The 72,089-nt window shown below is 42.4% G+C and overlaps 2 protein-coding genes across 3 annotated transcripts in view; one reads left to right on the forward strand and one right to left on the reverse strand.

The window, feature by feature from the left end:
- The first annotated feature begins 22,594 nt into the window (after positions 1 to 22,594).
- On the forward strand, positions 22,595 to 54,056 carry LOC141074070 (uncharacterized). Its single transcript, XM_073561587.1, has 6 exons — positions 22,595 to 22,658; positions 22,755 to 22,880; positions 23,144 to 23,308; positions 23,390 to 23,512; positions 25,929 to 26,086; positions 52,738 to 54,056. Exons 1-6 carry the CDS (start codon positions 22,595 to 22,597, stop codon positions 53,623 to 53,625), a joined length of 1,524 nt encoding a protein of 507 aa, XP_073417688.1. The 3' UTR covers positions 53,626 to 54,056.
- A 14,747-nt stretch (positions 54,057 to 68,803) lies between these two features.
- LOC141074026 (uncharacterized) overlaps positions 68,804 to 72,089 on the reverse strand; it is a 23,682-nt gene continuing 20,396 nt past the window's right edge. Inside the window, exon 10 of one of the 2 annotated variants that reach the window (XM_073561541.1) lies at positions 68,804 to 69,795. In XM_073561541.1, coding sequence (XP_073417642.1) covers positions 68,945 to 69,795 — 851 coding nt within the window. In that variant the 3' untranslated portion in view covers positions 68,804 to 68,944. Of the gene's footprint in view, positions 69,799 to 72,089 lie in introns of both variants that reach the window. The other variant, XM_073561540.1, reaches the window with a different exon arrangement.

Below are 72,089 nucleotides of genomic sequence, written 5' to 3' on the forward strand. Positions count from 1 at the left end.
AACCCCCTGCTCAAAGCAGGATTCGCTAAATCATCCCAGTTAGATGTCTGTCCAGCCTCTGTTTGAAGACTTCCATTGAAGGAGAACTCACCACTTCTCGTGGCAGCCTGTTCCACTCATTGATCACTCTAACTGTCAAAAAGTTTTTTCTAATATCTAATCTGTGTCTCCTCCCATTCAGCTTCATCCCATTGCTTCTAGTCTTTCCTTGTGCAAATGAGAATAAAGTTGATCCTTCTACAATGTGACAGCCCTTTAGATATTTGTAGACAGCTATTAAGTCTCCTCTCAGTCTTCTCTTTTGCAAACTAAACATTCCCAAATCCTGCAACCTTTCCTCATAAGACAGGGTTTGCAGACCGGTCACCATTCTGGTCGCTCTTTTCTGAACTTGCTCCAGTTTGTTGATGTCTTTTTTAAAATGTGGTGCCCAAAATTGGACACAATATTCCAGATGAGGTCTGACCAAAGAGGAGTAGAGGGAAATAATTACTTCACGTGATCTAGACTGTATGCTTCTGTTAATACATCCTAGAATTGCATTTGCCTTTTTTGCTGCTGCATCACACTGTTGACTCATATTCAGTCTGTGATCTATTAGTATACCCAAGTCTTTTTCACATGTGCTGTCACTTAGCCCTATTCCTCCCATTCTATATATGCTTTTTTCATTTTTATTGCCCAGATGTAGTACTTTGCATTTCTCCCTGTTAAAAACCATTCTGTTAGTTGCTGCCCACTTCTCCAGTTTATTTAAATCTTTATGAATCCTCTCTCTCTCTTCTCTAGTATTAGCTATCCCTCCTAGCTTTGTGTCATCAGCAAATTTAATCAGTTTACCCTCAATTCCTTCATCTAAATCGTTGATAAAGATTTTGAACAATACAGGGCCCAGGACAGAGCCCTGTGGTACCCCACTTGAGACATTCTTCCAACTGGATGTGCAGCCATTTACGACCACTCTTTGGGTCCGATCGCTAAGCCAGTTATGAATCCACCTAACAGTTGCCTTGTCCATTCCATACTTAGTCATTTTTTCAATAAGGATTGTATGAGAGACTTTGTCAAATGCTTTGCTGAAGTCAAGATATACTATATCTACAGCATTTCCTTGATCCACCCAATCAGTAATACCGTCATAGAAGGAAATTAAATTAGTCTGACATGACTTATTAGTTACAAACCCATGCTGACTCTGTTTAATCACTTCATTCTTATCCAGGTATTGACATACGTGTTGTTTAATAATTTGTTCAAAGATCTTTCCTGGTATAGAAGTCAGACTCACCGGCCTATAGTTGCCTGGGTCCACCTTCTTCCCCTTTTTGAAGATAGGAACAACATTTGCTCTTCTCCAGTCTTCTGGCACTTCTCCTGTTCTCCAAGAATTTTCAAAGATTATGGAGAGGGGTTCAAAAATTTCTTCTGCTATCTCCTTCAGTACTCTGGGGTGTAATTCATCTGGACCTGGAGACTTGAATTCATTTAGGTTAGCTAAGTGTTTCCTCACTATCTTTCTGTTTATAGATATCCTGGATTCTTCTATTCCCTTAATAGGACAGTGAATAACAGTTGATGTTACATTTCCTTTCTGAGAGAAAACAGATGCAAAATAGGAATTTAAAAGTTCAGCCTTCTCAACATCCTGTCTTACCATTTCATCATTTTCATCCTGTAAAAATCCTATAGCATCTTTGACTTTTCTTTTACTTTTGACATATCCCCAAAATCCTTTATTATTGCTTTTGACATCTCTTGCAAGCCTCAATTCATTTTCAGCTTTAGCTAATCTGATTTGTGCCCTGCAGGTTCTGCAGACAGCATTATATTCTTCTTTAGATATGCCTCCCTCTTTCCATTTTATAAACATTTTTTTCTTCCTTTTTAGCATGTGCTTAAGTTCTGTGTTCAGAACGCATTTAAAACCGCCGTGAATACGTGAAAAAAACGCTACGTGTGAACTCAGCCTCACAGTCCCCTGATGTGAACATCATTGTAAATCTGTGGTTAGACCTCAAAATATCAGTGCATGCAAGATGACCCAGGAAGCTCAAATCCCAATAGTAACCTGTTCCTCGCATGTTACAAACATTAACACACTCCCCCCGCAGTGACATCACTAGAATTAATTATATGCAAACACATGTAGTGGATCAATAAATTGGAATATCAAAATATACACAACATTCCAAAATTTAAACATTGTTTCACACAGCAAATAAAACAATAAAACAAAGCCGAGCAGATGAGCGTTTTTTTAATATTAATTTTTATTGAAACCTTTTCGGTAACAACAATGGGTGGTAACATAGAAAGCATTATTCATGACGACCATGTATTACATTTACTACTGTCACAGTATTTATAGGCTGAAGGCCTAGATTAAGAATGTCTCTCTCTAGAAGTAGAAAAGATGACCTTGTCATACGTTGCTTCCCGTGTAACAGTGTTAACAGCACTAACAACAGTATCAAAAACAAACAACAAAAACAGAAAGGGATCGGGAAGGAAAGGGGGGAACCTCCCCCAAGCCGCCTCACTCAGCCAACCCAGCGGCCTATCTCGCCTCCCCTCCAACCAGTATCAAACTCACACCAGTACTCTCCTTTAAAAACATATTTTAGTTTTTCCTTTAAAAAACACCTAACGCAGTGTAGAAAGGCACATACACCAAAAGATGCAAAAGCCATAAATGACCGAAACACCTGCCTGCCAAAACCCTACAATAAGCCTAGTCTTACTCCTTCCTTGCTGTGGAGGTTGGCACCCTAAGAAACAATAGTTTGGCGCCCCCACTCAACATGGACTGTCCCTCTCTCCCCTGATGTAACCCTATCAATATAGGTGGGAAAACAATATAGTGAAGGAAAGAAATGAAAAGGATAGGCCTTTGTAAAATGTGTAACATATCATAGGTTGCTCTATGGGTCTGGCAGTACAAGAGCAAAAATCAACAGTAGTAAGGGGGCTGTATTACTCGTCAAAAAGAAATCTGACAGGTACCACGCCCCTATCAAAGTGTATCAAACCTGCCCCTTTTATACAATTTGATATCAAATTGTTATAAAAGGGTTGTGTTTGATACACTTTTATATCAATTTGATATAATTTTGATATAAAAGATGTATCATAGGCCAAAATATTTATATGTCCAATTATTTTCTCTTTTATAGGCCTTTTAATAAAGTAGAATAAAAGTAGAATAAAAGGATTGTGATTTAATCACTTTTATATCAATCGCTATTGTTTGATATAAAAGGATGTGCTTGATACGCTTTTATATGACCAATAAAGGGGCACTTTTATAGCCATTGGGTATTTTATTTATTTGACCATTATTTTAATAAAGGAAACATTTTATTTGAATTGTAAATAAAAATGAGAGATGCCATTTTTATAAAAAAGATAATAGTGTTTATTGAACAACAATCAAATACATTTTATAAAGCATTACATTTGATATTTACACTGTCATGTTAGAAGTACATTCAATTACATTGTATTTATCACACAGCGCTGCAGTTAATCAAATCAATATATACATATATATATATATATATATATATATATATATAGTACAGGGCAATATAAAGCCTGTGTGTATTTTCTGGATTGCTTGCACTTCATGAATGCAGAAGGGACTAGGGCAGATGTTACTGCATCCTGGGAGCTTTCCCGTAGGATTTCAAGAATGCAAAAAATCGAATACAGAGGATAGAATATATCATCACAATACAATAGATTCTAGGATATAGTAGAAAGGAAAAAGATGTCAGAGTATATCATTACAATACAATAGATTCTAGGAAATAGCAGAGAGGAAAAAGATGTCAGAGTATAACATTACAATACAATAGATTCTAGGAAATAGCAGAGCGGAAAAAGATGTCAGAGTATAACATTACAATACAATAGATTCTAGGAAATAGCAGAGAGGAAAAAGATGTCAGAGTATAACATTACAATACAATAGATTCTAGGAAATAGCAGAGAGGAAAAAGATGTCAGAGTATATCATTACAATACAATAGATTCTAGGAAATAGCAGAGAGGAAAAAGATGTCAGAGTATATCATTACAATACAATAGATACTAGGAAATAGCAGAGAGGAAAAAGATGTCAGAGTATAACATTACAATACAATAGATTCTAGGAAATAGCAGAGCGGAAAAAGATGTCAGAGTATAACATTACAATACAATAGATTCTAGGAAATAGCAGAGAGGAAAAAGATGTCAGAGTATAACATTACAATACAATAGATTCTAGGAAATAGCAGAGCGGAAAAAGATGTCAGAGTATAACATTACAATACAATAGATTCTAGGAAATAGCAGAGAGGAAAAAGATGTCAGAGTATAACATTACAATACAATAGATACTAGGAAATAGCAGAGAGGAAAAAGATGTCAGAGTATAACATTACAATACAATAGATTCTAGGAAATAGCAGAGCGGAAAAAGATGTCAGAGTATAACATTACAATACAATAGATTCTAGGAAATAGCAGAGAGGAAAAAGATGTCAGAGTATAACATTACAATACAATAGATACTAGGAAATAGCAGATAGGAAAAAGATGTCAGAGTATATCATTACAATACAATAGATACTAGGAAATAGCAGAGAGGAAAAAGATGTCAGAGTATATCATTACAATACAATAGATACTAGGAAATAGCAGAGAGGAAAAAGATGTCAGAGTATAACATTACAATACAATAGATACTAGGAAATAGCAGAGAGGAAAAAGATGTCAGAGTATAACATTACAATACAATAGATTCTAGGAAATAGTAGAAAGGAAAAAGATGTCAGAGTATATCATTACAATACAATAGGTTCTAGGAAATAGTAGAAAGGAAAAAGATGTCAGAGTATATCATTACAATACAATAGATTCTAGGAAATAGCAGAGAGGAAAAAGATGTCAGAGTATATCATTACAATACAATAGATTCTAGGAAATAGCAGAGAGGAAAAAGATGTCAGAGTATAACATTACAATACAATAGATACTAGGAAATAGGATATAGTAGAAAGGAAAAAGATGTCAGAGTATAACATTACAATACAATAGATACTAGGAAATAGCAGAGAGGAAAAAGATGTCAGAGTATAACATTACAATACAATAGATACTAGGAAATAGTAGAAAGGAAAAAGATGTCAGAGTATAACATTACAATACAATAGATTCTAGGAAATAGCAGAGCGGAAAAAGATGTCAGAGTATATCATTACAATACAATAGATTCTAGGAAATAGCAGAGAGGAAAAAGATGTCAGAGTATAACATTACAATACAATAGATACTATCATTTCACTTGAGCAAAACAGAGGTCACTATTTACACAACTAACTCAACAAAAACCACTGATAAGCAGATGTCGCTGCATCCTAGACACTTTCCCGTGGTAACTTCAATTAGTATTGATTCTTTGGCTTTTATAATAATAAAGGAATCATACACTCATTGTAATATGTGTAATATCCTACATATTACACAGTGATAAGCAGATGTCGCTGCATCCTAGACACTTTTCCGTGGTAACTTCAATTAGTATTGATTCTTTGGCTTTTATAATAATAAAGGAATCATACACTCATTGTAATATGTGTAATATCCTACATATTACACAGTGATACGCAACGCTGCTTAAATATAAAAGAATGTTTGCAGGGGGAATAGTTTGATTCAAGTAAATCTTTCTTTACAGATTTATAAACTAAATTATCATTATGATTTAAGTCATCAGTAAAATGTTGTAAAATCTGACGGAATGAAAGGCCCCTTGCCAGTTCCTTTAGGATATACACGCAATAATGGCCGCACACCGTGCTATAATTATTCTGAATTTGCCTGTCTTGATAGCAGAATAATTCGCTATTTCTCTTTAGGAAGATTATAAATTCATCCGGAGAAAGTTCGCTGTCTGGAGAGAGGCCATAACTGTCAAAGAATATCGCATTCTTTTCATTGCAAAGTAAAGTTAATATCCAATGTTTGCCGCTCTGATTGGACCGGTCTGTATTTACGATGTACGCCGCTGGCCTCTCAGTTACTCTATTTGACGGCAGCAAGTCACACGGATACACCCCATAAAATATGGCCTCTGTATAGTGATCGGCTTTCAATAACGTAGCGAGCTGCAGGGAATCCATCATCAGTAGAAATCATACAATACTTCACGGCGGTCATTAATTTCTAGAATAGACGAATTCACGCCGTATACCACCATATTTATCGTATGAGGGGTGGCTAGTGCAAATCGGACTTCAGAACGCAGGTTCCCAGTTTTTATGAGAGAGAAGTGACCTCCAGGTTCTTGGTCGGCTGATAAATCAAATGCAAAAAATGTATAGCCCTCCATAAATTCTTCTCGGTCAATTGCCAGTGCACAATCAGCCTTCTGCTTTCCAGAAATATGAGCGAGAGCCATATCCTCTCTTACAGCTAATGCAATATTGAAATTAGGTTGGAATGGCTGGGAGGGGATCTGCTGACCATCCAAATATAAAGCCGCATGGTTTACATTATAATGATGAAAGTACAGTGGGTTTTTATTATACGTCCCGCTAAAGGCCTCATTATCTACAAAGCCCAATATAATTACTCGCGGAATGGCCCCTAAAAATAGGTTTTCTATATTAGAAATTCGGCTGCCGGCAGGGATGCTGTCCACTTTCATACAGGCCCTATCAATAGCATATTTTGCTGTAGCAGATAGTAAGGCCTGAGAGTGACCAATCCTCACAGCGGGAGCCACCTGGACTCTTTTTACATAGAGACACGCATATAGAATCTACTTTGAGTGGGTCAGCCTCAGCGGACATTAACCCCTTCATGACCCAGCCTATTTTGACCTTAATGACCTGGCCATTTTTTGCAATTCTGACCAATGTCCCTTTATGAGGTAATAACTCAGGAACGCATCCTAGCAATTCTGAGATTGTTTTTTCGTGACATATTGGGCTTCATGTTAGTGGTAAATTTAGGTCGATAATTTTTGCGCTTATTTGTGAAAAAAATGGAAATTTGGCGAAAATGTTGCAATTTTTGAATTTTTATTCTGTTAAACCAGAGAGTTATGTGACACAAAATAGTTAATAAATAACATTTCCCACATGTCTACTTTACGTCAGCACAATTTTGGAAACAACATTTTATTTTTCGTTAGGAAGTTATAAGGGTTAAAAGTTGACCAGCAATTTCTCATTTTTACAAGAAAATTTACAAAACCATCTTTTTTTAGGGACCACCTCACATTTGAAGTCACTTTGAGGGGTCTATATGGCAGAAAATACCCAAATGTGACACCATTCTAAAAACTGCACCCCTCAAGCTACTCAAAACCACATTCAAGAAGATTATTAACCCTTCAGGTGCTTCACAGGAACTAAAGCAACATGGAATGAAAAAATGGACATTTTAATTTTTCCAACCAAAATTTTCTTTTAGCATCAGTTTTTTCATTTTCACATGGGTAACAGGATAAAATGTATCCTAAAATTTGTTGGGCAATTTCTCCTGAGTACACCGATACCTCATATGTGGTCATAAACCACTGTTTGGGCGCACGGCAGGGCTCAGAAGGCAAGGAGTGCCATTTTACTTTTTGAATGGAAAATATGCTTGAATATTTAGCGGTTGCCATGTCTCGTTTGGAGAGCACCTGTGTGCCTAAACATTGGAGCTCCCCCACAAGTGACCCCATTTTGGAAACTAGACCCTCCAAGGAACTTATCTAGATGCATAGTGAGCACTTTGTACCCCCAGGTGCTTCACAAATTGATCCGTAAAAAAAGTACTTTTTTTTCACAAAAATTTAATTTAGCCTCAGTTTTTTTCATTTTCACATGGGCAACAGGATAAAATGGATCCTAAAATTTGTTGGGCAATTTCTCCTGAGTACATCAATATCTCATATGTGGTCATAAACCACTGTTTGGGCGCATGGCAGGGCCCGGAAGGGAAGGAGCGCCATGTGACTTTTTGATTGGAAAATTAGCTCCAATTGTTAGCGGACACCATGTCGCATTTGGAGAGCCCCTGTGTGTCTAAACATTGGAGCTCCCCCACAAATGACCCCATTTTGGAAACTAGACCCCCGAAGGAACTTATCTAGATGTGTGGTGAGCACTTTGAACCCCCAAGTGCTTCACAGAAGTTTATAACGCAGAGCAGTGAAAATAAAAAATTTTTTTTTTGCTCCAAAATGATTTTTTAGCCCGCTATTTTTTATTTTCACAAGGCTAACAGGAGAAATTGAACCACAAAAGTTGTAGTGCAATTTGTCCTGAGTACACTGATACCCCATATGTGGGGGGGAACCACTGTTTGGGAGCACGGGAGAGCTCAGAAGGGAAGGAGCGCCATTTTGGAATGCAGACTTTGATGGAATGTTCTGCGGGCGTCATGTTGCGTTTGCAGAGCCCCTGTGTGTCTAAACAGTAGAAACCCCCACAAGTGACCCCATTTTGGAAACTAGAACCCCCAAGGAGCTTATCTAGATGTGTAGTGAGCACTCTGAATCCCCAAGTGCTTCACAGAAGTTTATAAATGCAGAGCCATGAAAATAAAAAAATATTTTTTTTTCCTCAAAAATAATTTTTTAGCCCGCTATTTTTTATTTTCCCAAGGGTAACAGGATAAATTGGACCCCAAAAGTTGTTGTCCAGTTTGTCCTGAGTACACTGGTACCCCATATGTGGGGGGAAACCACTGTTTGAGCGCACGGCATGGCTCAGAAGGGAAGGAGCGTCATTTGACTTTTTGAATGGAAAATTAGCTCCAATCGTTAGCGGACACCATGTCATGTTTGCAGAGCCCCTGTGTGCATAAACTTTGGAGCTCCCCCACAAATGACCCCATTTTGGAAACTAGACCCCCTAAGGAACTTATCTAGATGCATAGTGAGCACTTTGAACCCCCAGGTGCTACACAGAAGTTTATAACGCAGAGCTGTTAAAATAAAAATATTTTTTTTTCCTCAAAAAATAAATTTTTAGCCTGCTATTTTTTATTTTCCCAAGGGTAACAGGATAAATTGGACCCCAAAAGTTGTTGTCCAGCTTGTCCTGAGTACACTGGTACCCCATATGTGGGGGGGACCACTGTTTGGGCACACGTTGGGGCTCGGAAGGGAAGTAGTGACGTTTTGAAATGCCAACTTGATGGAATGGTCTGTGGGCGTCATGTTACGTTTGCAGAGCCCCTGATGTACCTAAACAGTGGAAACCCCCCACAAGTGACCCCATTTTTGAAACTAGACCCCCCAAGGAACTTATCTAGATGTGTGGTGAGCACATTGAACCCCCCAAGTGCTTCACAGAAGTTTATAATGCAGAACCGTCAAAATAAAAAATCTTTTTTTTCCACAAAAATAATTATTTTAGCCCCCATTTTTTTATTTTCCCAAGGGTAACAGGAGAAATTAGACCCCCAAAGTTGTTGTGCAATTTTTCCTGAGTATCCTGATACCCCATAAGTGGGGGTACACCACTGTTTGGGCACACGTCGGGGCTCGAAATGGAGGGAGCACCGTTTGACACTTTGAACGCAAAATTGGCTGGAATAAATGGTGGCTCCATGTCGCGTTTGGAGACCCCGTGATGTGCCTAAACAGTGGAAACCCCTCAATTCTATCTCCAACCTAACCCGAACACACCCCTAATCCCAACCCTAATCATAACCCTAACCACAACCCTAATCCCAACACACCCCTAACGAAATCCCAACTCTAACCCTAACGCTAATTCCAACCCTAACCCTAATTCCAACCCTAACCCTAATTCCAACCCTAACCCTTAGTCCAACCCTAACCCTATTTCTAACCCTAACCCTATTTCTAACCCTAGCCATAGCCCTAGCCCTAATGGAAAAATAAAAAAATATATATTTTTTATTTTATTATTTGTCCCTACCTATGGGGGTGATAAGGGGGGCGGTGATTTACTTTTTTTTTATTTTGATCACTATGAAAGTTTATCATAGTGATCAAAATAAATGAATGAATCTGCAGCGTTGCAGATTCGATTCGGCACACTGCGCATGCGCCCGCCATCTTCCAAGATGGCGGCGCCCATGACGTTGGATGGCGGGACACCAGGACGGATAGCGGGAGGTCGGAGGCACAAAGGAGGGTGAGAGGGGGTGATCGGAGGGCTGGGGGGAGGGAAGGCGGGGGGTCAGATTATGACGGCAGCTGCCGATCGGTGCTGTCAGACGGTGGTGGCAGCCGATCGGTGCTGTCAGTCGGTGTGGGGGGGTCGGGTCTCGGTGTCCAGCCATGTCCGATGCTATTTCAGCATCTGCCATGGCTGGATTGTAATATTTCACCAATTTTCATTGGTGAAATATTACAATCGCTCTGATTGGCTGTTAAAAGTGAATCAGAGCGATCGTAGGCACGTGGGGGCTAAGCCACACCCCCAGGTGTTAACTCTGAAGGGTCCTTTGTGTGCGGGTTGGGTGACCTTTCAGTGACCCCGGTCACCCGACCCGCAGGGGGGCTATTTATAGCATGACGCCTACTTAGGCGTCAAAGGTCATTTGGGCATGACTTTTCATGACACCTACGTAGGCGTCATGGGTCGTGAAGGGGTTAAACAGAAAGTGTCTTTATTTCGCGTCTGCTTGATTTTAAGGTCAAGTCCATTCAATATAAGCTTCGGCTGATTAAAAATATCTCTAAAAATTTGTCCGAGCAAATTGACAGGCTTGGAGTGGGCGACTGCATGGGCCCGCTTGTTGAAACCCACATTCGCACCATCCATGATTCGTACATCATGATGTCCAGCGGTATCTTTATAGAATAATCCTGATGTGAATTGGGAGGCTAAAGTCTGTGCGCTGTAATTTAGCAGAGTTTCAATGCAGGCCCTATAGCTATATAGATTGTCTGATTGTGAGATGAGGCGATCAGCCAGGGTGACATCAACTTGATTAAAAAGAGTCGCTAATGGATAGTTAATGAGAGCTACACGGGCTCCATCCGCGATGGCAGAATTATCTTGTTTTACGACCCGGCAACTTATGTAAAGTAGGGTATTATTTAAATCATAATAATATTCACCACTTCCCGATATGAAAAATTCAAGTGGTGCATTGTCCGCCAGAGCCGCAATAGGCTGAACGTCTATGAATATTGATTTCTCGACAGAAACCTGCGTAGGAGGTATTTGAAAAATATCCAGTTCTGATTTCATGCACTCCACCGAAGCATCATGTATGAAGGCCATGTTATATATAATATATTTATTTTATATATTTTCCTAAAAGATGTCTTCAACACAGCGTCTTACTCTTTTCTGGCGTTTGCGTCTTGCGGGTGTGATTTTATTCATGAGCATTGGTGAGGGTGAATAACGAACACGCCTTTTTCTTTTTTTCTGTTTTTTAGCAACATAATCAATACGGATCCTTCCTGAGGAGGGGTGTTTAGCCTATTCATAGCGGCTGCTGAGAAAGAGGCAATGGCGTCCTTAGCAATATTTGAAACAGCTGTCTTTACATGGGGCTTTACTAATTCGAGTCCTTTTCTCAATAGAGGAACCGCTTTTCTAAATAAGCCTCTAAATATTCCTGCAAGTCCAGCCCCATACATGCACTCATCACCGCGAAAGCCCTCTAAACCGTGGCCCGTCTGAGCAATATAGTAGCGGGCATAAATGGTCGGATCTCTGTAAACACGTTGCGACACCATTTTGACGTGTCAATCACGACGCGGTCTGAAATGTAATCGCAAAATAGTTTTTCCGTACTTGAATTTAACAGGCGTACCCTGATCAGTCAAGATAGAGATGCTTACAGAACCAAAGTGCTGTTTGCATAGAGGTACATAATCAGGTCTTGTGTATTGAAGTGTGATGAGCTCCCCACTTTTACAAGTCACCTGCGCAGTTCTCAGAAGCTGGACGTAAGAATCTCCGACTAGCTGATGGTTAATAATGTCCGAGTAAACAAATAAGGTATAAAATCCGTTCATGATATCTGCGTAGCTCTTCTTGGGGCTAATCACACTATTATCATAGGCCTCGATATAAGGCGGTAGCCCTAAAATATGCGCCAATTTTGGGCCTGGAGCAAAATGTATCGTGGGGGAATCCGATAGAGTAACACTTCTCTTCACTTCATCATAGCGGAGTTTAATGCCTTCCGAAGCAATCTTGTTTTTGCTTGTAACATCTGTAAAATCACATTTTTGCTTGTAACATCAATCGGTCTACATCGAATGGTAGAATGATAGGTTCGATCGTAGCTATCAACCAAATCTGGTAAAATATCAATAGACCTATTAGTGTTATTTTTTGTAAAATACCGCCACATTCGAGTTTTTAATGTACGATTAAACCGCTCCACAATAGAGGCCTTAACTGCGTTATTCGTAAGATAATGTAGAATATCATACGTTTTACAAAGACGCTTCATCGACGAATTAATAAATTCTTTGCCCCGATCCGTCTGTAATTTCTTCGGCATGCGCTTATCATTTTGAAATATCAGCTCGAATGAACAGGCTACAGCGGCCCCAGTCTTGTTTGATAAGGCTACGCACCACGAAAATTTTGATAGGCAATCAATCACGGCAAGGATATATTTAACATTATCATTTTCATTCGAATAGTCAATTAAACTCACTAAATCTCCTTGCCACAATGCATCCATGTTTGAGACCATGATCTTATTTGTCAGAAATCTTTCTCACGGGTTTGTGCAACAAATAGCTATCCTGGTTAATTAACCAATCACGCACAATTGTAATCTCTAGTTTCTCTATATAATTTATCAATGCCGCCGTATGAACCTGATGCTTTAGGAGTAAAATAATGGTTCTCTAATATTTTTTCATCGTGTCTAGAAGACATCGTCTCATGAACCAATGCCGTCTTCATCAGAAAATCAAAATGTATAAAATGAAATTAAATGTGGAATGTAATACAAATATATAATGCTTGATATCAGTATAATATGAGTATACCATGATTGCTTGGGTCAGCATGATGGGCTGTAACTGGGAGGCTCTTGTGGGTGTTAACTGGAGGTGTGGACTTTCTGCTGATTGCTTGAGACCTTTTGGTGAGGCGTAACTGGCCTGTGAATCTAGGTGGAGCGATCCTGCTGTCTGGCTTTAAAACAGGCCTTTAGGTGATGTCCTTACACATTCAGCAATAGAGACAGCTTTCCTTTTATACTGGGCAGCAACTTCTACTCTTTAAAATAGTAAGTATTAACACATTATTTAATTAATATTATTGTCAATTGCTTTCCACTGCATAGTTATAGTTAGAGTTGAGCGAAACGGGTCGAAAAATTTCAAAAGTCGCCGACTTTTGGCAAAGTCGGGTTTCATGAAACGAAACCCGACCCTTGGATGAGGTCGGCCACGAGGTCGGCGACTTACGCGCCAAAGTCGCGTTTCAAAAGTTTGTTTTGCGCTCTTTTTCAGCCAATCAGGATCCACGGACACTGTGGGCAACGTGATGACATAGGCACGGGTCACCACCATCTTTCAGAAGGGCATGCAAGTGATTGGCTTGCTTTGGTGGGCGTCACAGGGGGTATAAAAGGGCGTGCACGCCGACCGCCATCTTACTTCTGCCGATCTCAGTATAGGGAGAGGTTGCTGCTGATTCTGTAGGGAGAGCGTTAGGCAGGGAAGCACACAAAAAAACTGCTTCTGCTGCTAGCAATTTGGCCTGCACAACACACCAGTCACTGTGTGTGCAGTGCAAGGGGAGGCTATATTGTGGTGTATCAGTGGTGTTGGTTGTTGGGCTGCCTTTTAAGGCTTCCTGACAGGCTGGCATTGCTGTTTACCCACTGCTCTGCAAACTGCTTTTTTAAAAGCAATCCAATCTCCCTTATCCTCTAGTCACTTTTGTCACAGCTGTGCCATCGAGCCTGTGACATAGCGCTCAGATATCAGTGGGCCTCACACAATCCAAAAGTGTCCAGTGTCCACAAGTGTCTGCAGAAATTCAAAATCTCCCTTATCCTCTCGTCACTTTTGTCACAGCTGTGCCATCGAGCCTGTGACATAGCGCTCAGATATCAGTGGGCCTCACACAATCCAAAAGTGACCAGTGTCCACAAGTGTCTGCAGAAATTCAAAATCTCCCTTAACCTCTCGTCACTTTTGTCACAGCTGTGCCATCGAACCTGTGACATAGCGCTCAGATATCAGTGGGCCTCACACAATCCAAAAGTGTCCAGTGTCCACAAGTGTCTGCAGAAATTCAAAATCTCCCTTATCCTCTAGTCACTTTTGTCACAGCTGTGCCATCGAGCCTGTGACATAGCGCTGTGATATTCAGTGGGCCTCACACAATCCAAAAGTGTCCAGTGTCCACAAGTGTCTGCAGAAATTCAAAATCTCCCTTATCTTCTCGTCACTTTGGTCACAGCTGTGCCATCGAGCCTGTGACATAGCGCTCAGATATCAGTGGGCCTCACACAATCCAAAAGTGTCCAGTGTCCACAAGTGTCTGCAGAAATTCAAAATCTCCCTTATCCTCTCGTCACTTTTGTCACAGCTGTGCCATCGAGCCTGTCACATAGCGCTCAGATATCATTGGGCCTCACACAATCCAAAAATGTCCAGTGTCCACAAGTGTGTGCAGAAATTCAAAATCTCCCTATCCTCTAGTCACTTTGGTCACAGCTGTGCCATCGAGCCTGTCACATAGCGCTCAGATATTCATTGGGCCTCACACAATCCAAAAGTGTCCAGTGTCCACAAGTGTGTGCAGAAATTCAAAATCTCCCTTATCCTCTAGTCACTTTGGTCACAGCTGTGCCATCGAGCCTGTCACATAGCGCTCAGATATTCATTGGGCCTCACACAATCCAAAAGTGTCCAGTGTCCACAAGTGTGTGCAGAAATTCAAAATCTCCCTTATCCTCTAGTCACTTTGGTCACAACTGTGCCATCGAGCCTGTCACATAGCGCTCAGATATTCATTGGGCCTCACACAATCCAAAAGTGTCCAGTGTCCACAAGTGTCTGCAGAAATTCAAAATCTCCCTTATCCTCTCGTCACTTTTGTCACAGCTGTGCCATCGAGCCTGTGACATAGCGCTCGGATATCAGTGGGCCTCACACAATCCAAAAGTGTCCAGTGTCCACAAGTGTGTGCAGAAATTCAAAATCTCCCTTATCCTCTCGTCACTTTTGTCACAGCTGTGCCATCGAGCCTGTCACATAGCGCTCAGATATCAGTGGGCCTCACCCAATCCAAAAGTGTCCAGTGTCCACAAGTGTGTGCAGAAATTAAAAATCTCCCTTATCCTCTAGTCACTTTGGTCACAGCTGTGCCATCGAGCCTGTCACATAGCGCTCAGATATTCATTGGGCCTCACACAATCCAAAAGTGTCCAGTGTCCACAAGTGTGTGCAGAAATTCAAAATCTCCCTTATCCTCTAGTCACTTTGGTCACAGCTGTGCCATCGAGCCTGTCACATAGCGCTCAGATATTCATTGGGCCTCACACAATCCAAAAGTGTCCAGTGTCCACAAGTGTGTGCAGAAATTCAAAATCTCCCCTGTCCTATAGACACCTTGTACCTTGTTTTACATTACTATATAGTTTGTTGGATTTTGTCTACATTTCTACCAAAAATGAGGAAGGCTGGTGGAAGAGGCCGTGGAATTGGGCGGGGGTTGGCAGCTGGTAATGATGGTGTTGGTGGTGGATCTGATGGTAGTGGCAAGAGCAAAATAGGACCGAATGCAGGAGGTGTTGACCCTGCGTCATCGTCTGGCTACATAAGGCCTCGAACGCTTAGTTTTCTAGAAGTTGGCAAACCGCTTTTAAAGCCAGAGCATCAGGAAAAAGTTTTGTCTTACATTGCTGACTCAGCCTCCAGCTCTATCGCCTCCTCTTCTTCAGTTGTAAAAAGTAAAAGCACTGAGTCGTCATTGGAGGCTCATGTTCATGAACCACACCTTTCCTTGTGTCCTTCACCCCAACCAAGATTGAAGGATGACGCAGGCCATACTACTGATTACTCCATGGAGCTGTTTTCACATACCACGCCTGGATTATCAAGTGAAATGGTGGATTACCCAGGCCAAGATGAATCTGACATGGAGTGCACTGATGCACAGCCGCTGATGGATGATTCTGCTGGTACATTCACTCAGAGCACTACATTGTCCTCGCAGTGTACAGAGCCAGATTCTGACCCTGATGAGACTCAGGTGCCCCTTCCCGCACACTATACCACCATACACGGTGACACAGAGGAAGGTGCACATAACATAGAAGAGGAGGTGATGGATGACCCAGTTGTTGACCCAGATTGGCATCCATTGGGGGAAGAGGGTGCTGCTTCCAATTGCTCAGATGAGGAGCATCCACAGCAGACATCGACATCGCAACAGCTGTTATCTGGCAGGCCCGGAGCACTCCAAAGACAGGTTCCAAACATCAAAAGAGTTGCTGGACAGCTTGTCCAGAGGGTCAAAAGATCACAGCGTGCTAGGCCGCAAAATGTCTGCCAAAGTAGGAAGAGTGCAGTGTGGCACTTTTTTGAACAAAATCCTCATGATCAGGCCAAGGTTATCTGTAAGAAGTGCGCAAAGACCTTTAGCCGAGGGAAAAATCTGAAAAATTTGAATACCAGTTGCATGCTTAGACATTTAACCAGCATGCACTTGCAAGCGTGGACACAACACCAAACCTCAAGTGCCACATGTGCAACTGATCACAACGAAGGTAGTCAGCAACGCTACATTGTTTCCCCCACTGTAAGCCCACCGGTTAGCACAGCAGCAAATGTTGAGGTGTCGTTGCAAGGCCACAGCAGTCAGGGAATCCCACTGTTATATCAACGAAAGACTGATTCTAGGCCATCAGAAAGAACAACAACTCCATCACATCATCAACCCTCTCTCAGTCCGCCCTGTCCACCGCTACTTCCACCATATGCAGCTCTCAAGTCCAGCTCACCCTCCCAGACACTATGAGTAGGTCAAGAAAGTACTCAGTCTCTCATCCGTGTACACTGGGTTTGAACGCCCACATTGCCAAACTAATCTCGTTTGAGATGATGCCCTTTCGGTTGGTGGAAAGCACAGCTTTCCGCGAACTCATGGCCTATGCAGTACCACGCTATGACCTACCCAGTCGCCACTTCTTCTCTCGCAAAGCCATCCCAGCCCTCCGCCATCATGTGAAAGACCGCATTGTCCATGCACTCAAGCAGTCAGTGAGCGGAAAGGTGCACCTCACAACTGATGCATGGTCCAGTCGGCATGGCCAGGGCCGTTACGTGTCCATCACTGCGCACTGGGTTAATGTGGTGGATGCAGGGTCCACAGGGGACAGCGGTGGTGGGACAGTGCTGCCTAGCCCACGGTATAGGAAACAGTTGGCTGTAGGCGTTCGACCCTCCTCCTCCTCCAGAAGCGAAAACTCGTCCACAGAGCGCAGTCGTACGAGCACTCCATCTGCAGCTGCCACTGTTGCACACGATGTGTCCCCCTATCGAGCAGCTAGTGGAAAGCGTCAGCAGGCTGTGTTGCAGATGATGTGTTTGGGCAACAGACACACCGCCGAGGTGCTGGCCGAGTACTTGAAGCGACAAACTGAGTCATGGCTGGGCAGTGTACATCTTGAGGCAGGCAAGGTAGTTAGTGATAACGGCCGTAATTTTGTGGCAGCCATAGCCCTTTCAAAACTCAGCCATATACCTTGCTTGGCTCACACCTTGAACCTGGTGGTGCAGTGCTTCCTCAAAAATTATCCGGAGTTAACAGCCCTGCTCCAGAAGGTGCGAAGACTGTGCGCGCACATCCGCCGGTCGCCTGTACACTCCGTTCGTATGCAGAAGCTGCAGCGATTGCTCCACCTTCCCAACCACCGCTTCATTATCGACATTGCAACAAGGTGGAACTCCACCCTGCACATGGTGGAGCGGCTGTGCGAGCAGAGGCAGGCCATAATGCATTTGTGGGAGGATACACGGCCAGGCACTTTGAGAGCAGACATGGAGTTGACAGGTGTGCAGTGGTCGAAGCTGAAAGATCTCTGTAAAGTCCTTCAGTGTTTTGAGGAATGCACACGGCTGGTAAGCGCAGACGACGCCATCCTAAGCATGAGCATCCCACTTATGCGTCTGCTCATGCAAACTTTGACGCACCTTAAGGAGCAGGCGTCTGCAGCCAATGTTGATGAGGAGGAAGAGGAGGAGGGAATCCTTGATGACATTCAGCCATTGTCTGCTCAGGGACCTCTCCTGGACGAGGTGGAGGAAGAAGAGGAGGAGGATGATGGGGATGATTACTTAGGGGAGGAGGATGCATCTCGTGGGGCAAGTGAAAATGTTGGCGTGGCAAGGTCTGGTACAGGGTTTGTGCGTGACTGAAGGGATGTGGATTTGCCAGAAAGTGCTCCTCCAACCAGCACTCGCAGTGCATCATTGACACCGGGAACATTGGCCCACATGTCAGATTATGCCTTGCAGATCCTAAAAAGGGACCCACGCATTGCCAAAATGATGAACGATGACGACTACTGGTTGGCCAGCATCCTGGATCCACGCTATAAAGGCAAATTACAAAACATCATGCCACAGGAGAACCTTGACCTAATATTGGCTAATAAACAAGCAACTCTGGTAAATCGGTTGCTTGAGGCATTCCCAGCACACAGCAGCGGTGATGGTTCTCACACGAGCCGTACGGGCCGGGGGCAGCTTGGCAGAGGTGTTCGTGGTGCACACAGCAGAAGTGGCGTTGGAGACAGGGGTTTCATGACAATGTTGTGGACTGATTTTTCAAATACCGCTCACACAACTGGTAATACTGCATCGATGGAAAGTGACAGGAGACAGCAGTTGTCAACTATGGTTACAAACTACTTTTCCTCCCATATCGATGTTCTCCCACACAGGTCATTCCCCTTTGACTATTGGGCCGCTAAACTGGACACCTGGCCTGAATTGGCCCAATATGCCTTACAGGAGCTCGCATGCCCAGCTGCAAGTGTGCTATCGGAAAGAGTCTTCAGTGCAGCTGGATCAATCCTGACAGAAAAAAGGACCCGTCTGTCAACCCAAAATGTGGATGATCTAACCTTCATTAAAATGAACCATGCATGGGTTTCCAAGGATTTTGTCCCACCTTCCCCTGATGACACATAGGGTGACAGAAAAATGGCTTGCTTTGGTCCACCTCTTCCTGGGACTTGACCTATTTCGCCTTTTGCATCAGCTGAATGTCCAACATCAACATATGCCACTTTCTAAAACTCCCTAACTGTGCTGCCTCCCCCCCCATGGCCGGGGTCACCACCTAGCGCACGACACCGTGCGAGTGCCGTTGCCCTGGACAGGTGGGTAGGCCGACTCTTGGGCGCAGGCACTGGCACAGGGTCCCTCATAGTGCAATCAAGTGTCTCTGATGGTGGTGGTGCACACCCGCCGTCAGACACACCGCTGTACTATGAGGGGCCCAGTGCCAGTACCGACGCCCATGAGTGGGCCCCCCTTGCTCGGGCAGGGCCCCAGCATTTGCAATCTTTACCTCTCCCTGCTCCTCCGCTGTGTAATCTGGGCCGTCAAATCCATACTGTGCCTGACACTGTCTGAGCCTGCCTCCTGATGTACAGACATATATTTTGAATGTGTACGCTATCCATACATGTTATCCGGGGATACGGTACCCTTTCTAACCTTTGTGCATTCACGTGCAATCCATACTGGCCCTATCACAGTCTGAGCCTGCCTCCTGATGTACAGACATATATTTAGAATGTGTACGCTATCCATACATGTTTTCCGTGGATACAGTACCCTTTCTAACCTTTGTGCAATCACTTGCAATCCATACTGGGCCTAACACCGTCTGAGCCTGCCTCCTGATGTATAGACATATATTTTGAATGTGTACGCTATCCATACATGTTATCCGGGGATACGGTACCCTTTCTAACCTTTGTGCAATCACGTGCAATCCATACTGGGCCTAACACCGTCTGAGCCTGCCTCCTGATGTATAGACATATATTTTGAGTGTGTACGCTATCCATACATGTTATCCGGGGATACGGTACCCTTTCTAACCTTTGTGCAATCACGTGCAATCCATACTGGGCCTAACACCGTCTGAGCCTGCCTCCTGATGTACAGACATATATTTTGAATGTGTACGCTATCCATACATGTTATCCGGGGATACGGTACCCTTTCTAACCTTTGTGCAATCACGTGCAATCCATACTGGGCCTAACACCGTCTGAGCCTGCCTCCTGATGTATAGACATATATTTTGAATGTGTACGCTATCCATACATGTTATCCGGGGATACGGTACCCTTTCTAACCTTTGTGCAATCACGTGCAATCCATACTGGGCCTGACACCGTTTGAGCCTGCCTCCTGATGTATAGACATATATTTTGAATGTGTACGCTATCCATACATGTTATCTGGGGATACGGTACCCTTTCTCACCTTTGTGCAATCACGTGTAATCCATACTGGGCGTGAGAACGGCTGGCGAGCTGTTAAGCAAGCTACAGCACCTGTGGTTTGCACACGTAAGTTTTTCATTTTTTCAGGAATGACGGTTAGGCCTAATTCTGGAACTGCAGTTGACCTGCACTTACTGGGTAATAATTGTAATCAGTGATCCCCATCACTAACGTTGTTCAGCGGGTTATCTGCACCTGTAAGCGACAAACACTGGCCTTTTCAGTGTAGCGCACATGCAGCCACGGACATGTAAGGGCATGACACACCAGTTATTGGCCAATCTCATGTGCCAGAGCCTCACGTGTCCCTCTAGTAAGCCGGACTCGGACCGCGGGGCATGACGGAGTCTCGTTCGTTAACGGAATTAAGCTTGCAATGTGTACATCTGTTCTGTAGCTGGCATGGTTGAGGTTTCCCAGGTGGAGTCGAATTTAACCGTAGGCTCCACTCCTGGTGGTGCCCTTCTGGACATTCCTTTAAGGTTCAGCTTTGCAACCATACTGCCCACGTAAAACAAACACTTTGCCTTCATGAACGCTGTTTGGAGGGTCATGACTCGTGGGAATAACGCCGCCCAATCAGTTAACCTGCTAGAGAGATCGTTCGTTGCTCCCAAGCATGACATCACACTCCCTAGGAAGAAGGTAATGCCACTGTGGCGACCGTACTCCTGGGGACGACACAAGTGCACTGATGCCCAGCCACTGCTCGATGAATCTGCTGGTACATTGACCCAGACCACTACATTCCCCTCGCACGCTACACGGCCTGAATCTGACCCTGATGAAACTCAGGTTACCCTTCCCATATACAGTTCCATCATACACGGTGACAAAGAGGAAGCTGCAGATGAAAGTGCAGGTTCGGCCCACCCGCCATCAGACACACCACCGTACTATCAGGGGCCCTGTGCCAGTGCCATCGCCAATGAGTGGGCCCCCCCCTGCTTGCTCAGGATCACAGCACTTGCAAAGTTGAAATACTGTGCAGTGAGATGGAAGATGGGGACGACGAGGAGTCCAGACAAGTACAGGGATTCCCTAGCGAGGAGACTTATTTGATTGTTTTCAATGTTGGGACAGCAATTTTTGGGGAGCACTATACTCTGGAGAATGATAGATGGGGCCCACCATACACTGGAACATTCCAAAGGTGGACATCAGACACTGGAGCAGCATTTACAGGGCCCATTATACACTAGAGCATTAGAAATGGGGCCCATTATGTTTGGAGCATTATTTGGGCCCATAAGACAGTGGAGCTTCATCCATGGGGACCAACATATACTGTAGCATTATGTGGAGCTCATCATATACTGTTTCAAACATTATATGGGACCAATGATTCTGTATGGAGAAATAGATGGGCCTCGTCATGAGATGTAAAAAGTGAAGTATTTTTCATTGTACTATACCGCTATTTCTCTGCCGTATCGGAGCATGATGAGTTGTGGTATGTGTTAAAGGGGCGATCTTTCGCCCAGGGCACATGAAAACCTGGAGCCAGCCCTACCCCCCCACAACTTTAGCCAAATAACCCCCATTTTTCAGTGCGTAACTTGTATTATGAAGTTAATTAAGGTTGACAAGCTTAAGTAAGAAGAATTGATGCTTTTGGCATTCAAATGGGCACTGTAGGTGTGTTTCCTGTCCTCCTCTCACTGCCGACTTTTATTCCCCATTGACTTACATTGGGTTTCGTGTTTCGGGATGACCCCGACTTTTCCCTATAATCGGACGATCTTGCTCGACCCGACTTTTGCAAAAGTCGGGTTTCACAAAATGAAACGCGACCCTAAAAAACCAAAAGTCGCTCAACTCTAGTTATAGTTAATAATTTAAAAAAAATGTATTTTCCTAAGAATAGATTTACTCATTTAGAAGAAATTTAGATATTTAATACTATATTTATTTGATGTATAATTATTTAATTGATGTTCGCCTATAATTTTATTTGCCTTTTGCATCATTTATCATATAGTATATAAAATGTATTTCTTCGGCATAGACTTAGATTATAATTTTATATGATAGTACTTTCCGCCGCATAGTTATAGTTAATAATTTTAAAAGTATAATGGTATTCACACTTTTAATCATTTTAGTTAAGATGGAAGCCTACGATTTTGAACAAGCCGAGCCTCTTCTTACGAGCACACAATGCCAACAACTAGGTAGGTCTTATATTGAATATAATGAACGGAGTGTTAGACAATCTGATTAAAGTTTTGTTTTGTATATTAATTATATAATATTTCGGTCTTTTTAAGAAGAGTCTATAGGGCCCGACTATTCTGAGGTGTCTCAGACTTTGGATTTGGATTCCATAAATGCAGGAGCGCCTTTTAATGCTGGCGGAGAAACCAGCGCTGCAATTTCACATTATCCTCTCACTGGTGAGTTGTATATTTGTATAATAACTGCTTTAATCATATGTAGACGTGAAACTAAATACAATTTCTCATACAGATGCTGAGATGCTGCAAGCGGCCGATAAACAAGAAAACGGCCATGTTACTGAACCTGTAAATCTGGCGAATCCACTGCGGAGGCGATAAACATATGAAAAAGGTAAGAACATGTGGAAAAAAGTAGCATCTCTTTGAAAAAAGAGTCCGTATGTATGCAGGGATGACATTTCCCCTAATTTCTTATACAGGTAACCAACACGTGAAAGAATTCTATAATGTTGATGGGCCCATGGTTTCTAACAATCCTAAAAAGCCGCAGAAACCACGAAACACATCGCTCAAGATTAAGGCTCCCAGGGTTTCTATCAGGCCTAGCGGGAAACCAAAAAATATGGTGCAGCTGATTCAAAAAGGTACTGTGAGCTTGAAAACAATAATCAGTATCGTGAAGAAAATCATTTCTAGACCGTGTAATAGTTTTATTTTATTTCCAGCTGATAAACGAGCGGCCAGAAAACAGCTATATTCAAATGAAAACGCCGCCATCCCACTGACGGTGAATAGTGAGACGACTATTAACCCAGAGCGTGCAGAAGACCAATACCCAGAACAATCTTGTAAGTATATATTTAGCTTTTCTGTAATAATGATAATAATCTTTATTTATATAGAGCTTACATATTCTGCAGAGATTTATAATTCAGATATTCATAGACAACCATCATGTTGATGAAAATGTACGGGACGTAGATGAAAATGTACATGATGTTGCAGCTGATGGTCATGTTGATGAAAATGTACGGGACGTAGATGAAAATGTACATGATGATGCATCTGATGGTCATGTTGATGATGATGTACAGGACGTAGATGAAAATGGACATGATGTTGCATCTGATGGTCATGTTGATGAAAATGTACGGGACGTAGATGAAAATGTACATGATGTTGCAGCTGATGGTCATGTTGATGATAATGTATGGGACGTAGATGAAAATGGACATGATGTTGCAGCTGATGGTCATGTTGATGATAATGTATGGGACATAGATGAAAATGGACATGATGTTGCAGCTGATGGTCATGTTGATGAAAATGTACGGGACGTAGATGAAAATGTACATGATGTTGCAGCTGATGGTCATGTTGATGAAAATGTACGGGACGTAGATGAAAATGTACATGATGTTGCATCTGATGGTCATGTTGATGAAAATGTACGGGACGTAGATGAAAATGTACATGATGTTGCATCTGATGGTCATGTTGATGAAAATGTACGGGACGTAGATGAAAATGTACATGATGTTGCATCTGATGGTCATGTTGATGATAATGTACGGGACGTAGATGAAAATGGACATGATGATGCATCTGATGGTCATGTTGATGATGATGTACAGGACGTAGATGAAAATGGACATGATGTTGCATCTGATGGTCATGTTGATGAAAATGTACGGGACGTAGATGAAAATGTACATGATGTTGCAGCTGATGGTCATGTTGATGATAATGTATGGGACGTAGATGAAAATGGACATGATGTTGCAGCTGATGGTCATGTTGATGAAAATGTACGGGACGTAGATGAAAATGGACATGATGTTGCATCTGATGGTCATGTTGATGAAAATGTACGGGACGTAGATGAAAATGGACATGATGTTGCATCTGATGGTCATGTTGATGATAATGTATGGGACGTAGATGAAAATGTACATGATGTTGCAGCTGATGGTCATGTTGATGATAATGTACGGTACGTAGATGAAAATGGACATGATGATGCATCTGATGGTCATGTTGATGAAAATGTACGGGACGTAGATGAAAATGGACATGATGATGCATCTGATGGTCATGTTGATGATAATGTACGGGACGTAGATGAAAATGGACATGATGTTGCAGCTGATGGTCATGTTGATGAAAATGTACGGGACGTAGATGAAAATGGACATGATGTTGCAGCTGATGGTCATGTTGATGATAATGTACGGGACGTAGATGAAAATGGACATGATGTTGCATCTGATGGTCATGTTGATGATAATGTATGGGACGTAGATGAAAATGGACATGATGTTGCAGCTGATGGTCATGTTGATGATAATGTACGGGACGTAGATGAAAATGGACATGATGATGCATCTGATGGTCATGTTGATGATAATGTACGGGACATAGATGAAAATGGACATGATGATGCAGCTGATGGTCATGTTGATGATAATGTACGGGACATAGATGAAAATGGACATGATGTTGCAGCTGATGGTCATGTTGATGATAATGTACGGGACGTAGATGAAAATGGACATGATGTTGCAGCTGATGGTCATGTTGATGATAATGTATGGGACATAGATGAAAATGGACATGATGATGCAGCTGATGGTCATGTTGATGATAATGTACGGGACGTAGATGAAAATGGACATGATGATGCATCTGATGGTCATGTTGATGATAATGTACGGGACATAGATGAAAATGGACATGATGATGCATCTGATGGTCATGTTGATGATAATGTATGGGCCGTACATCATTCAGTATTTTTACAACATTTTTATCACCACCAAAGAGATGTCCGCAATTTCAATGCTCGCATGTATATTGATCATTTCAGATTTGTAAATTTATACCGCATTCAATCATTTGTAGAGGCCCTAAACATCGTGCATGGAGCCATTCAGTCTTTACTGGACAGAGTCGTCAGAGACATTGATCCTGGAGACTTTGTTCAGTTAAGGCTTGAAGGCGGTGACACGTTAGATCCCATTTTCACTACAAAACAGACAAGGGAGGATTTTAGTTCTGAAGCATTCTTAAATATCGTAGCTCACACATTGCAAAGCAATGCTGAATGCTTAGAAAACAGCTCCCTGAAATTAGTCATAACAATTATTAAAAACAGACGCGGAGGCATAAAAAGACGTCTGAAATCTATAGCGAGTAGTCAAATCATTAAGCAAAATAGGCGCTGGTTGTATGACAAAAATTACAGCACTAATCTGTGCTTTGCAGCTAGCGTGTGCGCCCTGATCACCGACACTGATGTTGGTGATACAGTTTTACTGAATCGTGCTAAATCCATACATGTGGCCCTGGCTATCCCTGAGGACCAACTTATAAGTTTTAGTGATATTGAAGATTTTGAGAAACATCTGGGTATCAACATTAAAGTATTATACTACAGTCAGGGTGACTGGCAATATTTTCAAACAGGTAATACCCCTAGTGCTAGAACTATTTTCAGATTGCATCATGATAATCACTACTACGGTGTCAAAAATATGAAGAGTTTTATCGGCGCGGATTACTTTTGTGAAAGATGCAATTCGTTGTTTCATCACAAATTTAATCATTCGTGTCAATATTTTTGCAAGGCTTGTCAAAGGGAGAGATGTGTGGAGAGAACCGACACGGATCAGCCACCTCGCTGTCCAATTTGTCGTGTGTTTTGTCGGTCCAGTGAGTGCTTAGATCACCACACTCGTTTATCTGCAGATAATCCAACATTCTGCAGACTTAAAAAATTTTGTGATGTCATCATTTTGTCCACAGAGAAAGTGATTCCGAACATAAATGTAAAGGATTGCGTTGTCCTGTCTGTCACAGGCGTTTAAATAAATTTGATGAGCACCTTTGTTACCTGCGCCGGTATGTACCAGAGGAGGCGACAGATCAATATATATTTTATGACTTTGAATGTATGCAGGAGACAGGTACTCACATCCCACATTATATTTATGCTACGACGCTGTATGGTAGCCCCTCCTGGGAGTTTGAAGGTAAATCAGCAACTCATGATTTTGTGCAATTCTTTACATCCGGTAAATTTTCTGGATATACGTTTATAGCCCACAATGCTGGAAGATACGATGCATACTTTATTGTTAAGGAACTGATTTCTGAAAAACTCTGTGTGAAATGGATATCCCGAGGCGGCCGTCTCCTGTGTGTAACGCTGCCTGATTTAGAAATGAGGATTATTGACTCCCTAAATTTCATACCGATGAAACTTAGTAAGATGCCGCAGGCTATGGGCTTCTCAGGTTCAAAAGGACATTTCCCCCACTTTTTTAACACCGAAGAAAATCAAAACTATGTGGGCCCCCTACCAGCTGTAAAATATTATGGGGTAGAGTACATGTCACCTAGTGAGAAAGGGGAATTCATGGAGTGGTATGAGAAACAGGAAAATACAACTTTTCACTTTAATTCTGAACTAAAGTCTTACTGCAAACAAGATGTTGAGATTCTGAGACTCTCATGTGAACTTTACACGGAGCGTGTCATGGAAATGACACAGAAAAATGTTAAAATATACTGTAAGCGAGAAAAGAAAAAAATTGAAGTGTCCAGATGTGTTGATCCTTTTCAACTCGTAACCCTTGCATCTGTATGTATGTCAATGTACAGGTTTAAATTTCTTCCAAAAAAGACCATTGCCATTTTACCGGGTGATAATCATCACAAGACACAAAAATGCTTTTCATCACCCGCTATACAGTGGCTCATGTATGTATCCCACACAGAGAACATAGCAATCCAACATGCTTTAAGAGGGGGTGAAAAACGAGTTGGGAAATATTTTTTAGACGGTTATGCCTATGTTAATGAGAGACATATCGCATTCGAATTTCAGGGGTGTTTTTATCATGGATGCCCAATCTGCTATAATGAATAAGGTCACAAACACCTCCTATGGTCAATTATATTATGCCTTTTTAGCTAAAAAACGTTTTCTGCAGTGGTGTGGCTACACAGTGAGAGTCCTGTGGGAACATGAATGGAATGAAATGATTCAAAAAGATTCTAATCTTCAATCATTTCTTCTCCAAATGGAATTCCCTACCCCTCTAGACCCCCGCGATGCTCTTTATGGGGGCCGTACTAATGCCATTAAACTTTATCACCAACTGAAACCTGGGGAGACACTACATTACTATGATTTCACCAGCCTGTATCCATTTGGAAACAAGACTAAAACATACCCCGTTGGTCATCCACACATTATCTATGAGGGATTTGGGTTCATTAAAAATTACTTTGGTATTGCCAAAGTCAAGGTCTACCCTCCGAGGGATTTATTTTTTCCTGTTCTACCGGTAAAACTCAACAAAAAATGATTGTTTCCTCTATGCTACACATGCTCTGTAAATTCGCAGACCGAGGAATGTACACATAGTGATGAAGAGCGGGCTCTGACAGGTACATGGTGCACTATAGAGCTTGAGATGGCCGTAGAGAAAGGCTATAGGATAGCCCACATCTATGAAATTTGGGATTTTCCTAAAACCAGTGATCGCCTGTTTTCTCGGTACATTAAATTACATCTTAGGGATAAGTAGGAGGCCTCAGGTTATCCCAGCTGGTGCACTGATGACAGTAAGAAACAACAGTACATTGATTCCTTTCTTGACAAAGAAGGGGTTCAATTACGCTCTGAAAATATAGGAGAGAACCCTGCTAAGAGACAGATCTCCAAACTTTTCTTAAATTCTTTATGGGGAAAGTTTGCCCAGAAATCTAATTTACCATGTACCAGCATTATTAGCGATCCTGATGAACTGTTTCAACATGTTTTGTTACCGTATTACGATGTTTCGATGTTGCATTTTATTGATGATGAAACCGCAACAATAGATTGGAAATATACAGAAGGGCACCACACCATCAACAAGAACACAAACATTTTATAGCCTGTTTTACCACAGCGTATGCCAGACTAGAGCTTTACTCTCTGCTGGACCGGCTGCAGGAAAGGTGCCTTTATCACAATACTGATTCTGTTATCTTTGTGCAGAGAGAAGGTGAGTGGAGTCCTCCTTTAGGTGATTACCTGGGGGAATTGACCAGTGAGATACCTGATGACACATCACTGAGTTTGTATCTGCCGGCCCAAAGACCTATGGATACAAACTCAACACCGGTAAAACTGTCTTAAAAGTGAAGGGAATAACATTAAATGTTGGTAATGCTCAATCTATTAATTTCAGCAGTCTAAAAGATCTTGTTCTGGACTACCCGCGTAATTCTGATTCTGAAACGCAAAAACGTATTGTCGTAGAGCAGCCCGGCATTGTGAAAAATAAAAAGTTCTGGTCCGTTGAAACAAGACTTCTTCGAAAACCCCAAAAGTGTGTTTATACAAAGCGCAGACTATTAGACGATTTTACCACCGTGCCATTTGGATATTAATTGTGACTCATGATGGACCCACGTTTGCAGCATCCATTCTCGTGTATTCTAGCAGGCCCGTCTAATTCTGGAAAAAGTTACTTTGTAAAACAATTGTTACATAATACTGACACTCATTTTTCTCATAAGCCTGATAATATTGTTTGGTTTTATTCCTGCTGGCAGAAACTATATGATGAAATCTCTTTCTTTTCCCTTCATCAGATTTGTGGAGGGTCTGCCGCATACATTCGTAGATGATGAATTATTCCCTCCTGAAAAGGTAAATTTGACTATTGTTGATGATCTCATGGAGAGTGCTAGTGATAACTGCGAAATAGAAAAAGCATTTACCAAGTATGTCCACCACAGAAACCTCAGCATTTTCTACCTGGTACAAAACATATTTTGTCAAGGAAAGAAAAGCCGCACGATAAATTTAAACACAAAGTACATGGTCCTTTTTAATAACCCTCGGGATAAATTGCAAATTGTAACACTAGCGCGACAAATGTATCCAGGAAAAACACGCTATTTCTTAGAAGCTTTTGAGGATGCCACGCGGGTGCCTTATGGGTATTTGTTGCTAGACTTAAGAGCGGATACCCCTGAGGACCTTCGCTTGAGGACGGGCCTGTTTCCTCCAGCGTTACCAGCTGTGTATGTTCAAAAGAAAAATACTTCTAAAAAGTGAATTTTAAACAAAATCAGACATTCTACACTGCGACCATAGTGTTGTAAAGATGTCGGAGAGAATACGGCGTAACTGGAAGCTCTTAAAAACACTGGTGAAGGCCCCACCTTCTATCAGAAAATCTATTTTGTGCAATGCGAGTCATGATTTAATTACAGCTATAGGGGAGATTGCATTAAACATCTTAAAAGGTCGAATCCCTCTGAAAGAGCGACAAAAAAATATACTAAAAAAGTGGCGAAAAGCTATAAAATCCATGAGTAATAAATCTCACAGCATAAAGAAAAAGAAGCAGCTACTGAAGCAGACTGGTGGCTTTATAGGTCCTCTTTTAGGCTTTGCAATCCCAATAATAACAAGCCTGCTTACTGGCAAATAATGGAACATACCGAGAAAATGTATCTTGTTCCCAAGCAGGAGCTAATCAAACTTCGGCCCCCTATCACAGACATTCGCCAAAGCGTTATCCAACGTCTTGATGGTGAAATTAGTGAGATTTTACAGCGTCGTGACATGCCGGATGACGTGAAAATTAAAAAATATAGTGATGTACTGCAAAGATACTTGGTTCATGCTAAACAAGATGCTAAGGAGCTATCAACTTTAAAGATCATTAACACTCCAGAATCTGATCACCAACAATTGTCAAATTCACCCGTTGATAAAAGCCCCGCTGTCAATGAAATTGTAAGTCATGTAAATCCACGATATAAAAAGAATGCAGAACTTCTACTAAACAAGATGTTGCAAAACACAAATATTACATCGTGGAATGATAAAAGTGAGTTTATTTTCAAAGGAACTGTAATACCCGGCTCTAATATGCTGGATTTGGTGCGTAACACAACTCAGAGCCATGCCCTAACTGGCAGGAATTTACCAAGGGGCTGGAATACATTTATGCACGCTATGGCCGAGTTAAATATGCCATCCACAGTTGTGGGCAATTCCACTACTAGAGCACATTTAGATAAATTAAAAATGCCCATGAATGAAACTGATGGCGCGTATAATCCTCGAGCCCTATCCACCCCCAGCCGTGCGATCCGTCCTTTACACTTCTCACCATTAGGTATCACACAAGGTCCACTGATGCCTAAAAAAAGTACTGTTCCGTTACTACAATCCATGTGGCTCACTATGTAACATCGGTTCTGTTCAATTGTAATGCATTAAATTATTATATAAGAAATGTGATGTATATATTTATAATATTAAATATACAAATTGTTATATATGAATGTAACGCTTTTTGTAACACTTTATACTGTCCTGTATTATATATATTTTGATTTGATTAACTGCAGTGCAGTGTGATAAATAAAATGTAATTGAATGTACTTCTAAAATGACAGTGTAAATGTCAAATGTAATGCTTTATAAAATGTATTTGATTGTTGTTCAATAAACACTATTATATTTTTCATAAAAATGGCGTCTCTCATTTTTATTTACAATTCGAATAAAATGTTTCCTTTATTAAAATATTCACCATATAAATAATACACCCATTGAATCGATACTTATTAAAGTATAAAATGTCTATAAAAGGCAAACATTTGATTCCTTTATTAAAATATTGGCCATATACATAATATGCCCAATGAACCGATACTAATTAAAGTATAAAAAGGATATAAAAGGGTCCTTTATTGGTCATATAAAAGCGTATCAAACACAACCTTTTATATCAAACAATAGCGATTGATATAAAAGTGATTCAATCACGATCCTTTATTCTACTTTTATTCTTCTTTATTAAAAGTCCTATAAAAGAGAAAATAATTGGACATATAAATATTTTGTCCTATAATACCTTTTTATATACAATTTGATATCAAATTGTATAAAAGGGGCATGTTTGATACACTTTGATAGGGGCGTGGTACCTGTCAGATTTCTTTTTGACGAGTAATACAGCCCCCTTACTACTAAGGACTTTATTACAATTATTATAACATTCCCTCACCTTGTAATAAAAATCATTTATCTGTGCACATTGGAGACAGATTTCTTTTTGTCAGATTTCACAGATCTTCATATAATCTAGAGGGAGAGTAATATGTTCAGTATATTTATTATTAAGTCCCAAAATTTACATTCTTTCATTGGATTCCAAGGTCTCCATTCCTTGATGCATAGTTTTTGTTATGGCAGAGTCAATCAGTCTTTGAACAAGTCCTCTAATGCATAGAATAGCACAGCGTCCACAAACAATCAGCACTCCGGCCACGATGGTAAGAGATGTCAACGCAGAAGTGAATAATCCGGACCATTTCCCAAACCATTCTTCATTCCTGGAAGTAAATATGTCGTCATATCCAGTCAGTCCATCAAGAGCTTTGGAGATACTTCAATCAGGATCTGTATTAGGGATAAACGTGCAACAAAATCCTCCAAAAATTTTATATACACCTCCCTTTTCTGCTAAAAGCATGTCTAATGCCATTCTATTCTACCAAGCCATGAGAGAAGTTGGTCCTACTCAGCTATCCCTTTAACTGCATCTCGGGTATAATTAATAAATCTCTGCTGGTTATAGTAGTTTATCCACCATGGAGACTATTCTGTGATCATCCACCACTGTTGTCTTCCGTGGGTGCCCAGGTCTTTTTGCATTGATGAGTTTACCAGTGCTTTCTTTCTTTCTCAGGATGTACCAAACTAGATTTTGCCACTCCTAATGTTGTAGCAATTTCTCGGATGGGTTTTTTCTGTTTTTGCAGCTTAAAGATGGCTTGTTTCATCTGCATGAAGAGCTCCTTTGACCGCTTGTTTCCTTCACAGCAAAACCTTCCAAATGCAAGCACCACACCTCAAATCAACTCCAGGCCTTTTATCTGCATAATTGAGAATGACATAATGAAGGGATTGCCCACACCTATCCATGAAATAGCCTTGGAGTCAATTGTCCAATTACTTTTGGTCCCTTTAAAAACAGGGTGGCACATGTTATGGAGCTGAAACTCCTAAACCCTTCATCCAATTTTAATGTGGATACCCTCAAATGAAAGCTGAAAGTCTGAACTTCAACTGCATCTGAATAGTTTTGTTTAAAATTCATTGTGGTAATGTCTAGAACCAAAATTAGAAAAATGTCTCTGTCCAAATATATATGGACCTAACTGTAGATACTAGAATCGAGGGATCCTTGCGGAGTTTCATGCTTCTGTCTCTTCCACTATGTACCTTTGGCCATATCCCTGTTGACAACAGGTGGAACAGCATGATTAGCTGGACCACCGCACAATCCCCTCAGGAACCATGTGGTAGTCTGGCATGATCCATTCTCTACAAGAGTCGCCTTGGAGCTCCCCGAAGTCGTACCCATGCCCTGGAAGACAAAAACTAGTATAGTTACCAGGATTAGCAATCACCTGTGGTGGGCTATCCGGTTTCTCAATTGGAGGAAATAAAAATGATAACATTTTACATTGTCCTTCCCTTTCTGAGGGGACATAAGTTTTACTATATAACTTAATTTTTTAAGCTTTTTGCAATGTATTTAAGCCAATCTAAGCTTTCATTCTCCTCACAGCCTCTCTCTAGAGCTAGTTTATCTTCATAAGTTAGGTTAGACAATCTAACTATGAGCCCTATGGACTCTATTATGGTTCTCTCTGGCATACCTTCTTTGGGTCTATGTATGCTATTATTCTGAACTTCTATGTAGAAATGTCCTATTGGGTCTGTTCCTGACATATCAGCTCCTATAACCTTTGGTCCCTCATCTTGGGTTTTTAAAGTTCTCAGTAGCTGATTACAATTATTCTTATTTGTGTAAGGGGATGTCCTTTTTCGTAATGGAGAATCAGGCTTTAAATCTATGTAGCCATAAGGCTTATACCTATAGTCTCGGGCTACAATTGTCCATGCTGCGTTACTCCAGTCACACACATACATCCCCTCTGCTATTAGAGCTCATAACACAAACATACTTATCAGACTCGGCTAGTTTCACAGCTTGTTCCCTGTCTCTGTATCATTCATACAACAGACAGAAATCCAGTAACATGGCGGCCTCCTGACCGATTTCAAAAGTAAGATTGAAAGTCTTAAATCTGAAACCATTCTACCACCCTGGACTTTCCTCTCCTGCTGGGTCTATCACCCTCCAATCTCCCATCACCATGGTCACGAAGAATATACATGTGACTAACCCTGATGTACACATTCTAGATCTGACCGTCTTGTCCGGGTAGGGGGATGAATGGGAGACTTCACCAGTTTGAGACAAGCTTTCCCTTGTGGAAAACCTCCCTTTGTAGCTGGACTTTGACAAGCAAGTCAGATCCTACTCTGTCCCTACCTGTCTGACAAGTTTACAGTTTGAGAGATGGATCCAGGAATCTTGACCGCAGTAGGAGTAGTCCACAGGACCTGGTAAGGACCTTCCCACTTAGGATGGTGCTGGTGTTTCTTCTTTATCACCTTCACAAGGACCCAGTCTGCAGGTTTCATGATCTCAGGTTTTGTTAGTGGGTTTCCTGGAACAAAACTACGAGTAGAAACTTCTTTGTGAGTTAATATCTTAGCCATATATTCTGTAATGTGCAATCACCTTCCTCATCTATCCTTCTAAAGGGTTTTAGCTGAGGTAACAGAAAAGATCTCTCATATATGACTTCAAAGGGTGTTACCCCTACAGATGTCCATGTGACATACATATTTAGTACAACCAATAGGAAACAGTACAACCAATCTTTCCTGTTTCCTGCATGGTCTTTGTCAACCTATTTTTCAAGATCCCACTGTGTCCTTCAACCAGTCCGGCTGACTGAGGATGACAGGCACAGTGGTTTCCCAACTCAATTGACAATGTTTTAGGTAATAATAACATTACTTAGTTTACTATATATTTTCTGGAACCCCAAATCTGGGTATGATTTCCTTCAGAAGGACCTTTGGTACCATTAATGCATCAGGGTGGACAGCTTCAATCCACCCGCTGAAAGCATCCATAATAACAAGGCCGGACTTTTTCCCCTCATACTTGTTTAATAAAATCCATACAAATGTGTTGGAATAAGTATTCAGGGTGAGGACATTGTCCTCTCTTTGGTCTCATGTTCCCTTAGGAATTATTTTTGCACAAGTAATGCAGATTAAACAAAAAATTTTAATAGTAAAGCCATAAATCATAAATACGTAAGATATGATCTCTACCCTCCCTCCTGTTGAGACATAGCTTATGCCATGGCTCAATACTGTGACATATCTTAGGAGGTTACTGGGCAGTTCATACATATAGGGCATCTTTAAAGATAACCACTTTGGTTACCAATTTGTTTGTATTCTTTTTTTAATGCCAATAGCATGTCATCCACATATAAGAGCATATGGCTCCTTCTGGTGACTCACACTGAGCTAGGTTAGCCGATTTTACCTGGAAACAATAGTAGGTGATTCACAGTTCCCTTGTGGGATTCCGGTGACTGTATACCTGCTCCCCTTATATGTGAGTACAAACCAAACCTGGCTATCTGGATGTACCAGGATGCTGAAGACATTACTGAGATCACTGTAAAGACCTTATGTTCCGGCCTCCAGTCATTCAGCAGAGTATGGGGGTCTGGCACTGTGGGGGCTCTTGGAATCACAGCCTCGTTTACAGATGGGGGCGCCCTCCCTACTGGAAACAAGGCCATGTTACAAGGTGAGCTGGACAGGGTATAATCACCCCTTTTATCAATCCCACATCTGCAGGTCCTGAGGACCACAAAGATCCTGGGTATGTGGACAATTCCTCCTCTAATTCTAGGAGAGGATCAGCATTTCTCACTCGTTCCCCCGCCTTCCTGCAGGTGGACACTGGGTTTAGAAATGGTGTTCCACTTTAGTACTTGTGACCGTGCCTGCAGTCTGGCATTGTAAAATGAGCCATCACCCAAATCCTCCCATCGTTACTTTCCTTACACTCCAACAAAATCACCAAGGAATTTCCATGATCTAATTTACATCTGGAGAGGGAAACATGTGGCTCGGGGCCTCTAAAAAGCAAAAACAACAATTTAATTTGTTCTGACAGATTACAACTGATAGTAGAAACAAAATAGGAGAGAGGAGGGGGCGCTCCTGGTGTGATACCCGGTGGTCAAATAGAGTAGGTTAAGAACAAAGTCCACTAACCTGCCGTGGTTATGCTGCCGGAATAACCACGTTTGCAGAGCCTGCTGTGCTTATCGTGCACCATTCGTCAGGTTCCAAGGTTAGCCGGTCACAAGGGGCGTCACGTGATGCTGATGTCAACACAGGTCCTCCGACTTTCAGGCCTTGCAGGATGGTTGGAAGCCTGCTGGGTCCGTGCTGCACCAAGCCGCTCACCCAAGAAGGGTGTAAAATGATGCATCACCTGATAAAGGTGCATTCACTGCCGAAAAGCTTTGCGAGGACATAATGACCAAGTAAAGAAGTTTCTTTTCCATCCAACACAAGTGTCCGTCTTGGTCTGAGCGCCCTAATCAGCCAGTCTTCTCTTTCCTTGTAGTTTACAACTGGCGACACAGTTCCCTTATGATCCCAGTATAGAGTGTCCAAGAACAATCCACAGGCAGAGACACAGCGTCGGACTGGAGCACCTCAGGCCCACCAGAGAAAATCATTCTTGGGGCCCACTATGTAGCTACATAGAAATAAATACAAGACCACCAATTGTGTGGTAAGACACGCTAATATCAGGGTATAATATAAGGTAGTACACGTCTTAATTATGTAGCAGGGGTTGGGGTAGAATCATAGAGGGGTAGCCCTAGAATATAATGTAGCCTCCCTCATAAAATATAATGCAACCCCCTCATAAGGTATAACATAGTCCCCACCATAGAATATAATGTAGCACCCTCATAAAATATAATGCAACCCCTCATAAGGTATAACACAGTCCCCACTATAGAATATAACGTAGCACCCTCATAATGCAGCCCCCCATATAGTATAATACAGCACCAACACAGAATATAATGCAGCCTCCCCATAGAGAATACTGTAGCCCCCTAATAGGGCATAATGCTGCCCCCTCATATAGTATGATGTAGCCCCCTAATAGAGCATAATGCTGCCCCCTCATATAGTATGATGTAGCCCCCCAGAATATAATGTAGTCCCCTGAGAGAATAATGCCGCCCCACCACAGAATATAATGCAGCCCCCAATAGAGTATACTGTAGCCCCCTCATATAGTATGATGTAGCCCCCCCATAATATAATGTCCCCTGAGGATAATGCAGTCCCCATCAGAATATAATGTAGCCCCCTCATAAAGTATAATGCAGCCCCTCTCCACCCCATCATTGTCCTCATCACCACCTCCATCATTTCCTTCACCCCCACCATCCCTATCATTCTCCCCCACCACTGTCCATTCCATCACCTCAATCATTGCCTCCTCCCCACCATCATTGTCCATTTTATCACCTCCATCATTGCTTCCCCCACCACCATCATTGCCCATCACCTCCACGATTGCCTCCCCCACCGCCATCATTGCCCATCACCTTCATTATTGCCTCTCCCCACCACCATCATTACCTATCACCTCCATTATTGCCTCCCCCACCTCAGTCATTGCATCCCCACCTCCATCAATGCCCATCACCTCCATCATTGCCTCCCCACCAATCATTGCCCATCACCTCCATCAATGCCTCCCCCCACCATCATTGTCCATCACCTCCATCATTGCCTCCCCCACCACCACCATTGCCCATTACCTCCATCATTGTCCATCACCTCCATCATTACCCATCACCTCCATCATTGCCCATCACCTCCATCATTGCTTCCCCCTCCGCGATCATTGCCCATCACCTCTATTATTACCTCCCCCCACCACCATCATTGCCCATCACCTCCATTATTGCCTCCCCCACCAATATCATTGCCCATCACCTCCATCATTGTCTCCCCCACTTCCATCATTGCCCATTACCTCCATCATTGTCCATCACCTCCATCATTACCCATCACCTCCATCATTACCCATCACCTCCATCATTGGCCATCACCTCCATCATTGCCTCCTCACCGCCATCATTGCCCATCACCTCCATTATTGCTTCCCCATCAATATCATTGGCCATCACCTCCATCATTGTCTCCCCCACTGCCATCATTGCCCATCACCTCCATCATTGTCCATCACCTCCATAATTGCCCATCACCTCCATTATTGCCTCCCCCTACCACCACCATTGCCCATCACCTCCATTATTGCCTCCCCCCAACAATATCATTGCCCATCACCTCCAGCATTGTCTCCCCCACTGCCATCATTGCCTCCCCCCACCAATATCACTGCCCATCACCTCCATCATTGCTTCCCCCACCAATATCATTGCCCAACACCTCCATAATTGTCTCCCCCACTGCCATCATTGCCCATCACCTCCATCATTGTCTCCCCCACTGCCATCATTGACCATCACCTCCATCATTGCTTCCCCCACCAATATCATTGCCCATCACCTCCATCATTGCCTCCCACCACCCCTCACACACACACACATACACACAGCACCGGTCCGCATCACTCACTCACATAGCAACTCATCACACACACACACACAGCACCGCATCACTCTCACACACACAGCACCACATACACACGCAGGCACACAGCACAACTCACCTCCCCGCAGCAGCAGCACATCCCGGAAGCCTCTTTCTCTCTGGCAGCTTTCCCTCTGATACAGAACGCTGGATGATGATGTCATCCCGCTGGGCTGTCACAGACAGGAAACGCCCAGAAAGCAGGAAGCCGGGAAGTGCTGCGGCTCCGGGGAGGTGTGATGTGTTGTGTGCCTGTGTGTGTATGTGGTGCTGTGTGTGAGAGTGATACGGTGCTGTGTGTGTGGTGCGGTGCTTGGGATGGGCTGCCCACTGTTAAAGAGGAATGGTATTCACGCCTCTCCACGCCCATAGGGGCGTGGAGAAGCGTGAATATTCATTTCGTTTTAGCAGCGGGGACAGGAACTTGTCTCCTGCTGCTGCTAGCTGGCACAGGGTGGGCCCCCTTGACTCAGGGGCCCCATACCCACTGACTTGGGGGCCCTCGAGCAGTGGGGGCCCTTGGAGCAGTGGGGCCCTAGGCACTTGCTGGCCAGTAAGCCAGCAGGTGTCAGTGCCTGGGCCCACCGGAGAATCCTCCGGTTCTCCGGTGGGCCAGTCCGAGCCTGCGTAGACAATGGTCCTCTGTGGCTTACCACTTGCTCCTTTTACCACTATGCAGGCAGCAGACAGTCCAATAGTCGGTATCTCTTCTGGATGGACTAAGGTTCTAGTGCTGCTGCTGAATCAACAAGAAAAGTGACCTCATGGCTTCCCACAAGGACGGTTACATCTGGAAATACAGTGTTCTATAAAGGTATTTCTACTTTAGCCAAATTAAATATTTCCTCTCATTACACATTTCTTGTACCAAATTTTCACATTTTATCAAAGTAGTTTACCATCAAATACAACCCATCTGTCAGGGGACACCCTCAGCTCTTCTAGTGGCCCCTTCTTATCTCAAAACCACAACCACATTCCACAACAATCCTCACCTCACAGCTTATCTCCCACCTCAGGACTGTTTGCTCTGGGTGGTGCCGGCTCCTAGTTTTTCAAGATTAAAAAGACATTGTCAGGGATATAGAATGTTTACTCTCTATTTGTTATAATATGTAAGAGTTGGGCCTATAAGTTACCAATAAGGACACATTGCACATCTGATCTGAAGACTGTTCTCTCTGGGTACCTGATGAGAAAGGACCATATCCAGTGTCATTCCAGGGATACCCTCTTGGTACAATCTTAATAACTTTCCAGCCATCAGATGAAATGGTCAATAACAATTCTGCCTTAAGGGCCTGTCACACTAAGCGATATCGCTAGCAATATCGCTATAACGTCCCTGGTTTTTATGACGTTATAGCGATATTTCTAGCGATATCGCTGTCTGATACTTACCTACAACCCGCTCCCCCGCTGGTTATCGCTGATCGCGCGAGAACGTCCTGGACCGTTTCTCGTCGTCAGCTTCCTGCTGGGCTTCCTGCTGGCGCCGACAAGCAACGCATGGACGCGGGCGGGAGGACATCAGGATCGCCTCGTCTGACAGGTAAGTAACGACGCCCAACCCCAGCGATGTTGCTGGTGAGATCTGCCTGTGTGGCAGCTCACTAGTGACCACTTAGCGATGCACCAGCGATCCTGACCGCGTCATATCGCTGGTCGGGATCGCTGGTGCATCGCTAAGTGTGACAATACCTTTACAATGAGGACAAGACCTTAAAATATAGCTATGGGACAAAGTCCCATAAGGATGTTACATGAAATTCTTAAATACAAAAGACAAACAAGATGAGGACTATACACAATATAAACCCTGGAGCACAATGGATTTCTACCCACTTGTATGAAATCTAACAAATATCAGTGAAATTCATAAGTCAACAAGAAGATAATAAACCAGTAGCAACAATACAATTACTGCTACTAATATCCAGGATCTAAATAATCCTCACTGATTACACTATGTCCTAGGTATTCACCAGCTTGTATCTCTATATTGTGCCACCTCCGTCCGATGAAGGCCTGTAAGGGGCGAGTGTGACAACACAGTGTAATAATAACAAAGTGCCCCAAGGACTATGGCTACTGATATCACAAAGATACATATGCTCACAAGGACTTCTGACTAGTGCAAAGGCCCCTTTACATTTAGCGATGTACCAGCGATCTGACCAGCGATCCGACCAGGTCAGGATCGCTGGTGCATCGCTAAATGATCGCTAGTGAGCTGTCACACAGGCAGACCTCACCAGCGATGCAGCAGCGACGCAGCGGATGATACTTACCTTTCACACACAGCGATCCTGGCGTCCTCCCGCCCGCGTCCAGCGTCACTCGTCGGCACCAGCAGGAAGCCCCAGCAGGAAGCTGACAACGAGAAATGGAGCCAGACATTCTCGCGTGATCAGCAATGGACAGCGGGGGAGCCGGTCGGAGGTAAGTATCACACATAGCAATATCGCTAGCGATATCACTATAATGTCACAAGATCGGTGACGTAGCGATATCGCTATAACGTCACAAAATCGGTGATGTTATAGCGATATCGCTAGCGATATCGCTATGTGTAAAACCCCCTTTACAGTACAAACACACAACGATTTTCACAGTTAGGGACTGGACATACACACATACACAGAGACATATAAGACAAGAGAGTAAAGTTCCCTCATACTCTTACAACCTGAACTGCTGAGATAAAGTCCAATGACACCGCCTCTTTATATCCAGAGACGTTCCCGTTCTTAATATCAGGTATTCAGAGCACCACCGGCGCAGACTCTCCTCAGTGAAACGAGGAGGGTTCAGTCACTCTGTGTTATTAAAAGAAAAACATATAACAATACAACATAGAATATTCTCTATGGGGATCAGGTGGCGTGTACCTAGGTGATTTATACCACTATAGTAACCTATGATTTGTCTCCAGTCCACAGGTGACTGTTAACCACGCCTACTGGACTCCCCTATACAGTCAGGATTTTATATTCCAATCCTTATACATTCACTCAAGATAACATTCAAGGAGTCTCATGTGTAACATAAAACATATAGTTATGGCGTTTTAGTTCTATATAATTTTAAAAGACAGACAAAACAGCACACTTACCAGGAAACAACATTCAACAAAGTACAGAAGACAAAACAGAATACCGGCAAAAATTCATCTTATACTGGGTTCTATTTTAGGTTAATCCAGCGGATTTCTTAATCCGACGAGAATCTCCCTCGATTCTCCCATCTAGATCAATTTAACGTGCACACACAGTTGCCTTCTCACACTGGCTTTGTACCCATTCTACAGAATTTTTTACAAGAACAAACCCCATTCCTATGGAGCTTCGCAACTTACAGGAGTTATTATAACTCCAATTGCATGTAAACAACTTCCAACTTACAGGAGCCAATCACAAACTCCAATTTGAAAAGTCCACAATCACAGTCCCCATTCAATTCCTAGAATAACATTCATACTGGATTAACAAGGTTACCGAATATAATGAAAACTAGTAAATGTTCTTACCTGTATTCAGCTACAGATGATTCCCAGAGATCCTTAGACTATACGAAATCCGTCACTTTCCCTCAGACCGGGATAACTGATAATGCCCCTGTTGACGCCTACTGTCAAGGTGGAGGACTTACTTAAGGAGTCCCAGACTCCCCCGTGCACGGTTTACAGTACTCACCGGTGAGGGAAAGGTGTTGGATTTCTCGGCCAACGCACCAAATGTCAGTGGTTTTAGTCTTCCAATTAGAAATCGTCCAGACCTGAATAAGTAAGATCCTTTATTTGTCATGCCGGCATGGAGAAAGATTGACAACCACACCAGGTGTGGGCAGTCATCTGTCTGACTCCATACAGATTCTTAGAGTTTAAATAAGAAAAGAATAGGGTGTTCAAAATACTACATTTGCAAATATAGTACATACATTGGAATATGCTTAGCTGTAAACAATTCTTATCTACGTTACCAGAGAAGTAAAGGTATGACATTTTATTTTTGTACGTTAGATAAGGATAGCAACCTAAGCATTACAGCCAAGTATTACATCAGCTGAAAAGAGTGTCTAGGCATAATAATGGCATATATGCAATCATGTATATACTGTACAGTATATATATATACTCACACACATACACGTATGCATATATATATATATACATGCACATAAAAGAAAGGACTTTATTACTATTATTATAACATTAGTAGTTTGGGGAACATGTAGGACTTGTTTTTAATCGCTTTTTATTCTGCTGTTTGTGAGGTAGGATTTAGAAAATGACGGCAATTCTGCTAATGTTTTCTATTATGTGACTGTACGGCCCCTTCACACGACCTGTCATGGTTTTCACAGATGCCACGTGTCCCCTATTTGACATACGGTGCTGCTCTTATGTCCGTGTTTTCCCAGCAGCACATGTGGGTATACAGGTGTATATGGGTCGCCCCATCCCAGGGCGGTGGGGTATTCGGTACCGGTGTCAGCGGGATGTGTCACAGCGGCGGTGACCCGGTCTGTGGCCCTGGGCGCCCAAATCAATGGTGGTGTGTTGTTAATGAAGTGGAATAGTTCGTGACGCCACCTGTGGTGTTTGGCAAGCAAGATGTTAAAGCCAACGCTGCGTGCAGATCCTCTGGGGCTGATGGTGTGTTGCAGCATAGATGGTGTAGCTCCCCACAGGTGAAGATGTAACCCCAGGGCAGTGTATAGGCGCAGGCGGTGTGAGGAATGTTGGTACCCAGTTGTTGCAGTGCTGACGGTGTTGGCACACAAAGGAATGGAAGACACCAGGGCTTGTAGTTCCAAAGCTTTACTCACAGTTCATGGTACACACTGGCGCCTGCCTCCATGCCGTGTCCTCTGGGGTAGAGACTCAATCAACCTCCCGGGCAAGTCAGGATTCTCCTCTCCAACACCCCGCCAACTTGTACCTCTCCTGAACGACTCTTCTATTGCACCTTGTAGTGTGAAGAGCTCCAGTGCCGTGGTACTCTGAAGTTCCTCCTGTCAGATGTTCCTAACAGCTCTCCTTGTACGGCAGACAGCTGTAGCCTCTCTCGGGGACTCCCTTTATCCTGAGTCCCGGTTCTCTATCCGTGTTGCTGTTGTGCCCCAAGTCTTGGATGTGAGTAGTGCATTTACAGCCAACTACTCCACCGGTGTCTGCTGCAGAACCATAAGTGTCCATACAACCTCGGGGACCGGGCCCCGGCCTTGCGCTGAGAACCTATAGGCAGGGTTCCTCTTCCAACCCACAACTCCTCTCTGTTCTCCTACTCCTTCGTTCTGTGCTGTTCCTTCTCTCTGTTATGGAAGCTTAGGTTGCAGTTCTATGTCTGCTCCTTCTGTTCCCTTCCCATGCCAGCTGGCTCAGATCACTGAGGCAGCTGCAGCACTCCTTCCTCTCTCTCTCGGACCCATCCTCAGTCTCTCTTGACTGACTGTCCTTCTCCCGCCTGACCTCCCGTCAGACTGACCTGTCATTCTAAACCTTCCCAACCTTTTATGTATCTCAACTCCACCCACCTCCCAGCACATCTCGTGTTACAAAGCAAGGACACACCAGAGGTGCTCTGCTATCCTCTAAGCGTGGAGCTGCAATCTGGTCCATTGCTGAACTATCCTGTGTGTGGGTGCAGGTTTTGGAGCGTGGAAAGGAGTTCCCAACTTACCTAGGTGGTGGGGCACTACACCTTAGGAGAAGGTGCAGTACCTCTGTGGCGACCGAGCCCCAGGGGCGCCACATATACCGTGTACACAGAGGCGTCTGCGACTGAAGCTGTGGGTATACGGGTGTATACCACGTACATGGGAGTCTGTGACGGAAGCTGAGGGAATACAGGTGTATACAGCGTTCACAGAGGGGTCTGCCACTGAAGATAGGGGAATACAGAGTACACAGAGGGGTCCCCTCTGTACACACACAGCTCCGCTCCGTACACCTCGTACACACACAGCTCTGCTACATCCACCCTGTAAACCCCTCCTGACCCCACACAGAAACTTCCCCTCATCCAGCACCATGACAACCTGCACACACTGAGGCCCCTGATCATGTGACCCCTGACTCCTCCCCTCCCATCACAGGTCCTGTGCACACAGAGCAGCTGTAGAAATCTCCGGCCTCGGGGGTCTCACCAGACTTCGCTCTTTTCTTGCAGGGGCCGCAGTGGATTTCATCCTGGATCCATAGAGCTGAATAGAGGAGCGATGTTCCTTCAGTCTGATGGGAATTGATGGTGACGTTTGTCCAACGTCCACGTTGCCGAGTAAATCCCCCCAGGACTGCAACCGGTAAAGACCCCGATATCCACAGGTGTCCCCTCTAATTGGGGGAAAGGGATAGAAAAGCCTCTTATCCCGAGGGGAAACCCTGTACATGGAGACATCGGCCTCAGATCTCTCCTGTCCTGTTCTTCCAGAGAAGCCTCAAACTTCTGTGTGTGACTCAGAGCTGAGATCTAACGTGAGAGAAGATTCCAGTGCGGGGAAGACGGGAAACCTTCATATAGACGGCCGGTGGGGATGGAGGCAGTGACCGACTCTGGCCACATCTGTCTCTAGAGCCGCAGTAGAAGATGAAGATGTCGTCCTCATCATGAAGGAGTTATTTCTCATGTCGCGTGTAATGAATATCTCCTGCAGTATTGCTAATGCCGATTCCAGTGTCGGTAATGAGAGGAGAATTAGCGTTATGGAAGATGAGTCTATGAGGAACGTGTTCAGCTGCCGACTCCGAGGAGGAAACTGCTTGTTGTCTGTGGCCTAAATATATAGGTTTTATTAGTAGATGTCAGGGAAGAAAACTAAACCCTGTAAGATAATAAATCTCCTCATATGTTTCCCTTATTATCTCCAGTAAGTGTATTATTACACAGGATTCTTATGATGTTACATCGGATCATCTTCTTCTCATTCACGTCTCTACAATATCGGATCCTCTCAGTGAAGATCTTCTACAGAAGAGAATTTTCCTGATTTACCCATCAAGGATGGATATGGACAGAGACAAGATGGCGGAGAGGATGTTACACCTCACCCTAGAGATCCTCTTCCGTCTCACTGGAGAGGTGAGAGATTCTGATGACGTCACATTACATCATTCTTATCTATGGGAATAACAGATGGACAGAACTGGAGAGGTGAGGACTCTGGAAATGTCTGTAGTGAGATTTATTAATGTGTCTCTCCATTACCAGGATTACACAGTGGTGAAGAAGACCTCTAGTGATCGCTGTCAGGACCCTGTGTCTGAGGGATGGGGAAGACCCCTGAGCCCAATCACGGGGCCTCCACCTCACCCCCTGATCCATGAGGACATCAATGACCAGAAGATCCTAGAACTCATCTACAAGATGATTGAGCTGCTGACTGGAGAGGTGACACTGCTGGGAATGCTGGGACATTATACAGTAACACTATGAAGGGATCGGGGGATGACGGTATCATTGTATGTGTCAGGTTCCTATAAGGTGTCAGGATGTCGCCGTCTATTTCTCCATGGAGGAGTGGGAGTATTTAGAAGGACACAGAGATCTCTACAAGGACGTCATAATGGAGGTTCCCCAGCCCCTCACATCTCCAGGTAATAGACAGGACTAAATACACATGGCCTATAATTATCTGTATGTAGAGAATGAATTCAGTCCCTGTATGTGTTTCCTCCAGATCTATCCAGTAAGAGGACAGCACCAGAGAGATGTCCCCGTCCTCTTCTTCCACAGGACTGTAACCAAGAAGATCCCAGTGCTCCTCAGGATCATCAGGTAGATGGAGAGAAGGTGTCAGGAGATCTCCCCTATGATGTGTAGACGGCTGTGAAGGTCTTGTGCTCAGTCTTGTTTTATCCACCAGTATTATATGTTTTATACTTGTGTAATGAGAACGGTGGAGATGGCAGGATTAGAGCTGATCATAGATGGGACTTCTCCATCTGTCTGTGACTTTTACAATATTTGTTTCAGGGTGAAGATCTGACCCATATTAATACTACAGAGACATATGTAAGGGGTGATGAGCGGTGTAAAGAGGAGATTCCCACATATGACTACCCAGGTGAGTAGTAACCACTGAATGCAGAGAAGTCACAGATTCCTCTCAGTCACCGGCTGTGGCTGCTTTATCGGTGGTGTAGTCCGGCCGCATTACCATGATCACCATTTTGCCTCTAGACCACAACATCCTCCACCCAAAACTGTTCAAATGACTTTGGGCATTGAAAGTCCTTTTCTATAGAACTTGTCACCTAGAAGATCCACCTACCCTCTGGGATTAGGAGACGCTGACCGTTACCTGCCCAGATCTGTAACTATAAAGCCAAGTGACAGCGTACATAGAATGTGCTGACAAGTTAGAAAATCACTTGAAGAAAAGTATTATGATGGGCCAGTAAGAGAAAGCGGAGGGTAATGATGCTGTTGGCTTCCTAGATCCCTGAGATCTTATCGGATGAATCTTCTCTCCCTTCTGTGCTGCTGAATATTTCATGGTCCTGTAGTAATGGCCCGGATTGGGGGGTGGTCCACTGCTTACCGCGACCAGATGACACAGACACCAGACGGAGGCAGATTTTGGTTGCAACAGGTCCGAGTTTATTGGCCATCCTCCTGATGACCGTAGCCATACACCACAGCTCCTTTACAGCTCTCCGTATTCAGGCCCAGGTACCTTCACCTTCCTTCTGTCGTAGTGACGTTCCTTGCGGATCTTTTGCTGGGGCTGCCCTAGGCCTATCTACCGCCAGCGCTTCACCAGTCCAAGGTCGTCGTCGTCTGTCCTGCGGTTCTTTGTGTCAGGTCCACCCCCCTGACTGTCTCTTCCTGTCAGTCCCCTGGTCGAGCTCTCCACCGTCTTCAGTCCTCCGTACTGAGTCTTCTCCTCCTGAGCTCCTCCCGGGACTAGCCTAACCTGGAACCCTGTCCTGTCCTATTTATCCCCTTCCTCGGAAATTTCCCTCCTGGGTTCCTATCACCCCGCCCCCATGACTAAGTATTTTCTAAAGCCCTAAGCTGCTGTCAAGTCCTGAACTACGCTCCCCCTTCCATCTTGTGGTCAAATCTAGGTATTGCACTCCTTTTCTATCTTCCCCAGCTGTTTCCCTTCTGTCATTGCCAATATCCGTCTATAGTGCACAAACCGTCCCTTCCTTCAGTCAAGTCTATCCGTCAAGTCACCTTCCCCACACTCCCCCTTCCTTTGTGTATTGTCATCCCCGACAATCGTACTCCTTACCTACGTTGTACTGAAGCTTGTCCACCGTCTGTTGTCAGACCGGTTGTTGGGCCAAACCCGCCACACGCGGGGGGACGCCGAACCAAACCGGGAGCACCATGCTCCGAGCAGCCTACTGCTACCCGCTGGCGCGCACGGCACGTGACAGCTTCTTTCAGGTTGGTGAGGTCCACCCGGACTACTCTACGGCATGTACCTCCCACTGCTCTCCGTTTCGGTTACCCTCTACTGTCCGGAACACCATGACCGAGGCCTTTCGCCTACCAGGCCATCGCTAGCGCCTGCCCATCCTTTTAGGGTGTCCGTGGTGTCGGGGACCCACTGACGGACCACTGTCTGGCTCAATATCTTCCGTCTCTTTGTCCATCAAATTAAAAAGAGTCATGGTCAGCGTTTTTATCCTACCCTGTACCCGGGACCTGTTACACTTTTTTATACATACTACACATTAAATCAACTTGATAGCATACCGTTACCTCTACTTTAATAACAGTATGAGTAACCCCTTTTCTTTTTTTCTTGTTTTTCCTTCAACACAACATTTTAAAACAGAACAGGAATACTCCCCCTTCCTTTAACATTACCACTTTCTCCCCTGCATCCCCGCTAGGTCAGGAGAAAACAATAAACAGCAAAACATAAAAACATTTTCCTTCTCTGGAACACGAAACTGTCCTCTAGGCCTGCACAACGGTGCATTGAAATCCCGGTAGTCCGGGCCATCTCCTGATATCCGGTGTTATGCCGATAGTAGGGGGCTCCACAGCCGTGGAGCTCCCGGGATGCTGGGAGTGTCTTTGGGGGTCCCTTTTTTTACGGGGGCGCGTGGCCTTCGGGTTCGACGATCACGGCTACCGCATAATAGCCGCGGGGACAGTACTCTTTATAGTATGACACAAGTCCCCCTCCCGCAAAGCCTGGCCGTGACGGATGGAAGTCACATTAAGACTTTTGGCCGGTTGCGAGGTCTCGAATTAACCCGTATCCCTTCTCCAGGTTGGTATACACGAGCCACTGGTGGATCGGGAAGCCGCCATGCCTGCCTCTCCTTTTTCGTGGAGCAGGCTCCAGATCTCCCACTCTCGGGCCTTCTTCTCTATGACTTCTGCTACCCATACGGAGGGTCCGTAGTAGGCCACGGAGTCCGGTGGGAGGGACGCGGCCAGGGTCGAGAGCGGGGGAAGAGGCGGCCACAGATTCCGGCGGCCCAGCAGCTGCTGGGGCTGGACGGCGGGCAGGGGCAGCCGTGGGTCCCGGTGGATAGGCTACAGAGCCCAAAAAGTGGGCCGCAGCCAGTTCCGGGAGTGAAGTAGACGCGGCCGCGGGGCAGGCCGCAACTGGAGTCACAGATGGAGCCGGAGTGGTGGCAGGCTTCGGTGGATAGGCCGCCGACTCTCGGTGGAACGTGGCAGGGACGGCCACAGGTGGGTTCCGCACTGGCAACACAAGACATGGCGCTGCCGGGCAGGATGGCTCGGGGACATGGGCAGAGGCATCACTCAGCCCAGCAGAGGCCGCAAAGACCTCTTTCACCTTCCCCATTGCCGCAGCCTCCGACAGGCCACCCCGCAGCTCCTCCCACAGCCTCCGATCTTCACCCCGCCATCCGGCAGGGCTAGCCTTCAGGCTCGTCGGTCCCACGGGGAGGCTCCCAGGCGATGTCTTCGGCGGCTGCTCCAGCAAGGCCCACAGTCGCTCCTCTTCTCCAACCGATGTCTGGGGTGCTGTCAGTGGCTCCCAGGGGCAGGTCTCCCGACGGAATTTGACCTCTTGACGCCACTGCCACTCCAGGCATCCGAGACCGTGGCAGCTGCAATGTCGCATCCCGTCCGGTGTACAGCAGTCGAATGGCGCCAAAGAGCCGCAGCCGGTCTTCCCACCTGGGTCACTCCCGCTCTTGGGTGGGGCGGTGGTCGGCTTCTCCACCCATCTTCCTTGGTCCAGCATGAGGGGGCATATTTGATGTGACCCCAGATTGTCCAGTACAGCTGCAAACACCTGTGCCTCTTCCTGATGCTGGAATATCACAGCCATTTTGTCCGTTTTTTGTACCGCCCCGGTTCTGACGACAGGCAATGATCTGGAACGAAGTCTCAAATTTGTAATCCACATGTGAGCAATTCAAGTCCTTTTAGGTATTTCTGCCACAGGCCTGCCGCTGAAGGTAGAGTATTGGCGGCGGCAATCCTGCCAACTACGCCAAATGTTGTAATGGCCTGGATTGGGGGATGGTCCACTGCTTACCGCGACCAGATGACACAGACACCAGATGGAGGCAGATTTTGGTTGCAATAGGTCCGAGTTTATTGGCCATCCTCCTGACGAATGTAGCCATACACCGCAGCTCCTTTACAGCTCTCTGTATTCAGACCCGGGTACCTTCACCTTCCTTCTGTCGTAGTAATGTTCCTCGCGGATCTTTCGCTGGGGCTGCCCTAGGCCTATCCACCGCCAATGCTTCACCAGTCCGAGGTTGTCGTCCAATCTGTACCCCTGGGGCATCGTCTGTCCTGCGGTTCTTTGTGTCAGGGCCACCCTCCTGACTGTCCCTTCCTGTCAGTCCCCTGGTCGAGCTCTCCACCATCGTCAGTCCTCCGTACTGAGTCTTCTTCTCCTGAGCTCCTCCCGGGACTAGCCTAGCCTGGAACCCTGTCCTGTCCTATTTATCCCCTTCCTCGGGAATTTCCCTCCTGGGTTCCTATCTCCCCGCCCCATGACTGAGTAGTTTCTAAAGCCCTAAGCTGCAGTCAAGTCCTGAACTACGCTCCCCCTGCCATCTTGTGGTCAAATCTAGGTATTGCACTCCTTTTCTATCTTCCCCAGCTGTTTCCCTTCTGTCATTACCAATATCCGGCTAGAGTGCACAAACCTTCTTCCTTCAGTCAAGTCTGTCCGTCAACTCACCTTCCCCACACTCCCTACAAGACCAGGTCCAGTCTTTCTGGCCAAACTTCCCTTTTATGATCGACAACAGTAAATATGCCGTGAGGCCAAGTGTGAATTTCTGTACAATAACAGCAGAGTTTCCCTTTATCCTGACTTTTCAATTTGTATTAAAACCAACTAACTTCAAGGAGGATTGTGATAATCTCCAGGACAAACATTCCACCTGTGCCATGATAGATCTCTAAGCTGTGCGTGGCTGATGGCTGGAATATACATTTATTCCCGCCTGCAGGAGATGTGTTGGCTCCAACCCTGGTGTCATGGATTCTCTCCACGTCATAAATTCCATTATGTTTTCCATCCTAAAGAATTCAGATTACTGCACAATCTTTCCTCAAATGAGGAGAACTAATAGTTTCTCTACTCTTTTGGTCAGGACTCACAGTAGCTCAAATAGTTCACCAGAAATGAATGCAACTCTGGTTTAGTGTTCTCGCCTCATATTTACGTTGTTGTTGGGGATGTAAAATAAGTTTTTACTCTGTCTTTTTCTACATCTTCATTCTGTATGATAGTTTGTGGTGAGATCGGCCTGTCTCACTTATGTAAGTCTGTAACTCCCTGATAGTCTTAAAAATCTCTCCATCGCCTCTTTCAAATGCCAAAGAGCTAAATTTAAAGGGAACCTGTCAGCAGGATTGTGCACAGTAACCTACAGACACTGTCAGGTCAGCTCCGTTATACTGATTACATTGATACCTGGTGATGAAATCCGTCTTGTGGTTGTTGTTTAATCTTTATTTGTAGTTTTCAGTTAATGAGATTCTCGTGTTCTGGGGAGAGGCTGTGGGCGGGGCTTTATGTGGTGCTCTGATTATATATTCATTTGTATTGGCTAATGACAGGTCGCTGACCCCTCACAGACCTGCCCCCATTATTACATAATGCATATAATAGCATTGATATTATTGTTGATAATGCCTATAATATTGTGGCTATTGTGAGGCTTAGAAAATAAATTACATTCAGCAAAATGTCACCGGCGATGGCAACGCCTGTCCAGTAGCCTCTATCTCTTATCAGGTGCTTCTGTGGTGTCAGATGGCAAGAAGAATAGTCAGGTAGCCGGGTCAGAACCAGAAGGACAGAATACAGAATTAGAAGACACAAGAGTAGTCAGTAAACGGGCCACGGTCACAACAGGAAACAAATACACAAGCCGCAAGCTGAGCACAGAGGACTGAACCAGAGGAGAACAGCGCTGTATCTGGCAGATTCCGGCCATGTGCTTTGCGCTTTAGTAGGGTGTGGTACTTTCCAATTGGCTGAAGTAGGGAGCAGATTACTCCAGCTGGACAGCAGGAACAGATCCCAGATGAGATTGGACACACCATATGCAGAAGCCCTAATATAGCTAAATGACTGAAAACCAGAATAGTCGAAATCCCTATAAAGTGATTCCATGTTATTAATTAATTCACTGAGGGTTATAATCCTTAGGAGGAGTGAATATTTTGACTCCACAGCCACTTTCTGGGAATTAACACGCAGTGGATGTTGGAGAGTGAAAATTACACATTTGCCATTTTCTTACCCAGCACATAGTGCCCAGATTGTGCTCCAGGAGACACACACCAAAAATTAAGTGGGTTCTTCTCACTATAATATTGCTAAATACAGGGATCCTAAATGTTGTTTGCAAGACTCCGAAGGGAGAGCAGATTTTGCTGGATTGGTTTATGGAAACCTTGTTGCTTTTCAACAGCCTTTGAGCCACTAATAGTGCGGGAACCTCTGTTTTTCCATTGACAGATGATGGACCTGAGTGGGGACTTGTTTTTGTGAGATGAGAATTGGTATTATTTTCGCCTTCATACGATGGATTGGTTTCTTTTTATTGGATATTTGGGAGGCAGAATGAACCAAAAGTTGAACACCACACACTACTGGCTCATCCAACAAGGTTTTCTATTAGACTGTGAACTGTCATTGTCTTGGTAAACAAGTAAAGATTTTTTTACATAGCTTGCCATTTTTATGGACAGTGTAAATAGAAATGTTCAAAAATATAAAACTCCAGGATATTTTATTAAAAAATAATTATTATTTTTTATCTTAGCAGATGACTGTACCAGGAGATCAGAGGGACAGCTCACATCTTCAAATTTTAAATCTGATGATCTTGAGATCCTACAAGATACAACTGAAGTGATTGCTATTACTCCAGATATATCATCATCCATTCACAGCAAAGATCTGTCATCTGATCCTATCAAACAGGTCCCATCTTCTGATTCTTCTGATTCATTACCGACTACTAAGGAAAATCAAAGTCACAAAAGAGGCATTAAAAAACAAACTGCTCCTAAAGCAAAGAAGTCATTTTCATGTTCAGAATGTGGGAAATATTTTATCCAGAAATGTAATCTTGTTATACACCAAAGAACTCACACGGGGGAGAAGCCTTTTTCCTGTTCAGAATGTGGGAAATGTTTTAAATGGAAATCGTTTCTTGTTAGGCACCAGAGAACTCACACAGGGGAAAAGCCTTTTTCCTGCTCAGAATGTGGGAAATGTTTTAACCGGAAATCAGTTCTTGATAGCCACCAGAGAACTCACACAGAGGAGAAATCTTTTTCATGTCCAGAATGTGAGAAATGTTTTGCACAAAAATCACATTTTGTTAACCACCAGAGAACTCACACAGGGGAGAAGCCTTTTTCATGTTCAGAATGCGGGAAAGGTTTTATCCAGAAAGTAAATCTTGTTAAACACCAAAGAACTCACACAGGTGAAATCTTGAAGCCTTTTTCATGTTTAAAATGTGGGAAATGTTTTAAACAGAAATCAGACCTTGTTATTCACCAGAGAATTCACACAGAAACAAAACCTTTTTCATGTTCAGAATGTGATAAATGTTTTGCACAGAAATCAAATTTTGTTACCCACCAGAGAACTCACACAGGGGAGAAGCCTTTTTCCTGTTCAGAATGTGGGAAATGTTTCAAATGGAAATCGTTTCTTGTTAAGCACCAGAGAACTCACACAGGGGAGAAGCCTTTTTCCTGTTCAGAATGTGGGAAATGTTTTAACCAGAAATCAGTTCTTGATAGCCACCAGAGAACTCACACAGAGAAATCTTTTTCATGTCCAGAATGTCGGAAATGATTTGCACATAAATCACATTTTGTTAACCATCAGAGAGTTCACACAGGGGAGAAGCCTTTTTCCTGTTCAGAATGTGGGAAATGTTTTACCCGGAAATCAGTTTGTGATAGACACCAGAGAACCCACACTGGGGAGAAACCTTTTTCCTGTTCAGAATGTGGGAAATGTTTTAACCGGAAATCGGTTCTTGATAGCCACCAAAGAACCCACACAAGGGAGAAGCCTTTTTCATGTTCAAAATGTGGGAAATGTTTTAAATGGAAAAAAAATATTGATAGGCACCAGAGATCCCACACAGGGGAGAAGCTTTTTTCTTGTTCAAAATGTGGGAAATATTTTAACTGGAAAGCGGTTCTTGATCACCATCAGAGCAGTCACACAGAGGAGAAGCCTTTTTCATTTTTTTAATGTGGGAAATTTTTTACCTTGAAATCAACTGTTAATAAACATCAGAGATGTCACATAGGGGAGAAGTTTTTTTATGTTCATAATGTTGGAGTAGTTTTAACCAAAATTGGATTTTCTTAAAAGGGTTGTCTCTTGTCATTCCTCATGTTTGCTGACAAAAGGATAAAACTAAACTTTATTAACTCAAAATATAAAACTATACTCATTATTCACCCCCTGAAGGTCAGTCAGAAGATGACTAATAGAAAAAACATATACCCCACATGTCAGTATATAGGGTGATTAAATAGCAATTTGTATAGCAATTTGGTTATGGACATTCTTAATGATGTTGATACTTATAGGAAAGTAACAAGTTACCCTACTAGTGTGTGTAAAAATGTATTGGAATCTTTTGTAACGGAGGGAGAAAATTTAGGAGTAATTAATAAAAAAAATAAAACTTTTTTGAATAAAGATTTTCCTGTCACCCTGGTGTTTTACGGTCTCCCGAAAATGCACAAACAAATTTTTCCCCCTCCATTTCGTCCAATTATATCGAGTATAGGATCACATAACGAAAGTTTAAGTGTTTAGATTGACAGACATCTACAAACCCTAGTTTCCTAGGGGAGGAAGGTGCCGGACAACGGCCGTTTCGTGATTACTCGCTTCTACGGGTCCAGGTGAGGGGATTAGCTAAAGGTGATTCCCTTTATAGGATCACAGACCTTACTAATTAACATACATAACAAGTTGTGAAACAAACATTTACAAAAAAATATATAGTTATACAATATACAGAGTGCAAGATACTAGTAAAGAATAAATCTTTCCATATCGATTTACAAGATAATCTATATTTTTACAATATCATAGGAAGATTATAATCTAAATAACTTTACATACAATTTTTTATATAACATTTTTTATAAAAATACTGATAGTCCCAAAGGACTAAACGACCGGATCGATCTATCAGTATTTTTATAAAAAATGTTATATAACAAATTGTATGTAAAGTTATTTAGATTATAATCTTCCTATGATATTGTAAAAATATAGATTATCTTGTAAATCGATATGGAAAGATCGATTCCTTACTAGTATCTTGCACTCTGTATATTGTATAACTATATATTTTTCTGTAAATGTTTGTTTCACAACTTGTTATGTATGTTAATTAGTAAGGTCTGTGATCCTATATAGGGAATCACCTTTAGCTAATCCCCTCACCTGGACCCGTAGAAGCGAGTAATCGCGAAACGGCCGTTGTCCGGCACCTCCCTCCCCTAGCATTCCTCCACGTCCTGCATGTCCACACATTTGATGGAATTTATGTGAAATAAAGACGCACAGTTTTTCAGCTATATCGGTGAGTGCTGCATATTTCTCCTTTTTTCGCTTCACATTGAAATATTCATGTTCTTTCATGCAAGCACCTCCGTTTTTTGACTGAACCATATGCCGCAATACTTCAGATAAATAGCTCCGTCTGGTAATGTGGTGATTTGTGTGCCCTAGTATGCCGTTCATCTGTTTGCTCTTTGCTGGGATCATTCAACTTGTGTAATTGAACTGAGCACAGGGTTTATTTCACTCACTTTTTATCTATACAATGGACACAGATGAAAATATGGAGCTTTCTGATATGAATGCGGTTGAACAGGGACTTTTAGCAGGACGAGAGGATGCAGGGGAGTTTTTGGCAGAGTGCAATCGTAAGGAAGAGCTGCATATTATCAGCACAAGATCACTTGAATTTAAAATACAATCATTAGCTGAGAAATCTGATCATTCTGGACTGTAAAATCATTGAAATCATACACTGAATGCAAGAGAGTCCCGAGAGGTTTACGTATCTTCAAGGAAATTTCACAATTTCAAGATGATCCTATTTTCCAAAAGAAATGGACTGATCTCCTTCACCAATGTTCTCTCAATTTATTACAATTGGTAGCAGAGAAAAATGAGCAGGAGTATGATCATCTGACTGAACAGTTGGAGAAAGCGAAATCAGAAATAAAGTCACGCTACACAGAAAACCAAAATACAAATTTTTACAAAAAATTGGATAAAAATCTCGTATTACAACAAATCGATATTAAGAAGAAGAAAAAAAGAAAAGTTTTTGAGAGATAAAAATGACTACGAAAATAACATGATTTTTTCCTGGAATAAAAATCGTTCCTCTTTTTCTAAAAAGCGGAGATACAACATGGCTCATAAAAATAACTATAAAGGATGGACCACGGATTCGGACTCAAGTATTGCAGACGATCGAGAGGACTCAAGCATGCTTACTTTTCCTTCTACCTCTAATAATACGCCCCCTTTAGGAAAAAACAAGACGAGGCCGGAAAATTACAAAATCAAGGAAAGAAACGCATGCAAGTATCATGGAGGAAATAACACCTCCAAGGACAATCTACGTATAATAAACCTTTCAAAGCGCCAATTATCCAGTGAACATACTGAAGTTCTATCTAAAGGCTTACATTTTTGTATTCCAGAAAAATTTGATTATGTCGATTTTAGGATTGAATTGTTTAAAAGTATAAGAAAGCTACATCTTAAAAAATCTTTTTCCAGTGTTTCAGCTGCAGTTTCTGTTCCTATACATGAAGGTGAGAAACCTCCAACTATTGGTCCTTTAGGCTTTATGCTAAATTCAGATATCTGTCCCAGACAATTTTTAAGTGATGTTGAAATGTTAATGAGTATAACTGAACCGGATTTCTCCCTGGAATCAGTTAATTCCAACGAAGAAATACCAATACCTTTTAAAGGAGGAATAAAATCAAATTTCATGCCTCCTATATCTCCTGGGAACAGTATCGATCTTTTCCATGATATGGTCATCAAGGATGTAGAAGCTTTACTCTATCCCATGTCAGAAAAAAATTTGAGAGCATCTGAGATGAAAGCTTTGCAAGAAATGAAGGGATGGAGTGATACTGTGTTCAGGAGATCTGATAAAGGAGGAAATTTGGTTCTTTTGGATAAGACATACTATATACAAGATGCCGTAAATCACTTGAATGATAGTAATACCTACTGTATGCTAAATGACAACCCTTTGCATAAATATAAGGACAGATTAAGATCTCTTTTAAGAAAGTATGTTCAATTGGGGATATTATCAAAAAAGAGAGCAGAAAAACTCTTTCCAGAATACCCAGAAATTCCCTATTGGTATAGTGTGCCAAAAGTGCACAAGTCTTTAAAAGAGCCTCCGGGTCGCCCTATAATTTCAGGGGAAAACTCTTTGACTGAACCACTTTCACAATACTTAGACTGGCTACTAAAACCTTTACTAAAAGCTGTGCCATCCTTTGTAAAAGTCTCAGGAGATTTATTGAAAAAATTGAAAGATTTCCATTGGCAACCACATTTCTCCCTTGCATCTATTGATGCTGAGAGTCTATATACCCGCATCCCCCATGATAAAGGCATAGCAGCAATAAAGGAGATTTTACACAAACAAATCACAGGATTTTATTTCCTTTATTATTGAGTCACTTGATTATGTTTTGACACATAATGCCTTCAAATTTCTGGATAAGTGGTATATACAAAGGGTGGGCACAGCAATGGGCACGCCAGTCTCTTGTGTCATACAAAGGGTGGGCACAGCAATGGGCACGCCAGTCTCTTGTGTCATACAAAAGGTGGGCACAGCAATGGGCACGCTAGTCTTTTGTGTCATACAAAGGGTGGGCACAGCAATGGGCACGCCAGTCTCTTGTGTCATACAAAAGGTGGGCACAGCAATGGGCACACCAGTCTCTTGTGTCATACAAACGGTGGGCACAGCAATGGGCACGCCAGTCTCTTGTGTCATACAAAGGGTGGGCACAGCAATGGGCACGCCAGTCTCTTGTGTCATACAAAGAGTGGGCACGCCAGTCTCTTGTGTCATACAAAGGGTGGGCACAGCAATGGGCACGCCAGTCTCTTGTGTCATACAAAGGGTGGGCACAGCAATGGGCACGCCAGTCTCTTGTGTCATACAAAGAGTGGGCACAGCAATGGGCACGCCAGTCTCTTGTGTCATACAAAGGGTGGGCACAGCAATGGGCATGCCAGTCTCTTGTGTCATACAAAGAGTGGGCACAGCAATGGGCACGCCAGACTCTTGTGTCATACAAAGAGTGGGCACAGCTATGGGCACGCCAGTCTCTTGTGTCATACAAAGAGTGGGCACAGCAATGGGCACGCCAGTCTCTTGTGTCATACAAAGAGTGGGCACAGCAATGGGCACGCCAGTCTCTTGTGTCATACAAAGGGTGGGCACAGCAATGGGCATGCCAGTCTCTTGTGTTTATGAAAATTTATTCCTAGCACGGTTTGAAGAGTTTTATATAAAAACAGCCCTAAATCCACACTTAAAACATTTACAAGCATATTTTCACTTTGTGGATGATATTTTTATTATCTGGGGGGGGTTCTCAGGAAGAATTTGCAGATTTTGTAAAATACCTGAACAATGTGAACAGTGACAACATGCGCTTCACATTTTCATTTGGGGGAAACACAATAGATTTTCTTGATGTCAAATTTAAAATAAAAAATGGCTCTTGAAAAACAGAAGTGTTTAGAAAAGAAACCGCAACAAATAATTACTTACATTATAAGAGCGCTCGCCCATTACACACTAAAAAGGGACTTCCATATAGTCAAATGCTAAGAGTAAGAAAACTGAATAAAGATGAAACCATTTTTAATGAACAAATTTCTGAGCTGAAACAACGTTTTTTGCAAAGGGGATATCCTATGACTTTATTAAATGAAGCATATGAAAGGGTAAAAAAATTTTCTCAGATGGATTTATTAAAGGAAAGGACTAAAACATTAAATAGTGTAGTCAAACCTACAAAAAAAATTTAATTTTTGTTTCAAACATAGTGCAATGGATAGAGCAATCCATGCAGCAGTGAGAAAACACTGGCATCTCATTGATGCAGAAAAAACCTTACACACAGATGGTAAATTAGTTCCTCAATTTGCATATAAGAGGGCACATAATATAGGTGACTTATTAGTACATCATAGACTTCGTTCCCCTCAAAAAAATTGGCTACGAGATTTATCAATAAAAGGAAATTATAAATGTGGTCACTGCAGATACTGTCATCTTCACCTGACAGGGAATTCTATACATTTCGGCTCTATGGAACATAAGGTACAAAACTACATTTCTTGTCAAACTAAATTCGTGGTTTATATTATTTTTTGTCCATGTGGTTATTTTTATATTGGAAAAACTATAAGACCACTTACGATACGTTTTGGTGAACACTATAGATCTATTACATCAGGAAAGGGCTCACTGCGATTAATCAAGCATATTCAAGATGTGCAGAAAGCTAACCCAGAAATTTTGAGTTTTGCAGGGATTGAGAAGGTCAATTTTCCACCTCAAGGAGGCGACCATGACAAAGCTTTACTGCAACAAGAAGCAAAATGGATCCTGAAAGCGAACGCACAAGGTCCTTTGGGACTAAATGACCGGATCGATCTGTCAGTATTTTTATAAAAAATGTCATATAAAAAATTGTATGTAAAGTTATTTAGATTATAATCTTCCTATGATATTGTAAAAATATAGATTATCTTGTAAATCGATATGGAAAGATTTATTCTTTACTAGTATCTTGCACTCTGTATATTGTATAACTATATTTTTTTGTAAATGTTTGTTTCACAACTTGTTATGTATGTTAATTAGTAAGGTCTGTGATCCTATAAAGGGAATGACCTTTAGCTAATCCCCTCACCTGGACCCGTAGAAGCGAGTAATCGCGAAACGGCCGTTGTCCGGCACCTCCCTCCCCTAGCATTCCTCTAACGTCCTGCATGTCCACACATTTGATGGAATTCATGTGAAATAAAGACGCACAGTTTTTCAGCTACATCGGTGAGTGCTGCATATTTCTTCTTTTTCGCTTCACATAGGAGCTTCCTGAGGCTATAAGAAGCCTCTCCCAGAACCAGGGAGAGGCCACAATCATAAGCCCCAGGTGTCCAGGTAAGACTGCACTGGGATCACAACCTTTAACCCCAGAAATGCCAGTCATCAGCACTCGTTCCAGACATTAACCCCATGTGTGCGAGTCAAACCCGCACTGAGATCATGACACCCTGATAAAGAGTTTTGTAAACAAATTTGGTTTTCTAAATCCTGCATCTCGTGTTATTGCGTCACAAAAAGATTCTTTATTTGAATGCGCGCAATCCCTTGATTTTGCTAGAAAATGTGAAAATAATGAAAAGAGGATAAATCATGCTAATTTTGTAAAGACAGGCAGAGTAAAATCTTATCAGAAGCCTGTATCAAAGTGTTCTAAATTGAGTTATCCCCAAAATCAAATCTATGAAGAACGAAGAAAATCACATATTTGCTTTAATCCTTAAGGAATGATGAGTTCTGACCTTCTTTCTGTAAAAAAGATGGCGTTATCTGACGGACAGAAGCAGGTGGTGAGTGAGATCATTGGCTTTCAACTGAACACTCTGCTCAGAGAATCCGTCAGCTTCAAAATGGCAAGAACTTTTCAGGACATTTTTTACAGAGAAATAAGATTAGGTTTAGGAATTGGCTAAAAATGTAATTATATGTTGTGTAAAAGTGTTATACAGTGTATTAGTCAGTTATATGTAATTATTATATAGAGTATAATTCTGTAGTTCTATAGTTTTGTAGATATACATATTCATACAGTATATATAGAGTGTTTGTAGAAGTAGAGATTGTAGAACTGTATTTTTTAGTGAAAATTAAAATCTACTTCAGTAATAATATTTAGAATTATGAATATGATATTAACCTTATCTTTTATTTTTCCTTAGAATTTTCATTTCAAAGCAGGACTTAATTGGGAAAAATTCTCTTACATGGATTTATGCCTTTATTTACACAGGAAGTTGCAATAATTGCATGATTTTATATATTTAACACTTAAAAGAAAATAACTGCATCTTAAATGTGTTCTGTGTGTATGTCTTTACTGCATGGCATGACATGACAACCACAGCATGTGAAATCTGAACCTTGTTCTAATAATAGGTATACCATGTCCCTGTTCCTTAGTGAAAAGAATTTTTGGTTTTGATGCCAGCCTTTACTAGTCAAAGGAATTTTTCTTTCTAGGCCTAAAGTTTCAAGTATAGCTAATACAACATATATTTATGTTATGTGTATTTGTGGAATATTCAAAGAAATATTAAGATACTAAATTTAATAGTTTACAATGCGCATTGATAATTAGGACAATAATTTTTTTTGGATTTGTATTCATGTATTCACACCTTCGTATGTGGAATAATTTGGTTTGAACTTATATGTGACACAGTCTGAGTGACAGATGACAGATACATGTATGAGCAGCTGCTAAGGGGTAGGTAATGTGATACGTTTGATGTATGAAAGAGGCCTCAAGACTATGTATGTTAGAGAAAAAACTTTGCCTTTATAAGAAATATGCAGGTCAGCTTAATTATTAGAATATTAAGATACATAATGAAATATTATCTACACAACATATATTTCTATAGTAATTATTATTTCTTGATTTAGTTAATTGTGGATAAGTGCAATCACATCAAAATGGTTTATTAAGAAAATCTACATTTAAATTAATTTTTCCAAAGGATAATTTTATGATATTCAATTTTATTTTTAATGGTTACATAGATGGTTACACATCTTCAGAGAAATAAATGGTATAAAGCAAGTATAAAATTTACACAATTTATAAATTAATTATTTTTAGTTTTGGTTTTGATAAATGAATTATTTCATGAAACAATATTTTTCGGTATTAAGGGGGAATGTGTTTTTGATCCTGACTACATCATCACATTAGATTAATACCTCTTCTTCACACATTTTAATAAAGAAGAAATACAAATAAGGTACAATGGTATAAGTATTGGGTATAATAACATTGAGTATTATAAAGAGTCATTTCTTTACACTAAGAGGAGTATTATATGCAAAGTTGCATAATTTGAATATTTTGGTAATACAAGTTTATGACAATTATGAAACAATCCAGATCATGGAAATATTAAGGGTATATGTTACTGAGGACATAACCATTCTGTACTTGGAATCAACATAAAGGCCTTATTTTTTATTCTTATTTTTCTTCTCATTTTTATTTTTCATTTTCAATTTTTATTATTCTATTTTTATTTTTAATTCTTAAATTTTTATTTTTTCTGTCAATCAAGAAAAAAAACAAACAAAAAAATCAATATTTAATAAAGTAATATCTACTATGAGAATATTGCTTCATTAAATATAACAATGATATGGCCATTACAAAGGAAAATGTTTCACTTCTGAGTTATATGCAACAATTCTTTCATTCATTCATTCGCTCACTCATATATTCTTAATTTGGTTCATGGCTATACATTCTTACATATTATTGGTATAATAAATATATTCCTTATTAATAAAGATGAAAACACTTGTTACATAAAACACACTGACACCTATGGGCTGAAAAAGGTAATTACACCTATGACATAAAAAAATGTTCCATATATAGAAAGAATATGGATAATAATGTATTATCACTTATTATTGTTTTATTATTTCAAACATTGAAATCCATATATGGTACAAATTCTGATAATGATTATATGGATATTACTGATTGCTATGGTACGCTGTGATATTATAGGTTAGGAAAATTACCAGATTTGGTATAGAATAGGGAATGAAGACTTCAAGCAAGATACTGAAATTACAATTATAAAGACTTTTCATATTTCTAAATTCAATTGATTCTTACCAGTTGCAGGAAGAAGAATGCCGCGATCCTGAAGTCCCAGAAGGTAACAAAGCTATGATTACTGAGTAATAGACTGTATTAATTACAAGTGCAGTATCCACCACTGACAGCCACAAGTGCAGTATCCACCACTGACAGTCACAAGTGCAGTATCCACCACTGACAGTCACAAGTGCAGTATCCACCACTGACAGTCACAAGTGCAGTATCCACCACTGACAGTCACAATTAAAGTGTCTAACCTGACAACCAGAGGACGATGATCCTATGATGCTGATGTGAACGGTGTTATCACGTTCTTACCAAGTTCCAGAGGTTTCCAATCACCTGTAAAGCGGTAATTGTCAGGAAGCTACAACCCTGACATGTGTCCTGTGCATTAGGACAAGGACTGGTTATGGTGCTATGTTTAGCAAGGAAGAGTCATTTTAACCCTTGCTTTGCTGACCAAAGACGTGACACCTGTTCAAAGACCAGTGCAGATGGAAGATTCCAGAATATCCAAGGCGAGCCAATATAAGCCCAGGTTTTTAAAAGTGACACTGCACAGATATTAAAGCTGCATTTCATCTATGGACTTTGTTTTCTTATCAACATTTGAATTTATGGACTTTGATTTGACACATGACACGTGACACGACATGATTTCTACAACATCTATAAGCTATCTCAAAGGAATTATCATATAAAGACTGTGCTCTAAAGAAGAACCAAGGAAAAGACAGAAGATATTAAAATTAAGACCAGATGACATCAGATGATGATGACTGGACCAGAGATGCTTCAACTTAGATTTAGGGAAATATAATTATACATATTTTATATGAATATTGTTTACGGCTTACCATAACATGAATTCACATCATTAAGTGCGTATAACAATAATAATTAAATCATTTTGTCAAAGAAGAAAAGAAAGATCTTATATTTTGAGGGTTTCAATAAATGTCTTTCACCCTCAAAAGGGGGAATTGTTAAATATTAATCGGTTGTTAATTTCTTACACTCAATTCTTTACTGAATAGTACCTTCAGCTGACACTGCATGTGTTTTTTTGCAAGTTTAGCTCATGGTAGATGTCAACTCCATTTATAGAGACCACGTGCTTTAAAAGACGTATATTTAAGGTGGGGGCTTACTCTAGGGGTCGCTCGCTCCTTCACCACCATGAGACACAGACTTGAGGAATGATCCTTGCACGACACTACGGACAGCTGGTATGTAACTGAATCACCATGTGACTTCGCTTAACAGAGACAGACGCCATTTACCATGCAGATTTCCAGGAAAAGAAGGGTACAAGCTTTGCTATGAACAAATGGACAATCTCTTTATAATCATGCACCTATTTTTATGTTTTTCTGTAATAATCTTTTCTTTGATGGAAGAATCCAGATAAACCACTACATTTTTTTTATAAGAAATTGTCATATCGCATCTGGTAATAAGTCCTGAATAATATACAAGAATAAGCATTTTTTAACAATTATATTTTCTTGTCGTAACTATATACTATAACATTAGAAGCTGTGTATTTTTGTAATTATTTGTAAGTATGCATGATTGATTACCACTTCTGTCTCTGTAAAAACAATCCCCTTTAACCCCTTTCTGACATTGGGCATAAATGTACTTCCCCCTTTGATGTGGGCTCTGGCGGTGAGCTTACATCTTTTCCGGCACGTCAGCTGTTTTGAACAGCTGCCATTTGCCCCTAACAGCGGCACATAATGCGCACTGCCAGCAAGCACGCTGGAAATCCCACCCATCGGTGACCACGTCACATGATCATGGGTCACCGATGGGTTGGCATGACAACCAGAGGTCTCCAGCAGGCCTCTATGCTTGTCACTGCCAGAATGCTATGAGCGCCGCCCTCTAGCCAAAACCACATGGATCAGGGATTGTCCCACTAAACTCCCACTCTCCTTTTTATGGGCAAAACGCTACTCAGAAAACACAGGGTGAGGGTAAAACAGTGTGGCAATGCTTTAGTGTACCACAAAACAGGCAGATAACACATAGAACAGTCCCAGCAAAATACCCAAGATGGGGCACATTACAGAGTCTCACCCTTCCACTGACCTGCTGGGATAATAGCTGCTGTGACTTCAGATCTTCCAGGGTCACTACCCCAGCTGTGGCACAGACACAGAGAGGAGGTAACAAGTGTAGGAAGATGACAGTCCACACATGGCCAGTTGTTCCGAGGATCACAACCTGGCTTCATATTCCAGGGTCAACTACTCCACCTGTGGCACGCACACAGAGATGAGGTAACAACAAGTGTAAGAAGATGACAGCTCATTGATTCTATACAAGGTACAAGGCCAGTTGATCTGAGGATCACAACCTGGCTTCAAACGTATCCATGGTTCAGTGATGGTCAATGGAGTAGATCTGTATTCTTCTAAATGAGGCTGAAAACCCCTAGGTTGTTTCCTATAGAATAGATCCGTGTCCCTTGTGATAATGTTGTGGCTGCTGTCCTGTCTCTTGTCCTTTGGATGTATAGATGTCTTGGCAGAATCTCTCTGGCTGTTTCTCTCTCAGTCTCTTTATACAGAGGCCTGTAACCTATTTTTAGACTTAACAAGTGTCCCTCATTCAGTATTTACATAAAGGGTAAGAATGGAGATGAGATTATTATAGCAATACTTGATTATTTAAACTATTTGCATGCCTTCACCCAACCCAAGCTCAACCCAAGATCATGAAAAATGGACGAGACGAATATCGGAAAATGGCGCAATTCTTTTATACTTTACCTAATAAAGATGAGTTATTTTTACTGATACAGTGGGTATGGAAAGTATTCAGACCCCTTTACATTTTTCACTCTTTGCTTCATTGCAGCCATTTGGTAAATTCAAATTCATACTATATATTCTTGTTATCTATTTTCCTGCTTTGGAGCAGTGCATTTATGGGTAATAGTGTGCTGTGCTTGTTTTTAATTATTTTTATTTTTCTTATTATTTTTTAGATTGTGCACATAGAATCATAGAATCGTAGAGTTGGAAGGGACCTCCTGGGCCATCTGGTCCAACCCCCTGCTCAAAGCAGGATTCGCTAAATCATCCCAGTCAGATGTCTGTCCAGCCTCTGTTTGAAGACTTCCATTGAAGGAGAACTCACCACTTCTCGTGGCAGCCTGTTCCACTCATTGATCACTCTAACTGTCAAAAAGTTTTTTCTAATATCTAATCTGTGTCTCCTCCCATTCAGTTTCATCCCATTGCTTCTAGTCTTTCCTTGTGCAAATGAGAATAAAGTTGATCCTTCTACAATGTGACATTCTGTCTGGATTGAAGGCGCTTCATGAACACATGGAGTCCTCCCACCTTCTGTTTCAACATCGGGATCGGAATTTGCCATATTATATACTGTGTCTATATTATGGATTTGATGCCACTTTTATATATGGATGCTTTTGCCATCTATTGCTATAGAATACTATCTTGGATAACATGTCATATGTGTACTTATAAAGTTATATAACTAATAGATGATATATGGTAGATAATGCGATAGGTTGATTTATAGATTCTTACAATAAGTGGATCTAGAAAATATTATGACATAGCTTTTTGACTTTTTATGGTAAATGAATACATTATCTTTAGCAGGTCCCTTACTTGAGATTTGTATCTTCACATATTTTCAATATTGGTGGTGATGCAATAATGTGGGAGGATCTGATGATGCCGCGGACCTGTACGCGTGTGCGCCCTGCCCCGACACGCCTGATGGTCTGCAGCATCTCTATATGGGGGCGGTTGCCGAGTGACCCACCTGGTTCTGCCTACCGCATGATTCTAATGCCACCGGGCGTTCCAGGTTGCTAGGGCTACAGATGTGTCATTTCCAGCTGCGGTGTCATCACATCCGGTAGACGGCAATTTAAACCAGTGTCTCTTATTCACTGTCACGCCCCCTGACGAAGGATTCAGTCTCCAAAACGCGCGTCAGGGTGACGCGCTGACTGGGTCCGCCATAATGGGAGACGCCACTTTCTAAATGGGCAAATGGAGAGATGAGACCGGGAAGGATATTAGATTCATATTCATGTGATACAATAGCAGCTATCCTAATTTCAGGTGGTTGCACTACTCATTTGACGGCCCTAATACCTTTGGCCCATTTCCTAAGAGGTATTGCTATTTTTTCAGACTTTGTATTCTTTATCTCTGATGTAACCTTTTAAATATAACTTGGGGGTGGTGATGATATAACAAATATGGTTGAGACACATTGATGGTGGTGGTTCATTGGTCAGCGTGTCCTCTTGTTGCACTGTGGCACTTTTTGCTTATTTTTGCACATGCTCTCCACGACCTTCCTTTTTCTGTCCAATTATCCAAAATAAAGTACCGTATTTTTCGCTTTATAAGACGCTCCGGATTATAAGACGCACCACAATTTTTGAGGAGAAAAATAAGAAAAAAATATTTTTTAATAAAATGGTGGTGCCTCTTATAATCCTTGCATCTTATTGCTTACCGGGGTTGGTGGCTGCGATGTAGCGGGGTCCCAGGCTCGCTGCTGGAGGAGGCAGGCGTGGAGTGATGCTGCAGGCCGCATCCAGGGATGAGGGGGGGCTCCGATGTGTGCCGTTGCTGCTGCAGAGTCTTGTGCTGGTGTCAGGTTTCTCCACTTGTCCGGCTGTTGCAGGCCGATGCTGCGGGTGCCTCCGGTGCGGCGTTGTGTGCCCATCGATGCCCGGGGCTCTGCCGACATTGTTCGACAGACCAGAGCCCCAGCATTTCCTCGGTTCCCTGTATACGTGCGCTGAAGTGCCGGTAAAAAAAAAAAGATGGCCGCCGGCGCGTGCGCAGATGGGATCTCGGGACCCAGTTCTCGAGAGATGAGATTTGAAATCTCATCTCTCGAGAGCTGGGTCCCGAGATCCCATCTGCGCACGCGCGGCGGCCATTTTTTTACAGGCACCACCGCGCGCACACAGGGAACCCAGGGAAAATGGCTGCCGGCGCGTGCGCAGATGGGATCTCGGGACCCAGCTCTCGAGAGATGAGATTTCAAATCTCATCTCTCGAGAACTGGGTCCCGAGATCCCATCTGCGCACGCGCCGGCGGCCATCTTTTTACCGGCACACAGGGAACCGAGGAAATGCCGGGGCTCTGGCCTGTCGCACAATGTTGGCAGAGCCCCGGGCATCGACGGGCACACAACGCGGCACCGGACACACCCGCAGCAGCGGCCAGCAACCGCCGGACGCCCCCGATCACAGCCTAGGTAAGGCATGTCCGCTTTGTAAGACGCACCCCTGTTTTCCCCCCCAATTTTGGGGAAAAAAAGTGCGTCTTACAAAGCGGAAAATACGGTATATGTTTTTCTAAGATTTGGGTGTTTTGATCATTTATGTGGTTTTGCCACACCCCCGTGATTTTGCATATGTATGACGGATCCATTTATATGTCCATGATTTTCAGCTAGCATGACCTGTTTATTTAAAATATAAATTTGTTACATTTATAGGATGCAGCTTTCTACCATTTGTATTGTTCTATTCCTGACACTGGAGTGGCTTATAAACTTATGAAGTATATAGTTTGAGGTCTGGGATCTGAAAATATGTGGCTAGTTTTCTGACTGTTTCGGATAACATGATACATGATTTTAGTTTTTGTCTAGTCTCACTTGAACATAGGTCAATACTAAATAGTCTCCTGATGAGTCACCTTTGGTGAGGACGATGAAATGAGAGGCTTGGAGAGTGTGAATACGTCACCTCACCCTATATACTGAACTGTGGGGTACATGTTTTTTCTATTAGTCACCTACTAACTAACCTTCAGGGGGTGAATTATGGGTATAGTTTTACATTTGGAGTTAATAAGGTTTAGTTTTATTCTTTTGTCAGCAAACATGAGGAATCTCAAGAGACAACCCATTTAAGAAGATTCAATTTTGGTTAAAACTATTCCAACATTTTGAACATAAAAAAGGCTTCTCCCCTATGTGACATATCTGATGTTTATTAACAGTTGATTTCCATGTAAAATTTTTCCCACATTAAGAAAAATGAAAATGGCTCCTCCTTTATGTGACTGCTCTGATAGCGATCAAGAAGATCCTTCTGGTTAAAATATTTCCCACAGTCTTAACAGGAAAAAGGCTTCTCCCCTGTGTGAGTTCTCTGGTGGGTAACAACATTTGATTTCTGTGCAAAACATTTCCCACATTCTAAACATGAAAAAGGCTTCTCCCCTGTGTGGATTCTCTGGTGCTTAACACAATCTGATTTACTGTTAAAACATTTCCCACATTCTGAACAGGAAAAAGGCTTCTCCCCTGTGTGGATTCTCTGGTGCTTAACACAATCTGATTTACTGTTAAAACATTTCCCACATTCTGAACAGGAAAAAGGCTTCTCCCCTGTGTGAGTTCTTTGGTGGGTAACAAAATATGATTTATGTGAAAAACATTTCCCACATTCTGAACATGAAAAAGGCTTCTCCCCTGTGTGAGTTCTCTTATGGGTAACAAAATGTGATTTCTGTGCAAAACATTTCCCACATTCTGAACATGAAAAAGGCTTCTCCCCTGTGTGAGTTCTTTGGTGGGTAACAAAATATGATTTATGTGCAAAACATTTCCCACATTCTGAACAGGAAAAAGGCTTCTCCCCTGTGTGGGTTCTCTGATGGGCAACAAAATTTGATTTCTGTGCAAAACATTTCCCACATTCTGAACATGAATATGAATTCTTTGCTTTAGGAGCAGTTTGTTTTTTATTGCCTTTTTTGTGACTTTGATTTTCCTTAGTAGTCAGTAGTGAATCAGAAGATGGGACCTGTTTCATAGGATCAGATGACAGATCTTTGCTGTGAATGGATGATGGTATATCTGGAGTAATGACATTCACTTCAGTTGTATCTTGTAGGATCTCAAGATCATCAGATTTCAAAATGGAAGATGTCAGCTGTCCCTCTGATCTCCTGGTACAGTCATCTGCTAAGATAAAAAAAACAAAAACAATTTTTTAATAAAATATCCTTGAGTTTTATATTTTTGAGCATTTCTACTTAAACTGTCCATAAAAATGGCAAGCTATGTAAAAGCTTAAATTATTTACCAAGACAATGACAGTTCACAGTCTAATAGAAAACCTTGTTATGTAGGCGAAAAAAATACCAATTCTCATCTCACAAAACACAAGTCCCCACTCAGGTCCATCATCTGTCAATGGAAAAACAGAGGTTCCCATACTATTAGTGGCTCAAAGGCTGTTGAAAAGCAACAGGGTTTCTATAAACCAATCCAGCAAAATCCGCTCTCACTTCGGAGTCTTGCAGTGTGCTCAAACATTTAGGATCCCTGTATTTAGCAATATTATAGTGAGAAGAATCCACTTAATTTGCGGTGTGTGTCTCCTGGAGCACAATCTGGGCACTATGTGCTGGGTAAGAAAATGGCAAATGTGTAATTTTCACTCTCCAACATCCACTGCATGTTAATTTCCAGAAAGTGGCTGTGGAATCAAAATATTCACTCCTCCTAAGGATTATAACCCTCAGTGAATTAATTTATAACATGGAATCACTTTATGGGGATTTTGACTATTCTGTTTTTCTGTCATTTAGTTATATTAGGGCTTCTGCATATGGTGTGTCCAATCTCATCTGGGATCTGTTCCTGCTGTCCAGCTGGAGTAATTTGCTCACTACTTCAGCCAATTGGAAAGTACCACACCCTACTAAAGCGCAAAGCACATGGCCGGAATCTGCCAGATACAGCGCTGTTCTCCTCTGGTTCAGTCCTCTGTGCTCAGCTTGCGGCTTGTGTATTTGTTTCCTGCTGTGACCGTGGCCCGTTTACTGACTACTCTTGTGTCTTCTGATTCTGTATTCTGTCCTTCTGGTTCTAACCCAGCTACCTGACTATTCTTCTTGCCATCGAACACCACAGAATAGCAGGTAACACCATGGTCCAAGCCTAGGGGTCCCAGTGTAAGTCCAGATCCATGTGAGGGTGTTATAGGGTGATGAGCAAGGCAATCCTTGGAATATGGAAAGCAGAGAAGATAGTGCCAAGCATGTTCATGGTGGACATCTTTTGAGCTGCCAGGTGACCATGAACAGTGCTCCCAATACATTGTGTCTGCAAACTATTCCAGCTAGATCTGCATTCAAATAGCTAAATGGCGCTCCTTCCCTTCTGAACACTGCCATGTGCCCAGACAGTAGTGTACAACCGTATGTAGGGTATAGTGCGAAGCTGGGAAATAATTTGTAAGATTCATTTATTTTCTATTATCCTTTGTGAAGAATTCCAAACTTACCACCACATAAAGTGACACACGTCAGATATTAAAAATGGGGCCTGATTAGGAAAATACTGAAATGATCAAACTCCACAGTCTCCATCAGTAATAAATGAGAAACTAGTGGTGAAACCTCTCTGGTGTAATTAGAGTATGGGGCTCGGAGACTTCACAATCTATACTATCGTAAGGTCCAATATTTTCTGTAAGATGAGTTTCAAGAAGAAATATTTGGCATTTAAAGAGAACTGTGTATAAGGCCGGTTTCACACGTCCTGATATTTCCGGTACCGGAGACGTCCATGTGTGTAATATTTGTGGCACATGTGTGACAACCGTATACCGCCCGTGTGCAGTATCAGTACCACATGGACGGCCGGCAGGGAAGAAGCGCTGCAGTAAGCGCTATTCCCCGGCGGCGGGTGCTGAAGACGCTCTCATTATTCTCCTCTGCTTTGCCAACGAGGAGAATGAGGAGAGTTCTATTAAAGTCAGAATGATGACAGCAGGTGGGGGCTTTTGGGATTATTACTACCATCAACCTACACCTGCTACTGCTAAGTACAGTGACAGCAGGAGTGGATGATGGGAGTATTCCTCACCCACCGCCTGCACTAAAACTAAATAAATGAATGAAAATACCGGTGTGGGTTCCCCTGTATTTTCTATAACCTGTCTGGCAAAACTCACAACTGGGGGCTGCAACCCTCAGCTGTCAGCTTCAGCAAGGCTGGTTATCCAGAATAGAGGGGTCCTCACACTGTTATTTTAATTATTTAAATAAATTATTTTAAAAAAATGGCATGGAGTCCCCCCCATTTTTGACAACCAGCCTTGCTGAAGCTGACAACTGGGGGGCTGGTATTCTTAGGCTTGTAAGGGGCCATGGATATTGACCCCCCCAGCCTAAAAATAGCAGCCTGCAGCTGCCCAGAAAAGGCACATCTATTAGATGCGCCAATTCTGGTGCTTTGCACTTAGG

The sequence above is a fragment of the Dendrobates tinctorius genome, unplaced genomic scaffold, assembly GCF_039654945.1.
Source record: "Dendrobates tinctorius isolate UK_male_01 unplaced genomic scaffold, ASM3965494v1 ptg000322l, whole genome shotgun sequence".
NCBI lineage: Eukaryota > Metazoa > Chordata > Amphibia > Anura > Dendrobatidae > Dendrobates > Dendrobates tinctorius.

Coding starts and splice junctions, on each gene's coding strand:
- LOC141074070 (XM_073561587.1), top strand. CDS start 22,595: ATGGAAGCCTACGATTTTGAACAAGCCGAGCCTCTTCTTACGAGCACA. Junction 22,881..23,143: donor TTCACATTATCCTCTCACTG/GTGAGTTGTATA, acceptor TTTCTTATACAG/GTAACCAACACGTGAAAGAA. Junction 26,087..52,737: donor ATCTGGGTATCAACATTAAA/GTATTATACTAC, acceptor CCTATCAAACAG/GTCCCATCTTCTGATTCTTC.